Source organism: Elephas maximus, chromosome 11 (assembly GCF_024166365.1).
Source record: "Elephas maximus indicus isolate mEleMax1 chromosome 11, mEleMax1 primary haplotype, whole genome shotgun sequence".
NCBI classification, from domain to species: Eukaryota; Metazoa; Chordata; class Mammalia; order Proboscidea; family Elephantidae; genus Elephas; species Elephas maximus.
In genome coordinates, this window is record NC_064829.1 from 37,593,231 (window position 1) to 37,665,319 (window position 72,089).

The window sequence follows — 72,089 nt, forward strand, 5'->3', positions numbered from 1 at the left end:
TCTTATTGGTATGTTTCCCAGGGATTTATCTATTTTATCAATTTTTAGGTAAAGGAACAAAATCTTAGGTGTATCAATGCCACTTTTTATTATTTCTATTCATTTATTACTGCCTTCTTTTTGCTTTTATTAGAAAAAAAATCTTTCTAGTCCCTATCTTGAAGACTTAGTTTCATCTTTTTTAGCTCTACTGATAAGGAAAATTTATGAGATGATGATTTAGGCACCACCCACTTATTTTAATCTACAGTATTTAATCTACAGTATTCAGCTTTTATTAAATAGAATTATTTCCCTAAAATAGTCTAACAACCTCAATTATTTATTTCCTTAAAACAGAATTTAAACTGTAATATTTTGCTGCATCTTTTTTTTATGATACTTAGTCTCTTTTGTGAGCTCTTTTGTTATAAAAATAATTCTGAAACGATTTTGAATATATGTGTCTTGCTTTTAACTCAAATAGGGTTTAGCTAAAGATTTGTTTTGTGAGTTTCTTTAGAGATACTTGCCTCATCAAAAATATCCAAAGACTAGCTTTTGTTTCTCTATGTGGAAGACACCAGAAGAGCACCCTTTTTAAGGCTTTAATTCTTGCATTTCTCTTTGCATTTTCCCATGTAAAATAATAAAATGAACCCTCTCTTTATATTTTTTGTGCATTTATTTTTTGCTATAAAACAAATTGCAATTATTTAGATATGAAATCACCCCAGTAGTACGTTAAGCACATCTGTTTACCTGTACTTACTGTATTTAGTTGGCTTAATTATTAATTGACTATACAATTTAGCACAACTTTTCCAATGTTCATATTTTGTTAATAACTCAGTTTTGGAATATCTTTGAGTACATTAAAAAAAAATTGGCTGGTAATATATTTTCTCAAAACTTGATAATCTGAGAAAAACTTTTGGTTATCTTTAAGAAGCAAGATATGACTGGTTATAACATTCTGAATGATAACCTTGATGCTACTCCAGAATCACCTGCCTTTATTTCCTGTTTTTGCTGCATTTTGATAGTTATTTCCTAATTTTCCCTGAAAAGAAAAAAATTAAAATCTAGACATAGTACTTTTTCTGTCTTTCCCTATCTCATCTCTTACCTACATCAGTCTATATATCAAGATTAGGTTTGGGAGATGCAAATTTATTATGGCTTATTGTACATTCATCAAGGCATATTTTTCTGAGTCAATGATCTAAGTAGTATGTTGGTGGGCTATGTCACATGCTCTTATAACTTTGTCCTTTCATAATTTATAATAATCGTCACATTTGCTTTTATTATTTTATGTATTACCCAGCCAGATATTAAGCCTCGGAAAGGTAGCTAGAAAGGCTGCATAATGTACTGCTCTGTTTCCTGTGTTTTTCACAGTGTCTTGAACATAGTAGGCACTCAGTGAACATTTGGGGAATACAAGGATGATAGAATAAATTAAAAAAATGAATTAAAAATTAAAGAAGAGAATTTCCCTGCTGAAAATGGATGTTGGTTATTTTATTTTTTGATGTTTTAGTCCCTAAATCAACAGTGTTAGTACATAATAGAGTGTGAATAAACTTACCACCTACCTACCCTTTTGCCAAGCATTCCAATTCATTTCAAAATGTAGAACAAGTTACTTTTTTAACTCCAGCCAAGCTCCTTTGTTATGGCACTAAGGGAAACATTCTGCCAAACCTTTGCAAATTTTAACTGTTATTATTATAGACTGGTGCTTTTCTTACATTTACTCTTTTGAAGTGTCTTCATAGGTGTCTTAGTTATTTAGGGTGGCTATAACAGAAATACCATAAATGGGTGGCTTCAACAAAATGAAATTTATTTTCTCACAGTTCAGAAGACTAGAAATCTGAATTCAGAGTGCCAGCTGTAAAGGAAGGCTTTCTCTTTCTGTTGGTTCTGGAAGAAGGTCCTTGTCTCTTCTGAGTTTCTGCTTCTGGGCAGTCTTCATGTGGCTTGGCATCTCTTTTTCCCCATTTCTGCTTGGCAAAGATCCAAATTTTGAAACCTAGGAGGATGTGCCCCTAATCCTTGAGATCCAGGAGACCGTGGACTCACCCCTTGAAACCAAGAAGGCCCCAATTCCCATGCTTTTTCCAATAGTTTTGCTGGTCTCCGAGCTGCTCCAGGAATGGCCCTTTTCTTTTATTGGATGACAACAGGTGTAGCTCCTTTGGTCTGTTATTTGCCTGTAGAATCCCAAGAGGCAGACAATGTTCTTTCCTTGCATTCTTTTTCTGACCCCTTCAGTCAAAGCTGATGGGTTTTCTGCTGTGGTAGTTGGTTAGGTCCATCAGTCACAGGTTTAATCTCTTTAACAAAAGGTTGTGTAGCCACGTCCTTGGTGAATATTCTAGGACATGTGTCCTTAGTGTACAAAAGAGTTTTCCAAATCTTTAAGTTCTGTTTGCATTTTGCACAATTCGTTTTTAAGTCCATCTCTTTCCTCTCACATTTTACTATAAGCTGCAATGAGAAATCATGCACCCCCTTTAAGATCTTGCTTAGAAATCTCCTCAGCTAAATATCTAAGTTAATCATTTACAAGTTCTACCTTACACCAAACATTTGAACATAATTCAGACAAGTTCTTTGCCACTTCATAAAAAGCACCACCCTTCTTCCATTGTTCCATCACATGTTCATCATTTTCTTTTAAAGCCTTACCAGAAGCACATTTAGTGTCTGTAATTCTACCAACAGTCTCGTCAAGGCAATCTAAGCTTTTACTGTTAGGCACTGTCTTAGTCATCTAGTGCAGCTATAACAGAAATACCACAAGTGGATGGCTTTCACAAACAGAAATTTATTTTCTCAGAGTCTGATAGGCTAGAAGTCCAAATTCAGGGTGTCAGCTCTAGTGGAAAGCTTTCTCTTTCTGTCAGCCTTCTTGTCAATCTTCCTCCAGACTAGGAGCTTCTCTGAACAGGGACCCCAGTTCCAGAGGACACACCTGTCCCCCTCCTTGCCTCTCTTTCATATCTCAAGAGATTGCCTCAAGACACAATCCAATCTTGTAGATTGACTCCTGCCTCACTAACACAACTGTGGCGCATCCTCCCTCATCAACATCATAGAAGCAGGAGTTACAACATATAGGAAAATCACACAATATTGGGGATCATGGCCCAGCCAAAATGATACACACATTTTTTGGGGAATATAATTTAATCCATGACAGCACCTTAAAACTCTTCTAGCCCCTGCCCATTCCCAATTTCAAAACCCCTTCCACATTTTGGGTATCAGTTAAAGCAGCACTCCACTCCTGGTAACAGATTCTTTCTTAGTTATCTAGTGCTGCTATAACAGAAAAACCATGAATGGGTGGCTTTAACAAACAGAAATTTATTTTCTCACAGTTTAAGAGGCTAGAAGTTTGAAATCAGAGGGCTGGCTCTAGGGAAAGGCTTTCTCTCTGTGTTGGCTTTAGAGGAAGATCCTTGTCTCTTCTGAGCTTCTGATCCTGGGCAGTCTTTGTGTGGCTTGGCATGTCTCTGCTCCCATCTCCGCTTCTCTCATTAGCTTGTTTAATCTCTTTTATAACTCAAAAGAGACTGACTCAAAATGCATCCTAATCTGGCCTCATTAACATAAACATAAAATAATACTTATTGGGAAACCCTGGTGGCATAGCTGTTAAAGAGCTATAGCTGCTAACCAAAAGGTCAGCATTTTGAATCCACCAGGTGCTCCAATGGGGCAGTTCTACTCTGTCCTATAGGGTTATTATGAGTTGGAATTGACTCGATGACAATGGGTTTTGGTTTTTTGGAATCCTCATTGACATAACCTAATCATGCCTCATTAACATAATGAAGACAACTCATTCCCAAATGGTATAACCACAGGCAGAGTTTAGGATTTATAACACATATTTTTAGGAGACACAATTCAATCCTTAACAATAGGTTTCTGCAACGGAATTGGGTAGAAGGGTTCAGGAATTTCTTGCCTGCAACTGTCTTAGGAAAGAATCACTTGCATCTTAAAGAAAATAGATGATTTTTGAAATTTGGTTTGTTTGCATGAAGTAGCTATATAATGAGAAGCATTTCCCTTCAGTTCCATAGAAAAGGTTTCTCTTTGTTCTATGATTTCTTCTATGAGCCCTTAAATCGTGAAAAATATTTTCCAGCCAAGTGTAGAGCAGTCAAAATGATGAATTTTCTCATTCTTCCCAATGATGTCTGAAATTAAAAGACACAAAGATACGTGTGAGAAACACCTAGCTCAGTTTTCTCTACACAGTGATCAATCGCAGCTAAAAAGAATTTCAGCCTCATAGTGGCACCATTCACATAGTTTCCTCTTTACAGTGGTTGGGGGACTATTTCTTGGATCACCCTGAATCTTGCTGACATACAAGTTAGTTTCCAATATAACCTGTGTTTTCTTCTAACTGAAGGAACACATGCTGTTATTAGGTGCCTTTGACTCAATTCCAACTCATTGCAACCTTATGTACAACAGAACGAAACACTGCCTGGTCCTGCTCCATCCTCACAATCATTGTTATGTTTGAGCACATTGTTGCAACCACAGTGTCAGTCCATCTGGTGTTATTGATTTCTTAATTTTCCACAGCTGAAAAAAGCTACGGCTTTTGCTTTTAAGATATAACTAAACCAAATGAGTTTAAATTAGATTTTTTTTTCTTTGCCAGCACCAGTTCATTTACTCCTCCATTAAAGGGAATGTAAAATATTAAAATTTATTTAAAAATAAACCATAAACATTATGATCGGATTTTATTTAAAATTCTTCAGCTATCTGATATGTACATCATTTTACATCCCCAACTTTGGTTCTTTTCAGAAGTACATTAGACACTGTGACACTATCAGAGTCAAAAGACCGGAACACTATATAATCATCCTCTTCCCAAAACTCACTACTTCTAAAATCAATCACACTTCTGTGTATATTATTTTACTACTCCAAAAGGAGACTTTTGTTTATTTACTGATGAACTACAAGTGTTTTCCTTCCAGTACCATGAATATTGCTATACCCACCACTGACATCGAGTCGATTCCGACTCATAGCGACAGAGTAGAACTGCCCCGTAGAGTTTCCAAGGAGCGCCTGGTGGATTCAAACTGCTGACCTTTGGTTAGCATCCCCTTTATTTATTTGCTTAATTTGTTTCATTTTGTGTTTTTATAGAAGGGCCATTGTACTATGGTATAAATTTTTTTTTTCCTTCAACAAAATTTAAATCACTAGTTATTCTCTAATACTATAATTGTCGGTGATAATTTCTTCTATGTAAACCTGGCAATTTTCACTTAATTGCTTCTATGTTTACCATACACATAACAGATGATTAATGCCTGGCCTTCTGTGGAACAGGCTTTGGAAATTACTTAAATAACTTTCAGTTAATACCTTGGGCCATAATCACTAATGGCTTATATAACTTGCAAATGATCTAAATCATTTTTCCTACAAATATTTAGCAAAATAGTAGCAAAAAATGTGCCTCAGCTCAAAACCGTCATTTATTTACTGAGGTCATTGCATAACTTAAGCTAATTATGAATTTTAGTTTCAGATAAACGCATTACTAAGCTTCCCTTTGGCTATTAAAATGAACATTGCCTAAATCAATTTGCCATAGAAAACTTTAAATGATCCTATTTAAAAACATCAAAATACAAAGTATGCTTTGATCATCTTCAAATATAATTTGTTTTCTTTTTGATTTACCTTCTTCATAGAGAAAGAAATGGAATGGTATGATGTAACACATGTACTGTTATGGATTGAATTGTGTCCCCCAAAAATATGTGTTGTAAATCCTAATCTCTATGCCTGTGGTTATAATCCCATTTGGGAATAGGTTGTCTTTGTTATGTTAATGAAGCAGGGTTAGTGTAAGTCATATTTTGAGTCAATCTGTTTTGAGATGTAAAGGAGATTAAACAAGTGAGCAGAGCAGAGATGGGTTAAGATAGATGCCAAGGTAACATGGAGATCTCCAAGGAGTCAAGAAGCTGAAGAGACAAGGACCTTCCTCCAGTGTTGACAGAGGCTTGCTCTAGAGCTGGTGCTCTCAATTAGGACTCCAAGCCTCCTAAGCTTTGAGAAGATAATTTTCTGTTTGTTAAAGCCATCCACTTGTGGTATTTCTGTTATGGCAGCACTGGATACCTAAGATAGGTACCAATGGTCAGTGAGATAAAGTTTAACTTGAAAACTTTGACTTTAATTCAGAGGCACTTATTATGAAAATACTGTAGCATTCAGCACTTGAAATTTGAAGGAATAATTCCAATTAAGTCAGTGACTTTGCCATGAATCAGAAACACCTGATTAATGATTAACTTTTTCCTTGATGGGCCATATCTAGAAGCTCAGTTATTAGGTACTGTAGAGTTAATGGTAAAAGCTGAATTGGGATTTAAAAAAATGAAAAAAGGGAGATTGGAGACTGAAAAAGTGGTATAGGTCAGTTAAGAAATAAACCACATTTTTTTTTTCTCTCTTGTATTTTTTATTTCTAGTCTCTCTTTATAGGGTTGTGTGAGTCAGAATGGACTGGAAAGCAATAGGTTTAGTTTAGTCTCTATAGGCAAAAGCCACCTTTTGTAAAATATAAATCCTCAAACTGCCTTTAAAAAGCAAGACTTGCAAGTGAATAATGATGATTGTTGAACTGACAATACTCGTTTTTGTTAGTAGTACCTTACAAATCTTATAGGAGTCCTTTGTGGTACACAGCTAAGTGCTCAACTACTAGCCCAAAGTCTGGTAGTTCAAACTCACCCAGATGTGCCCAGAAGATAGACCTGGTGATCTGTTTCTGAAAGGTCACACTTTGAAAACCTTATGATTCTACTCTGCAAACATGGGGTTGCCAGGATTCAGAATTGATTCTACAGCAACTAACAACAACTATCTTATATTTATTGCCCTGCAAAAACTCTCCAAAGCGCTGCCTTAGCTGATTCCTATCAGAAAAAAAGTAACCTAATAAAATAATTTTCATTATATTTTAAAAGAGATTCAATGATGTTGATTTTAAGGAAATTTGCCTTTGAAAAGATGATACCCAAACCAAGATAATGATTCCCCTCAAGTAATGACTGGAATGGAAAAATTACAGGCACAGTTAAATGGAGAGAAAAGGTGTTTTGTAATTGTCATTATAAACATTGGAAGATTAGAAAACTATTTGGTAAAAAAATAAATTTTTCTCATGATTCTATCAACCAGAGACAAGCCCTGTAGTTATTTTGAAGTATTTTCTTGTATTCATATATGGATGGTCCCTGAGCATGTATATTTTTACTTTTTGTAGTATTTAATTGGGTAAAGAGTAAAAAATGACCTTTATATATTTTATTTCTATCAAGAACCTCTGTCTAAGGCCCCCTGAGTATGTAGAGACTATGCCACTAAACCCTCATCTACCCTGAAAAAGTGAAAACTTTACACTAATTAAATCCTTCAATATTCAAATCCCACAATCTAAGATCTAAGATTGTCTATTAATCTCCTTTCCCTCAGGATGTTCTTCTTTTTTATCACAGTGGGAAAATGTTGGCTTAACTTGCGTTCAGATCCTCTTTACTCCCATTGTCTTATAGACATACACTATTGATTATTAATTGTCTTTTCCTTTCTACACGGAGCCCTGGTGGAATAGTGGTTAAGCACAGGGCTGCTAACCACTCCACTGGAGAAAGATGTGGCAGTCAGCTTCAGTAAAGATTATAGCTTTGGAAACCCTATTGGGCAGTCCTACCCTGTCCTATATGGTCTCTATGAGTCAGAATTGACTTGGTGGCAATGAGTTTTCTCCGATTCTACTGGCTTTTACTCATGAGCTTGAAATATTATAAAATGTTTTATTTTCATTTTGAAAAACACTGCCTCTTCCCCATGTTTCTTTTGCCCTGTCCCTCATCTCACTTTCAAAACAAACTTCATTGTCTCCCACTCATGACTCAACTGAAAGCAATTTGACTTCTGCCTTTACTGTTCCACTGAAATATCAGAAAGTTTAGCAGTCACGCTCCTACTGGGGACTCCAATTGTTGCTTCTTGATTTTTAACTTACTGCTCAGTACTGTTGGCCAGCCTTTTCTTTTCTATTCACTCTCCTTTCCTCCACAACTCTGCAAACTCCTGACACTCCTGTTTCTCTTGCCATTACTTCTCAGGTACTCCTATATGCTTCCTTTTTACACACCACCGTCCAAGGCTAGACCTCCTCCCATGTTTTTCTCTATACTCTTTGTCCCTGGGTGATATGCTGATGATGAGCCAAAATTTGTCTACACCCCAAATCTCCTACCAGAGACTTATATCCCTGCATTAGAATGTTCAGGATCTGACTGTCTACAATAGGAATTGGAAGTCTCAGAAGCTCCTCAAACTCAGCTTCTTTACAATTGGGTCCTCAAATAATGTCCATTTCAACTAAGTATCCATGCTTTTTGACAAAGCCTGCTGGAAGTTTGAGGAGACTGTGTTGGTTAATTTTATATATCAACTTGCCTAGGCTATACTGCCCAGTTGTTTGGTCAAAAACTAGTCTAGATGTGGCTGCCAAGGTATTTTGTAGATATGATTAACATTTACAATCTGTTGGCTCTAAGTAAGTAAGATTACAGTGGATAATATGGTTGGTCTCATCCAATCAGTTGAAGGCCTTATTACCAAAACCTGAGTTTTTCCAGGAAAGAAATTGTACCTCAAAACTGCAAAACAGAAATTCTATCTACCCAACAGGTTTTGTACTTGCCAGTCCCACAGTCTCATTATTGGTTCTGTTTCTTGGAGAACCCTGACTGACACAAGGCCTAATGAATAACAGGAGATAAAAATGGAGTTCACATTATCACCTTCATTGCTGAGAAAGATTTGATTGGAGAACACGGCTTAAGCACACAGGGACAAAATGTTTCCTAATGGTGAATCATAGAGTTAGACAGATTTACCCGAGCAGCCCCTGACAATATAGGAATGGGATACTTTTGCTTTATTCATCCCATAATCCATACTGACTAGAAGCCTCAAGGTCAATTGGGTTCCAAAGGAATTTATTCTTCAGAGAAAAAAAAGAGAAAAGAAATTGCCGGATCAGTCTTTACTTATAGTCTTATTAATCAGAGAAGTCATTCTACCTCCAAAAAGCTGAGATGTATGAAGGGGCAGAAAGAAAACAAGAGTGTTATACTCATGGGGCTCTTTCATATGTATCAGGGTTGGGGAGAATCACCTTGGTGAAGGTACAGTCCATTAGGTTATCTGGTAAATTTTGTATTAACAAACATTCTAATACATTTTTTTGCAGGACTACATATCTATGTGTGTGCATATGTGTATGTATATATACATCTATCTCTATCAGAGACTAAGAAGGATATGAGCAATGTGAGTGGTTCTCTGCTTGTAGCTAAAGGATAACTCAGTTAAAATGAGTGTGTAATGGTGTTTTTTTTTAATATAAATCATTTGGAAAACTCATACAAGATGGTGTTATGATTTGTATTTATTTATTGTGTGCTAAACTATACTCAAAGCAACACACACACACGTACATGAAAAAGGAGTCTCAAACTCAGTACTGAAAATCTCAAATCACAATAGCCATGCCTTAGCCTGAGTTTCCCAAATGCAGAGGCCGAAGGAAAAATTTATGTGCTATTACTCTATTAGACAGTGTAACCCCAGGGACCAGGACTGAGAAGGTGAGAGGGAGAGTAATATGCTGCATTAGTGGAGAAGCCCACTGCTAAGTGCTAGTTATGGTTTGACATGTGTGACTGTACACTGAAATCTCAAGATGCCGCATTTTAAGACAATCCATCCAGTGATGTAAAAGGAGATAATTAATTCACTGGTTCCTGTGTCCCATTGGTTAAAGATTCACTCCATGGAATGTTAAATCCCCTGTGGGTTGTATGTGCAAGGTTGCTAAGCTGTGTTCTGCAGTGCCCCAAACCTCATTTCCTACCAAAAAGCCCCTGAGTAGGTGACAAGAAAGCGTGACATCAGCATGAGATGAAATGCTGTCCAGTTGTTTCTACATGGAGTTGCAGAGCCCGTGCACATATGATCACGTGGTGGTAGCTGGAATAAAGATGTCTGGAAAGAGATCAGAGACTATCTGAATTATGCTTAGAGGCATCTACTATCGTCCAATTGAACTTGAAGTTTGTCTATTTATTTGTTAAAAAATGAGTGAGAACCCCACTAAATGGCAGTCATTTGTTAGCTTTACAGAGAATACAATAATAAATCTTCTATCCATCAACTGAAAAACATGCATTGAAAAGTTCCTGTGTACTAGGCATTAAGTTTGGCTCTGGAGTGGACTCAAGTCTTTCCCTTTAAGAATCTAGAATTTAATTAAGAAGGCAATGCATGCTGTTTTCTAAAATAAGATTTTCTTTTTAATGTATTGGTGCTTATTTTTTTGTACAATAGCAATTTCAAAGTTTCTATTCTTTCTTCAGTCACCATAAAGACAGCAATTTTTTTCTTGAATTTGGTGCCTGGCACTAATATATTAATTGAGTTTTTGTTTCTTAACTCTAGACTCGTGTGCTGTTTCACTTATCCCCTCTCTTGACTTAAAAAGGGAAACCTAACAACTAAGAATAATTAAAATACAGAAAAATAAGTAATTATATCAAAGGTACCATGCAGCCAAATGCATGTGGTGGGTTAAATTCTACCACAGAATTCTATTGAAATCAGAGAAGACTGAGAGCTCCCTTTACCAACATATCCCAGTACAGCACTTATGAATTTCTGATTTCCTTTCTATTTTGACAAGTTCCTTAATTCTCCTTGGCTCTCAAAATACACTTGAATTGAGTAAACATGTTTTTCAGTAGATGGCTTTTTTCAAGGGCTCAAGTCTTTGCTAGGGATTTTCTTCACAATTTCATAAAATGCTTCTGGAAGCCTTACATTACAATTCAAGTTTCTGCAGCAGACACATTTTAGCTTTTTCTCAGCATTCATCAACAACTTCACAGAAATAATGCCAGTGCTTGACAGACGACTCTTTTCTGGAATTGATGGTGACCCTATGGCAGTAAATACGAGAGAAAGGGCCATCAATATGGACACTCACATTGACAGTGTTTAAATTTCTTAGGTGATACTAAACAGGTAAGCTTCCAGATCACAGAACACTGTCACTCTTTTCTTTTTCACTCCTTTTCTAGAAAACAAATAGGTTTCTCTCCTCTATCCATATCCTCCCTCCCTCTTCCTTCTTTTTATTCTTTTCTCATCATGTTTAGAAACATATTTAGTTTTCCTAAAAGGCTAGGTAACAAGACAAAAAGGTAGCAAGTGTGAGGGAGGGATAGGTAAAAAGAGAAAGAATAAGAAAGGCCTAAGCAATCCCTGGATGGTGCAAATGGTAACATACTCAACTGCTAACTGAAAGGTTGGTGGTTCAAGTCCACCCAGAGGCCCTTTAGAAGAAAAGCCTGAAGATTTGTTTCTGAAAATTCATTTGTTGAAAACTTTATGGAGATCCCACTTTGGTGAGTGGCCTTTGGGGTCTTAAATGCTAGCAAGAGGCCATCTAATATGCATCAATTGGTCTCATCCTACCTGGAGCAAAGAAGAGTGAAGAACACCAAGGACACAAGGTGATTATGAGCCTAAGAGACAGAAAGGGCTACATAAACGACAGAATACATCAGCCTGAGACCAGAAGAACTAGATGGTGCCTGGCTACAACTAATGACTGCCCTGACAGGGAATACAACAGAAAATCCCTGATGGAGCAGGAGAGCAGTGGGATGTAGACCTCAAACTCTCCTAAGAAAACCAGACTTAATGGTCTGACTGAGGCTAGAAGGATCCCAGGGATCATGGTCCCCAGACCTTCTGTTAGTCCAAAATTGGAACCATTCCCAAAGCCAACTCTTCAGACAGGGATAAGATTGGACTCTATGATAGAAAATGATACTGGTGAGGAGTGGGCTTCTTGGCTCAAGTAGACACAGGAGACTATGTTGGCAGCTTCTGTCTGGAGAGGAGATGAGAAGGCAGAGGAGGACAAAATCTGGCTGAATGGACACAGGAATACAGGGTAGAGGGAAGGAGTGTGATGTCTCATTACAGGGAGAACAACTAGGAATATATAAACCAAACCAAACCAAACTCAGTGCCGTCAAGTCGATTCCAACTCATAGCGACCCTATAGGACAGAGTAGAACTGCCCCATAGAGTTTCCAAGGAGTGCCTGGTGGATTTGAACTGCCAACCCTCTGGTTAGCAGCTGTAGCACTTAATGACTATGCCCGGTTTCCAGGAGTATATAGCAAGGTGTATATAAATTTTTGTAAGAGGGACTGACTTGATTTTCACTTAAAGCATAATAAAAATTAAAAAAACGAAAAACTCCGTGGAGCATAATTCTACTCTGACACTCATGCGGTCACCATGAGTTGGAATTGATTTCATGGCATCTGGTTTTCAAGAAAGGCTGAGGACAATCTTGGAAGGCGGGGCCAAGATGGCTGACTAGGCAGAAGCTGCTATGGATCCCTATTGCAACAAAGACTTGGAAAAACAAGTGAAGCGATCACATACATGACAATCTACGAACCCTGACCATCAAACACAGAACTAAGGAGTTGACCTGAGTGACAGGGGAGCAAAAAGCCACACGGTGAAGCAGTGACTGCTTCTGGAACCAGAGTCCCCCTTCACAGCCTTGAGCCCTCACAGTTCCCTGGTGCCAGAGCAGTTGTGCTGATTGCAGCTTACTGAGATGGGCCAAGCACGGGATGCAGCCCTATCCTCTAACCCTCTAGAGTAACCTCAGTAGAGACTTAGCCAGAGCAAGCAGGCTGCTCACTGACGTGGTTCACAGGAGAATAAGAACCTACGGAGAAGCAGCAACTGTTTTCAGAGCCTGGAGCCAGTGTTCCAGTCAGAAAACCTTGGCGCTGGGCTTTGGACTAGGAGTGGAGGAGCTGATCACGGCTTCCTGAGAGGGCACAAGCACAGGATGCAGGACTGACCCTCAGGGTCAATCTTGACCCAGCCAGTATACACAGGCTACATACCCCTTTGGAATCTCAAATAAAACAGTCCTCACCAAACAAGATAAATAACTTCGTCTATATTGCCCTGCTACTCTCTCCTATCTATCCCCTCCCTGCCCCAGCTGGCTTCATTAACATTGGAATTTCCTGGGCCAGGGAGTGAAGTGCTCTGCAGTTTTTTTTTTTTTTTTCCTAACCCATTCTCCTGGTCTAAGAGAAGAAGTAATTAACAATCTGGGAGAGAAAAATCCTTCCCTGACTTCTCTAAACAGGAATAATAATACACAACCAGCTCCAGGCAAGCAAAAGAGAGCCACAGTCTCTGGCTTTCATCCCTACAGGGAACCAGGTGGCTATTATACCACAAAGGCAATTCTGACAGAGATCTGACTGTAATTGTTTTAGCAAAGCAGTGGAAAGACAAGTTTTGGAGGTCTGATACCTCTACCTATTAAACAGAGCCCTCACTGATCCACAGCAGGGAACTGAGGGCTAAAGCTCCACCCTCACCACCTAGTCACCTGCTAAAGAGGTCTGAAGATAGTGACACCTACCAATCTTTAGAGGTACAAGCATTGGGTGCCTAAGGTAGAGTAGCAGAGCCCACTCACCAAAGTGCTCTGGGAATAGAGACACTCCTACCTCACTGGCACGTGGGGAAAGGCTGTCAAAATCCTGCCGCTACTAGAAACTAGTGAATAAAACCATCACCACTACTTCTCTAAGTTAATAGGTAACAGCCTACATCACACACTAGGTGACCCACAATCAGCACACCTAAGCTGATTCTATTCAAGAATAGTGAATGGACACATAGGCTCATATATCTAGTAACAGCTTAAACCAGCTGGTAGTAGGACATAAGTGATTCAAAGGCTACAACAATCAAGATAGTGCATCTAGTAGCCCATTTGAGTATACTAAAACAAAACAAAACAGGAAGATAAGACTCAGTGAGCAAATATAAAATAAATCATTACAGTATCTTATAGATGGCTCAGAGACAGCAGTTGATATCAAATCACATAAAGAAGCAGACTATGATTGCTTCTACAATTCCCCAAATTAAAGAATCAAAATCTTTCCCAAATGAAGATACAATCCTGGAACTGCCAGATGTAGAATATAAAAAACTAACATACAGAATGTTTCAAGACATCAGGGATGACCTCAGAAATGAAATAAGGCAATCTACAGAAAAAGCCAAGGAACACACTGATAAAGCAGTTGAAGAAATCAAAAAGATTATTCAAGAACATAGTGGAAAAATTAATAAGCTGCAAAAATACATCGAAAGACAGCATTCCGAAATCCAAAAGATTAATAATAAAATTACAGAATTAGACAACTTGATAGGAAGTCAGAGGAGCAGAATCGAGGAATTGGAATGCAGATTGGGGGAATTAGAGGATAAGGCAATTGACACCAAAGAATTTTAAAAAAATGAAGAAACCCTAAGAATAATGTGGGAACCTATCAAGAGAAATAACCTAAGAGTGATTGGAGTACCAGAACAGGGAGGGATAACATAAAATACGGAGAGAATAGTTGAAGATCTGTTGGCAGAAAACTTCCCTGGCATCATGAAAGATGAAAGGATATCTATCCCAGATGCTCATCAAACACCATTCAAGATAGATCCCAAAAGAAAATCACCAAGGCATATTATCATCAAACTTGCCAAAACCAAAGATAAACAGAAAATTTTAAAAGCAGCCAGAGATAAACCAAAAGCAACCTACAAAGGAGAATCAATAAGTTCAGACTACTTGACAGAAACCATGCAGGCAAGAAGACAATGGGATGACATATATAGAACACTGAAGGAGGAAAAACTGCCAGCCAAGAATCATATGTCCAGAAAACTCTCTCTCAAATATGAAGGTGAAATTAAGACATTTACAGATAAACACAAGCTTAGAGAATTTGCAAAAACCAAACCAAAGCTACAAGAATTACTAAAGGAAATTCTTTGGTCAGAAAATCAATGATATCAGATACCAGCACAACACAAGGTCACAGAACAGAACACCCTGATATCAACTCAAATATGGAAATCACAAAAACAAAATAAGATTAATTTAAAAAAGAAAAAAATTCTTAAAACAGGGAATCATTGAAGTTATTATGTAAAAGAGCACAATAATCAAAAAAGAGGGACTAAATACAGGGGGCATAGATCTTCCATAGGGAGAGGAAAAGAAGGCGATACAGGACAATACAAGTTAGATTTTTACTTAGAAAAATAGGGATAAATATTAAGGTAACCGCAAAGAGGTCTAACAATTCCATACTTCAAAATAAAAACTAAGATAAACATGACAACTTAGCAAAAATAAATTCAACTAGTATGAAAATAAGGAACACACAATTTACAAAGAAAAACTTCTCAACACAAAAAAGTAAGTGGAAAAATGAAATTGTCAATAACACACAAAAAAGGCATCAAAATGACAGCACTAAACTCATAAAAAAAAAATGTAAATGGACTAAATGCACCAATAAAGAGGCAGAGAGTCTCCGACTAGACAAAAAAAAGATCCGTCTATATGCTGCTTACAAGAGACACACCTTAGACTTACAGACACAAATAAAATAAAACTCAAAGGATGGAAAAAATATATCATGCAAACAACAATCAAAAAAGAGCAGAGTGGCAATATTAATTTCTGATAAAATAGACTTTAAAGTTAAATCCACCAGAAAGGATAAAGAAGGACACTACATAATAATTAAAGTGAAAATTGACCAGGAAGATATAACCATATTAAATATCTATGCACCCAATGACAAGGCTGCAAGATACATAAAACAAACTTTAACAGAATTGAAAAGTGAGATAGACACCTCCACAGTTATAGCAGGAGACTTCAACACACCACTTTCAGTGAAGGATAGGACTTCCAGTAAGAAGCTCAATAGAGACATGGAAGATCTAATTGCTACAATCAACCAACTTGACCTCATAGACTTATACAGAACACTCCACCCAAAAGCTGCAAAGTATACTTTTTTTTCTTGTGCACATGGAACATTCTCTAGAATAGATCACATATTAGGCCGCAAAACAAACCTTCGCGGAATCCAAAACATCAAAATATTACAGAGCATCTTCTCAGACTATAAGATCATAAAAGTAGAAATCAATAACAGAAAAATCAGGGAAAAGAAATCAAAAACTTGGAAACTGAACAATACTCTGCTTAAAAAAAGACTGGGTTATAGAAGACATTAAGGAGGAATAAGGAAATTCATAGAATGCAATGAGAATGAAAATACTTCCTATCAAAACCTCTGGGACACAGCAAAAGCAGTGCTCAGAGGTCAATTTATATCAATAAATGCACACATACAAATAGAAGAAAGAGCCAAAATCAGAGAACTGTCCCTGCAAGTTGAACAAATAGAAAACAAGCAACAAAAGAATCCCTCAGGCACCAGAAGAAAACAAATAATAAAAATTGGAGAAGAATTAAATGAATTAGAGAACAGAAAAACAATTGAAATAATTAACAAAGTCAAAAGCTGGTTCTTTGAAAAAATTAACACAGTTGATAAACCATTGGCCAGACTGACTAAAGAAATACAGGAAAAAAAAAACAAATAAAGTGAATAAGAAAAGAGAGGGGCCAAATCATAACAGACCCAACTGAAATTAAAATAATCATATCAGATAACTTTGAAAAATTGTATTCTAACAAATTTGAAAACCTAGAAGAAATGGATGAATTCCTAGAAACACACTACCTACCTAAACTAACACAATCGGAACTAGAACAACTAAATAGACCCATTACAAAAAAAGAGATTGAAAAGGTAATCAAAAACTCCCAACAAGGAGGTGGAGCCAACATGGCAGAATAAACAGACACTTCCATTGAGCCCTATTTACAACAAAGACCTGAAAAAAATAAGTGAAAAGGGTATATTTGTGACAAGCAGGGAGCCCTGAGCAACAAAGGCAAGCTTAGACAACAAACTGAGGGGCAGGGGAAGGAAGAGACTGTTCAGAAGTGGAAGGGAGTTACCGGACCTGAATCGCGGGGAGCCCTCAGACACCATTCCCGGAGCGGCAGTGGCGATGGCATGCTGGCACTAGTGTTCAGCTGCAGTTTCCTCAGGGAGAAGCAGCCAGCCACACAGCCCACTCACACCTCTGGAACCTGAGGAGAAGGGTGCTCTCAGCAAAAGCTAAGTACTTGTATATATTTTACCACGCCTCTCCCACCCCCAACCCAGCTTCAGTGGCTGAATCCCTAGTCTTGAGATAGACCCTAATGAGCACCTGGGGCTTCCTCCCGGCCTTGGGGAAGGAAAAAATTTCCAACTGGGGGAAAAATATAATTTGCTAGCTCCATTAACTGGGGGAGCTCAGGACAAAAGCAGCTCATGTCCAGGCATAAACCGTCCTTGGACCTTGAGCACCTTTCCCTTCTGCATGGGCCTGTGTGGGGCTATATCAGAATAGGCCCTTTCTGGCAAACTCCAACCATTTCAGCGGTGCGGTGGAGAGGTAGCTTTGACGTTTGACATTGCTTTCCTTATTAAACAAGGTCCTCACCTACCCACAACAGGGACCTAAGGACTGGTGGCTCCACTTGGGTTGCCCAGCCACCCGTGACAGGGGCTCAGGGATAACTGGTACCTCCCAGCCCTTACAACAAAAACTTTGGGTGCCCATGGTCCCTCTGCAGAGCCCACCCACCAGCACGCTCTAGGCAACAGAGACGTGTATTCCTCAGAGACACTTGGGGGTCGGTTTTCAACCCCCTGCCTTGTTCGGAGTGTAACCCCCTGCTGCAATCAGATACAGGTATATACACCAATCGCTCCTGCCCCTCTAAGACTGTAGGACAGAGCCTGTACCACACACTTGGTATCAGCTACCTGGAAACCTGAGCTGAATTCATACAAGAGAACTGAATGGACTCCTAGACTGATATACCTGACAACAGTTCTAGCCAGCTGGGGACAGGACACCAGAGCTCCAAAGGTGAAAATAATCAAGCTAGCTCACTCAAGCAACCCATAGGGGTATACCAAAACAAAACAAAGCAAGCAGCTATGACACAGTAAGCAAGCATAAACTAATACAATAACTTAGAGACGGCTTGGAGACAACAGTCAATATCAAGTCACATAAAGAAACAGGCTATGATCACCTCCACAGGCTCTCAAAACAAAGAATCCAGGGATCTTTTAGATGAAAGTGCATTCCTGGAATTACCAGATGCAGAATACATAAGTTTAATATACAGAACCCTTCAAGACATCAAGAAGGAACTGAGGCAATACACAGAACAAGCCAAGGAACACACAGATAAAGCAACTGAAGAACTCAGAAAGATTATTCAGGAACATAATGAAAAGTTTAATAAGCTTGAAAAATCCAAAGACAGACAGCAATCAGAAATTCAGAAGATTAACAATAAAATTACAGAATTAGATAACTCAACAGAAAGTCAGAGGAGCAGAATTGAGCAAGTAGAAGCTAGAATTTCTGAACTTGAAGATAAATCACTTGGCACTAATGTATTTGAAGAAAAATCAGATAAATAATTAAAAAAAATGAGGAAACCTTAAGAATCATGTGGGACTCTATCAAGAGAAACAACCTACATATGGTTGAAGTACCAGAACAGGGAGGGATAACAGAAAATACAGAGAAAATTGTTGAGGATTTGTTGGCAGAAAACTTCCCTGATATTGTGAAAGATGAGAAGATATGTATTCAAGATGCTCATCGAACTCCACATAAGGTAGATCTTAAAAGAAAGTCACCAAGTAATAGTATAATCAAGCTTGCCAAAACCAAAGATAAGGAGACAATTATAATAGCAGCGAGGAATAAAAGAAATGTCACCTACAAGGGTGAGCCAATAAGAATAAGCTCAGACTACTTGGCAGAAACCACGCAGGCAAGAAGGCAATGGGATGACATATTTAAAAAATTGAAGGAAAAAAATTGCCTGCCAAGAATCATATATCCATCAAAACTGTCTCTTAAATATGAAGGTGAAATTAAGACATTTCCATATAAACACAAGTTGAGGGAATTCGTAAAAACCAAACCAAAACTACAAGAAATACTAATGGAATTTCTTTGGTTAGAAAATTAATAATATCAGGTATCGACCCAAGACTAGAACACTGGGCAGAGCAACCAGAAGTCAGCCCAGACAGAGAAAACCAAAAAAAAAAAAAAAAAAAGCAAGATTAAAAAAAAAAAAAAAAAAGTCCAGCACAGGGTAACAGTGATGTTATTATATAAAAGAAGACAACATTAAAATAATAAAAAGGGACCAAGAAATGTAATCATACACCTTCCATATGGAGAGGAAGATACGGCAATACAAAGAAATAAAAGTTAGTTATAAATTTAGAAAAATAGGGGTAAATAATAAGGTAACCACAAAGGAGACAAACTATCCTACTCATCAAAATAAAATACAAGGGAAAAATACAGACTCAGCAGAAACAAAATCAACAACAACAAATATGAGGAAAGGACAATATATAAAGAAAATCTACTCAGCACATAAAATCAAGTGGGAAAAGGAAGATGTCAACACACAAAAAAAGCATCAAAATGATAGCACTAAATTCATACCTATCCATAATTACCCTGAATGTAAATGGACTAACTGCACCAATAAAGAGACAGAGAGTGGCGGAATGGATTAAAAACAAGATCTGTCTATATGCTGCCTACAAGAGACACACCTTAGACTTAGAGACACAAACAAACTAAAACTCAAAGGATGGAAAAAAAATATCAAGCAAACAACAATCAAAAAAGAGCAGGAGTGACAATACTAATTTCTGACTAAGTAGACTTTACAGTTAAATACATCAGAAAGGATAAGGAAGGACACTACATAATGATTAAACGGACAATATACCAAGAAGATATAACCATATTAAATATTTATGCACCCAATGACAGGGCTGCAAGATACATAAAACAAACTCTATCAGCATTGAAAAGTGAGATAGACAGCTCCACAATAATAGTAGGAGCCTTCAACATATCACTTTTGGTGAAGGACAGGACATCCGGAAAGAAGCTCACAATAAAGACACAGAAGATCTAAATGCCACAATCGACCAACTTGACCTCGTAGGCATATACAGAACACTCCACCCAACAGCAATCAACTATATTTTCTTTTCTAGTGCACACGGAACATTCTCTAGAATAGACCACATATTAGGTCATAAAGCAAGCCTTAGCAGAATCCAAAACATTGAAATATTACAAAGCATCTTCTCTGACCATAAGGCCATAAAAGTGGAAATCAATAACAAGAAAAGCAGGGAAATGAAATCAAATGCTTGGAAACTGAACAACACCCTGCTTAAAAAGACTGGATTATAGAAGACATTAAGGATGGAATAAAGAAATTCATAGAATCCAATGAGAATGAAAACACTTCCCATCAGAACCTTCGGGACACAGCAAAAGTGGTGCTCAGAGGTCAATTTATATCAATAAATGCACACATCCAAAAAGAAGAAGAGCCAAAATCAAAGAACTACCCTTACAACTTGAACAAATAGAAAAAGAGCAAAAAAGAAACCCACAGGCACCAGAAGAAAAATAAAATTTTATTTTATTTTTAAAATAATAAAAATTAGAGCTGAACTAAATGAAATGGAAAACAGAAAAACAATTGAAAAAATTAACAACACCAAAAGTTGGGTTTTTTAAAAAAACTTAACAAAATTGATCAACTATTGGCCAAACTGACAAAAAAAAAAAAAAAAAAAAAAGAAGAGGAAGCAAATAACCCAAATAAGAAATGAGACAGGCGATATTACAACAGACCCAACTGAAATTAAAAGAATCATATCAGATTACTATGAAAAGCTACACTCAAACAAATTTGAAAAACTAGAAGAAATGGATGAATTCCTAGAAACACACTACCTATCTAAACTAACACAAACAGAGGTAGAACAGCTAAATAGACCCATACCAAAAGAAGAGATTGAAAAGGTAATTTACAAATTACCAACAAAAAAAAAGCCCTGGTCTGGACGGCTTCACTGCAGAGTTCTACCAAACTTTCACAGAAGAGTTAACACCACTACTACTAAAGGTATTTCAGAGCATAGAAAAGGATGGAATACTACCAAATTCATTCTATGAAGCCGCCATATCCCTCATACCAAAACCAGGTAAAGACACCACAAGAAAAGAAAATTATAGACCTATATCCCTCATGAATGTAGATGCAAAAATCTTCAACAAAATTCTAGCCAATAGAATTCAACAACGTATCAAAAAAATAATTCACCATGACCAAATGGGATTCATACCACATATGCAAGGATGGTTCAACATTAGAAAAACAATTAATGTAATCCACCACATAAATAAAACAAAAGACAAGAATCACATGATTTTATCAATTGATGCAGAAACGGCCTTTGACAAAGTTCAACACTCATTCATGAAAAAACTCTTAGCAAAATAGGAACACAAGGAAAATTTCTCAACATAATAAAGGGCATTAATACAAAGCCAACAGCCAGCATCACCCTAAATGGAGAGAGCCTGAAAACATTGCCATTAAGATCGGGAACCAGACAAGTTTGCCCTTTATCCTCACTCTTATTCAACATTGTGCTGGAAGTCCTAGCCAGAGCAATTAGGCTAGATAAAGAAATAAAGGGCATTTTTAGATTGGCAAGGAAGGAAAAAGTCAAAGTGCCTCTATTTGCAGATGACACGATCTTATACACAGAAAACCCTAAGGAATCCTCCAGAAAAGTACAGAAACTAATAGAAGAGTTCAGCAAAGTATCGGGATACAAGATAAATATACAAAAATCGGAGTGTATTCCTCTACACCAACAAAAAGAACATCAAAAAGGAAATCACCAAATCAATGCCATTTGCAATAGCCCCCAAGAAGATAAAATACTTAGGAATAAATCTTACCAAAGATGTAAAAGACGTATACAAAGAAAACTACAAGGTACTGCTGCAAGAAACTGAAAGGGACCTACATAAGTGGAAAAACATACCTTGCTCATGGATAGGAAGACTTAACATAGTAAAAATGTCTATTCTACCAAAAGCCATCTATACGTACAATGCACTTCCAATCCAAATTCCAACGACGTTTTTTAATGTGATGGAGAAACAAATCACCAACTTCATATGGAAGGGAAAGAAGCCCCGGATAAGCAAAGCATTACTGAAAAAGAAGAACAAAGTGGGTGTCCTCACTCTACCTGATTTTAGAACATATTTTACAGCCACAGTAGTCAAAACAGCCTGGTACTGGTACAACAACAGACACACAGACCAAAGAAACAGAATTGAGAACTCAGATATACATCCTACCACATATGAGCAGCTGATATTTGACAAAGGCCCAGTGTCAGTTAATTGGGGAAAAGATAGTCTTTTTAACAAATGGTGCTGGCATAACTGGACATCCATTTGCAAAAAATGAAACAGGATCCATACCTCACACAATGCACAAAAACTAACTCTAAATGGATCAAAGATCTAAACATAAAGTCTAAAATGATAAAGATCATGGAAGAAAAAATAGGGACAACATTAGGAGCACTAATAACAGGACATAAACAGAATACAAAACATTACTAAAAATGATGAAGAGAAACCAGATAACTGGGAGCTCCCAAAAATCCAACACCTATGCTCATCTAAAGACTTTACCAAAAGAGTAAAAAGACCACCTACAGACTGGGAAAAATTTTCAGTACAACATCTCTGACCAGCGCCTGATCTCAAAAATCTACAGGATTCTGCTAAAACTCAGCCACAAAAAGACCAACAACCCAATTAAAAATTGAGCAAAGAATATGAACAGGCGCTTCATTTAAGAAGACATTAAGACAGTTAACAGATACATGGGGAAATACTCTCGATCATTAGGATTAGAGAAATGCAAATTAAAACTACAATCAGATTCCATCTCACTTCAACAAGGCTGGCATTAATCCTAAAAACACAAAGTAATAAATGTTGGAAGAGGATGTGGAGAGGTTGGAACACTTATACACTGCTTGTGGGAATGTCAAATGGTACAATCACTTTGGAAATCAATTTGGCATTTCCATAAAAAGCTGGAAATAGAACTACCATATGACCCAGCAATTGTAGAGAAATAAGAGCCTTTACACAAACAGATATATGCACACCCATGTTTATTGCAGCTCTGTTTACAATAGCAAAAAGCTGGAAGCAACCAAGGTGTCCATCAACGGATGAATGGATAAATAAATTATGGTATATTCACACAATTTTTTTTTATAATCACACAATGGACTACTATGCATCGATAAAGAACAGTGATGAATCTGTGAAACATTTTGTAACATGGAGGAACCTGGAAGGCATTATGCTGAGTGAAACTAGTCAGTTGCAATAGGACAAACATTGTATAAGACCACTATTATAAGATCTTGAGAAATAGATTAAACTGAGAACACACTATTTTGTGATTACGAGAGGGGAGAGGGAGGGAGGGAGGGAAAGAGTTATTTATTGATTAGATAGTAGATAAGACCTACTTTAGGTGAAGGGAAGGACAACACTCAATACAGGGGAGGTCAACACAACTGGACTAAACCAAAAGCAATGAAGTTTCCTGAATAAGCTGAATGTTTCGAAGTTCAGCAAAGCAGGGGCAGAGGTTTGGGGACTATGGCTTCGGGGTACATCTAAGTGAATTGGCAAAATAAAATCTATTTACGAAAACATTCTGCATCCCACTTTGAAGTGTGGTGTCTGGGGTCTTAAACGCTAGCAAGCAGCCATCTAAGATGCATCAATGAGTCTCCACCCACCTGGATCAAAGAAGAATGAAGAACACCAAGCTCACAAGGTGATTATAAGCACAAGAGACAGAAAGCGCTACATGAACTAGAGACTACATCATCCTGAGACCAGAAGAACTAGATGGTGCCTGTCCACAACTGATGACTGCCCTGACAGGAAACTCAACACAGAACCTCTGAGGCAGCAGGAGAACAGTGGGATGCAGACCCCAAATTCTCATAAAAGACTAGACTTAATGGTCTGACTGAGACTAGATGGACCCCAGGCGTCAGGGTCCCCAAAACTTCTGTTGTCACAGGACAGGAACCATTCCCGAAGTCAACTCGTCAGACATGGATTGGACCGGACAATGGGTTGGAGAGAGATGCTGATAAGGAGTGAGCAACTTGCACCATGTGTATGCTTGAGACTATGTTCGCACCTCCTGTCTAGAGGGGAGATGGGAAGGTAGAGGCGGTTAGAAACTGGCAAAATGGTCACGAAAGGAGAGACTGGAAGGAGGGAGCGGGCCAAGTCATTGGGGGAGAATAAATGGGAGTATAGAGTAAGGTGTATGTAAGTTTTTGTGTGAGACATTGACTTGATTTGTAAAGTTTCACTTAAAGCACAATAAGAATTATTTTAGAAAAATGTAAACATAAGAGTTATCATATGAGGTAGCAATTCCACTCGTAGGTATATACCCAAGATAGATGAAAACAAATGTCTGCACAAAAATTACTATGTGAATGTACATTACTCATAATAGCCAAAAAGTGAAAAAAACCAAAATGCCCATCAACTCATAAATGGGTAAATAAAATGTGATATAGCCATACAATGGGATACTTTTGGGAAAAAAAAAAAGAAATGAAGTTGTGGTACCTACTACGCCATGGACAAATCTTGAAAACATTATGCTAAGTGCGACAATCAGTCACAAAAGACCACATATTGGAAGATTCCATTTATATGATGTGTTCAGAGTAGGCAGTTCTATAGAAGTAGAAAGTAGATTAGAGGTTGCTTAGGCTGGGAATGGAGGGATGGGAAGAATGGGGAATGACAGCTAATGGGTGCAGGTTTCCTTTTGGAGGGGACAAAAATGTTCTAAAATTGTGGCGATGGTAGGACAACCCTGTGAATACACTAAAAATCATTTGAATTGTAAATTTTAAATGGGTGAATCATATGGCAAATGGATTATATCTCAATAAAGCTATTTTTAAAAAGATAAAAAAAAAAAGGCCAAAAAGCATAATCCTGAGATGATGCCTTTTGGGTAATCTGTGCACAAATTTTGCAATCTCACTAAATTTTACAATTCTTTTACACTTGATCATTTAAAGTCAAGTAAGAATATGCACTTTCTAATTCAGATTGGCATTGCTTTGGGAGAGATTTTACTTCTCGTACCTGAGTTTTCAACTCCCCCTTCTTCTTCGTTGTGTTTAAAGTATATCAATATATTTCCCGGTACGTTTCCTAAGTGGAGTAACAATGTGCTCTTAACAGGTGTTGCTGACATCCACTGAATTTTTTAAGGCTTAAGATGTGGTCATTCCCCAACCATTCACCACTTAAAATAGCTTCTCTACTAGCTTTTAAAATGTCTCACTTACTTGGATTAAAAACATATATATATATACACACATGCACATATATATATTAATACACACTATATATAATAAATATATAAAAAGAAATATAATATATATTCAATTATATATATACATATATATAATCTTGCATGTTTTCTACAATGTTAGGTGACTGGTAAGCATACTTGTAAGTCCAGCGTACACAATCTTTCCCCAAGCATATTAATATAATCTTCCTTGAAACCAGGAAGTGTGAATTAAAATTGAAACAAGGTATAAAAACAATTTTTATCCTGGTGATCCCTCACAAAACAAAACCACCAGGAAGAAAGATTTTAAAAACTAATGCTTTCGTATAACTGTAACATTCAAATTACATTGGGGATAGCAATTTTTCTTTTTCTAACTTTAAAGTAAGAAGGTTGTATTTTATCATTATTGAGAATTTTTCATATATCAACATGGTTATATATTTCCTATTATGAGAAATATATAATAGAAGATTTTTATGGTTAGTTGCTTTTTTCAACATACAGAACAATATTGGATTGAACTATTTGGCATAAAAAAGATGCAAGTGTTAAACACATATTGTAAACATGCCTATCATGGATTTTAGAGTAACTGGTTGGTGAAAAAATAAATGTAGCTAACTACTGACCACTACCAAAGGCTGTCTACTAGAAAATAGTTCACCAAACTAGGTACTATTACAAGACAGATCATTTGAAGAGTTTGCTACTGGGATTACGGAATACTCAAAATATCAAAACCCAAATAGTTGAAAATGTCATAAAAGAAAGTATAATGCTGGAATAATCACACTCAGTTAAGAATGGCATTAACATATTGCAGGATCTCAATTGTTTTTCTTCCAATTTAGACACTTTTTAATGAATAGATAAATAAAACATTAGGTAGAAGAGATAATGAAAATATCATTTTTAACAGAGTAAAATATATATGTATATATTTCTCTGATTGCATAAATAGGTTGAGTAATGTTTACACACCTTTTTTAGATTTTTAAATGAACTTAATTTTTAATCCAAGGCACTTAGGTTGTAAAATCCTGTTTTATTTATTTATTTTTTCTTTCTGAAGATCATTCAAGAACAGCTGCAGCAGTATATCGACAGGGAACTGCCAGAAATTCAGGCCGCTTTCAGAAGAGGACATGAGACCAGGGATATCATTGCTGATGTCAGGTCTATCCTGGCTGAAAGCAGAGAATACCAGAAGGATGTTTACCTGTTTTATTGACTATGCAAAGGCATTCGACTGTGTGGATCATAACAAACTATGGATAACACTGCAAAGAATGGGAATTCCAGAACACTTAATTGTGCTTATGAGGAACCTTTACATAGATCAAGAGGCAGTAAACTTTCAGACAGAACAAGGGGATACTGATTGGTTTAAAGTCAGGAAAGTGTGTGTCAGGGTTGTATTCTTTCACCATACCTATTTAATCTGTATAAACAAAAGCTGAACAAATAATCCTAGAAGCTGGACTATATGAAGAAGAACGGGGCATCAGGATTGGAGAAAGGCTCATTAACAACCTGCGTTATGCAGATGATGCAGCCTTGCTTGCTGAAAGTGAAGAGGACTTGAAGCACTTGCTAATGAAGATCAAAGACCATAGCCTTCAGTATGGATTACACCTCAACATAAAGAAAACTGAAATCCTCACGACTGGACCAATGAGCAACATCATGATAAACAGAGAGAAGATTGAAGTTGTCAAGGATTTCGGTTTACTTGGATCCACAATCAACACCCATGGAAGCAGCAGTCAAGAAATCAAAACACGCATTGCATTGGGCAAATCTGCTTCAAAGGACCTCTTCAAAATGTTGAAGAGCAAAGATGTCACCCTGAAGACTAAGGTGCGCCTGACCCAGGCCATGGTATTTTCAATCGCATCATATGCATGTGAAAGCTGGACAATGAATAAGGAAGACCGAAGAAGAGTTGGCACCTTTGAATTGTGGTGTTGGTGAAGAGTATTGAATATACCATGGACTGCCAAAAGAACGAACAAACCTGTCTTGGAAGGAGTGAGGCCAGAATGCTCCTTAGAAGCAAGGATGGAGAGACCTCATCTTACATACTTTGGACATGTTGTCAGGAGGGATCGGTCCCTGGAGAAGGACATCATGCTTGGCAGAGTACAGGGTCAGCGGAAAAAAGGAAGACCCTCAACAAGGTGAATTGAAACAGTGGCTGCAACAAGAAGCTCAAGCATAACAATGATTGTAAGGATGGCGCAGGACCGGGCAGTGTTTCGTTCTGTTGTGCATAGGGTCACTATGAGTCGGAACCGACTGGATGGCACCTAACAACAAAAAGTTTTTAATCCAAGGCATTTGGTTTGTAAAATCCTGTTTGAATAATTTTAAAACAATCATAAATTCCCAGTCTCTGAACAGTTGCCGAAAAGAGGAATACCCTCAAGGAGTTGGATTGACACAGTGGTTACAACAATGAGCTCAAGCATAACAACCATTGTAGGGATGGCGCAGGACCGGGCAGTGTTTCATTCTGTTGTGCATAAGGTCACTATGAGTCGGAACCGACTCGACGGCACGTAACAAAATAAGTAAGCACCTGACATAAGAACTTTCCATGAGCCCCTAAACCAAATACTTTGGAACTCTATTTAGACACATCAACATTTTCATTCTATTTGGAAAATACAATTTATGGAGATCTACTATGTGCTCTTTGGTGAATTATTGGACAGGCATCTTGTTTAAATCTTTTCTGCCATTTTCCAAGGTACGTATTATTTATTACTCCTTGTCACATATAAGAAAAAGAAACTAATTCTTTAAATGATTAAGTGACTTACCCAAATAGGCAATTAGTTTGTATCCAAATATGTATGATTGCAAGTCTATGTTCTTTTTATACCCTCAGTGGTGTATTATTAAAAATAGAGGAAGCAAGAGTGGAAGAAGGGAAGGAGAAGAGAGAGGAGGAGGAAGTTGGGGAGAGAAATAGAGAGAGAGAGGAGGCAAAAGTAATTTCTTCAATTAATGAAGTAATCATTAAGTGGAATTTTGAGTAAAAATTATGTGGACTGTGGTGCTGTAGTGATATTATATTAATATCAAAGTATGAATAATAAATATCCATGTAAAATTTGGATATCCATTTAATAAACTTACTACATAAAATGAAGCCCTGATGGTGCACTGGGTAAGAGCTACAGCTGCTAACCAAAACATCAATAATTTGAATCCACCAACTCCTTCTTGGAAACCCTATGGGGCAGTTTTACTCTGTGTCTCCATGCATCAGAGTTGATACAAAGGCAACGGGTTTGTTTTCAGGGTGGTAACATAAAATAGTGACTATAACAAAAGATAACTGTAGTAGAAAGATCTAAATATTCCATAAATGATCATGTATTAACAGTCTCAAAAAATTCTGGAGGTTGTTATTTTTGGAATTAAGTAATGAATCTGTAATTTTTGCTGTTTGTTTATATATGTATGCTTCCCCATTCCCCATTGCCGACAAGTCAATTCTGACTCATACTGACCCTACGAAGACAGAGTAGAACTGCCCCATAGGGTTTCCAAGGAGCACCTGGTGGATTTGATGTGCCAATCTTTTGGTCAGCAGCTTTCCATATTTTATGTTGCTTGGAAACCCTGGTGGCATAGTGGTTAAGTGCTACGCCTGCTAACCAAGAGGTTGGTGGTTCGAATACACCAGGTGCTCCTTGGAAACTCTATGGGGCAGTTCTACTCTGTCCTATAGGGTCACTATGAGTTGGAATCAACGGCAGTAGGTTTTTGGTTATATGTTGATTATGTTACATATGTGTACTCATATATAAAGTTATATATATCCATTCACATACATATATACATATATATAATGGTTAACTTTATGTGTCACCATAGCTAGGCTCCACTTCTTGTTGAGGAAACAAAAAATAGTATTTGTTTTCTACCTCGTCAGTAACAAATGTGAGAGACAAAAATAGTCACTTTTTTTCCAATTTCACTGTAAGAATATACTTTTTAAGTGCATGTCCCATCACATAAAAATTAAGTGTTTCAAGGAACACAAGGAGGACAAAGAAGCATCATGAACTTCCATTTCTTTGTCACATTTGGCTCATAGTTACTACTCTACTATATATTTTCCCGGCTTTATGCTGGACGTTGTCTCGCATGATAATTTTTTCACTATCTCGAACTATGACAGGTACAAGGCTGGCATTGGATTGCAGCTAAGAATATTGATCATTTCTCACACAGGCTGGGACTTGCTCTGAGTGTTTATTGGTACAACTTTATGAGGTAAAGATAATTATTACGCTCATTTTAACATGAGAAAATGAAGAACAGATAAACAAGGTAACTTGCCCAAGATTGCAGAGTGAAGAAATGGTACAGTCAGGCTTTAACTCAGAAGTCTGATTTTGGAATCTGCCTTTTAAACCATTAGACTAAAAAAAATCAGTAAACCAGTTACTGTTGAGTCCATTTCAACTCATAGAGACCCTATGAGTGTGAGAGTAGAAGTGTGCTCCCTAAGATTTTCAATGGCAATTTTTTCAGAGGTAGATTACAAGGTCTTTCTTTTGAGGCACCTTTGTGTGGACTCAATTCTGCAACATTTTCGCTAGGAGCCCAATGGGTTAATTTTTTTGCACCACTCAGGAACTCCAATTAGACTACAAAGGAAGGGTATTTTGTGGACCGGTCAGCAAGTTTCCTCCTCTCTTCTCATAACTCCCTCACTCCCAATTGTCAGTTACTTTTTCTTATCTAGAGAAATATAGCTACCTGCTTGTTTACATCCAATCTATACCCAACTTACCTACATTTTATACCCAGTGTTGCCTATCAAAGTATTTTGCTAAACAAAAGACCATCTAAGTCTTCAGAAAAGAACTATGTACCTCCCCTAGAGGCAGAAGCATGAGTGAATTTTTCCCCCCTCTTCTGATACTTAGAGAAACTCTGACTTGACTATACATTTAAAATCTAGATTTCACCATTATACCTGGTCTGGCCGAAAGATGTAGGTTTAGTGATTGTCAGGTAGACAGATCTACTTGTATGTAAACCTTTCACATTTCTTCTCTGACTTAGAGCAGAGAGGTGGCAGAGCATAACAAACCCTGTTGAGCATTTTGTGGGTGAAATTGATGTTAACAGCTACAGAAAAATACTGTAGATGGCACAGCTTCAAAAGATGCTTTAAGACAGAATGGAGATAATATTCCAAATGGATACAATTTTTTAGACCTGATGTTAGAGTAAATAATCCATTATTAACTGCAGTTAAATAATTTTTGAACACAGTAGAAAATTTTGGGGTTCTAAATTTAGAACAAGAGCCTACTAGTTCTGAATTACACTTTTCTCTTTAAAAATATGGATTCAGAATAGCTCTTTTTTTCTGTCATTCAAATTATATCTGAAATACTAAGAAGCATTCCTCTTAAGGGAAGATTTGTGACTTTACATAAATGATTTCCATTCAATTAGACTAGAAACTGGCATGTATAATACAAACTTTGAATACATTAAAGAAAAAATTATTTATATAACTTAAAATTATGTTTTTAAAAATTAGCAAGTAACTCCAAGATTAGCAGTTTAAAATTTAATGTGTTGAGATAGATATACATTGTATCCAAAGAGGAAAATGAAACAAAGAGGTTTTATAGGTCATGATCATTATACACATATATAGTTCTAAGCTTCTGAAAGTGTTTCCTGGTGCTATTTATTATGTTTTCTAATGACAATTCATAAATTTCTCTGCCTCAATCTTCTTACTTATCAAATTGTAATAATGATCTTGAATGTCGTTGATCTCTCTGAGACCTAGCTTTCTCCCTATAAAACAGAATGTTGATAATTTTAGAACCTGATTTTGAGAGCTGTTGGGGCCTAGGTATTAAAGGGTGTGTAAATTTCTCCTACTGTGTCAATTAAGATGTGACTATTAATCAACTAAAAGTATAAATTGATTAAAAATATTTTATGATCCCCACCTGTTTCATTAGCCACTTTTTACTCCCCCTCTCCACTTTCAGATAAAAAGAAATAATAGCTGGAGAGGAAAGTGCTCTATCCCTTATATCACAGGGGGTTCAAATTCTACATTGAATCCCGTTATTATTTTGCTTAATTTAGAAAAAATTTTCTATCGTGAACAAGCTGCTAACTCAATTAACTGTCCCTTTCAGTCAGATAAGATAATAAAGAATAAATACCAAATAAGAAAAGCAAGGAAGGAAGGAAAGAAGAGGAATGGAGTGAGGGAGAAAGGAAAGAAGGGAGGAAAGAAGGAACGGAGGAAAGAAGGAAGGGAGGGAGGGAGGGACGGAGGGAGGGAGGGAGAAAGGGAGGGAGGGAGGGAGGAAGGAAGGAAGGGAGGGAGGGAGGGAGGAAGGAAGGAAGGAGGAGAGAAAGAAAAAAAACTTTGTAAATTCTAAAAATTAATTATGCAGCTCTTTATTAAGACTTATTAAATATCAGTCCCCAGGTGGTGTACACTGTTAAGCACTCCATTGTAACCAAAAGGTTGGAGCTTCAAACTCACCCAGAGGCACCCAGGAAGAAAGGCCTGGTGATCTGCTTCTGAAAAGTCAGTCATGAAAACCCTATGGAGCACAATTATATTCCTCACAAATGGGGCCGCCGTGAGTAAGAATCAACTTGACAGCAGCTGTTTTTTTTTTTTTTTTGGTATTCAGCATCAACTAAAAAGACCAAAGAAGAGTTGATGCATTCGAATTATGGTGTGGAGAAGAATATTGAATATACCACAGACTGCCGGAAGAATGGACCCCTGGTGGTACAGTGGCTAAGAGCCTGGGTGCTAACCAAAAACTCAGCAGTTTGAATCCACCAGCTGCTCCTCAGAAACCCGATGGGGCAGTTCTACTCTGTCTTATAGAGTCACTATGAGTCAGAATCATCTTGATGGCACAGGTTCTGGCCAGAAGAATGAACAAATCTATCTTGAAAGAAGTACAGTCAGAATACTCCTTAGAAGCAAGGATGGCGAGACATCCTCTTACTGTATTTTATACACATTTGTCAACTGTGTCCTCCCCCACCAAAGTATTTTCCTCAGCACACTATGTTAATTTTTTGAGGTAACAAAATTAGCATAGCACACTTACTTACAAAAACACCCGTGGGGGTGGTGGGGGCAGGTTGGCAAACAAAAGTAGAAGCCATGTGTTATTTGCTTAAAAATACAGTACTTTGGACATGTTATTAGGAAGCACCAGTTCCTGGAGAAGGACATTATGCTTGGTAAAGCAGAGGGTCAGCAAAAAAGAGAAAGACTCTCAAGGAGATGGACTGACACAGTGGCTGCAACAATAGGCTCAAACATAGCAATGATTGTGAGAATGCCACGGAATTGGGCAGTATTTTGCTCTTTTGTACGTAGAGTCATTATGAATCAGAACTGACTCTACAGCACCTAATAATAACACCAACAAATTTGCCAAACACTGAGTATGCTTTTAACTTGTCTATTAAAAAAATAACAAAACAAAACAACACCATCAAAAATCAAGCTCATTGACTTCAAGTCAATTCTGACTCATAGTGAACCTACAGGACAGAGTACAACTACCCTAGGTGGTTTCCAAGGAGTGGCTGGTGAATTCAAACTACTGACCTTTCGGTTTGCACCCAAGCTCTTAACAACTGCGCTACCAGGGCTCTGTCTATAAGGATAATAATCAATATTTATGGTGTCTTCATTATATCTCAGGTCATAGCGACCCTATAGAACAGAGTAGAACTGCCCCTATCTCAGGTACTTCCTAAAATTACTTTTTGGGTATTTATCCCATCATTATTCCCACTTCTCAGATGTGAAAACTAAAATGAGGAGAGGTAAACTGCACAAGTTCATAAGGCTTCTAAGAGGTAGAACCAATAAATACACCCAGACAAATTGTCTTTAAAACTATACTGTTAAGCACCATTCTCTACTACCTATACAAAGAAATCTATTACATATGCAATTTGAGATCAGCAGGAAATTTTAAAATATTTTTAAAGAAGATATCATGAATCCCATAATTAATCCACACATTCATTCACACTAGGTGCCCACTCGATAGTACCTAACAACATTCATTCATATATTTACATATATTATCATTTTTAGTTATTAAAGACTTGAGTTTTTAGATTTCCAAATCTATGTCATAACTTTTAACTGAGAAAAATTAAAAACTTTGTACAGCTCCTTATATCAACTTATGCCATGATCACATTGGCTGAGGTACACAGCTATAATATATACCAATATTTTTTTTCCTAATTCAGTGTATTTTCCTCCCTTATCCAGAATCACCAGCCTATCAATTTAATACTATACGTACAAATGTTATAGAAATGTGTGCTGTGGAATTTCCACAACAAGCTCACCCATCGTATTTAGAATTTAACAAGGCTTTATTTTTCATCCTCTGTGTTTTCTTGGGGAAAAAAATTTGATTTAAAATCACAAAATGAAATCTATTCGTTTACTTAATTGTATATATAACCAATGCATGCATTTATTGTATTCCCTAAAGACATTCATTTGTAACCAAATAAGACACAGTTTTCACAAACATTCAAAGTTGTTTTATAACACCCAGCCCAATCAAATATGTACTAAGGAAAAAAAAAAGAGACAAGTTGCAAGAATCCAGAAGTCATTTTATTTCTATGAAAAACTCTTCCACATGTGACTGTCAAACATGTAGATTTTTTTCAAAAAGAAATGACACAAGAAAGGAGATTTCAGAGTGGAGAGTAAGATGTAAAATAATTGTGACCACAAGTGTATGAAAAAAAAATATACCAATTAATACTTTAGATTCATGCATGACTTAATTGCCTAGCATTTTCTAAAGGTTAAAGGATATCTTGATTAAAAATTATTTCTCTGGAATGTGTTCTAGAACCTCAAAGAAAAAGAAAATAAGGCTTCAGGATGGATATTTGTGCTAAATAAAAAATAAATCCTTCTGAAAGAGCTCTCTGCCTCCTTGAAGTATGCTAAGCCATTAGTTTATTCTGGTACATGAGACAGGATGTAACATATAAAATCTTCTTGTCATTACTTCTTGTCACTTCTGTCATTTTCTTAGGAGGTGTCCTACTAGGAACCACCATGTTGCAGTTAAATCTACCAAGGCACATATGGGAAAAAATGATACATTTCTTAGTATCATTATCTGTTCTCTCCAGTCTTTGCATATTTTTATTCTTCTTTTTCTTTTCTTTTTATATTCAAACCAAAGTTGTGTCATCTACAAAATTATATGCTTTTTCTTGAAGTACTAATATTTATCTAAGATGACATTTGGCAGTTCAATTCCAAATTTTCATTATTCCTAAGAATGAATATGGCCCCTCTAATAATTGTAATGTTAAGCTGAACAGGAAGCTGCTAGATTTAATTTTATAATTATTTAAACTTATACATGTCAATTTTTTTTCTCAACAAACAGAAGTGATAGCTAATACCTGTAGATTTAGAGGAAACTCACTTGAAAGTACTTGTTATTCTATGACTCAGAAAGTTCCTTTAATTTACTAAAGTGATTACTGGGATTCTAGAATTCAGCTCCCAAAACAATACAATTATCTCACTTTCTGTAAATTTTCTCCTGTATTTAATCAGTAGAATTTAGTCTTTTATAGATTGTATGTTTTGAATTGGGTACATAAATGTACTATTGATGTTTTTTGCCAGGCACACTAATGCAAAAACAAACAAAAATGGAAGTCAAGGCAAAATTAAACAGTAATTTTTTTTTTTGGTTTTGTTTTTGGAAATGCTTCATTTTCATCTGAGTAAAAACACATTTGATTTGTCCACAGGCACAATTTTGAATCTGATTACCAAGGGATTAAAGAAAAATGGCAACAATTAATTTAAGAAAAAATGTTCCCCAAAGCTTCAAAAAGAAGTATGAGAAATGTCAGTGGGGTGATTTGGTTATATTTTAGCTTCAGAAAGGCCATTTGATGACTTATGTCAAGTAAAAACTGAACACCTAAGACTAGAACAATAATAATGACATATAGCATGATAGAGGTATGATTAGGAAAACAAACAACAAAAACTCTGTATTTTCACTATTGAAAAGACTCATTATTAATTAAATTTAAAGTGAGGAAGAACAAGAATCAGCCAAAGTGACTTCCAGATCTTTATCTAAGGGAACTTTAGATATGGTAGTATCATTGAGTGAAAATGGGAAAAAAAATGGAGAAAAAAGGGACGAGGTTTGATGTGCTAACTAGAAACAGAATGTAATACATGAGGTAACATATGGAAATACAATAGTCATTTTAGGGGGTAGAGCTTAACATTAATGATTAAGAATATGCACAATGGAGTAATGTTGGATTTAATCCCTGGCTCTCTTTCCAGCTCTGTTGATGGGCATATTGTTTAATTACTCTGTAACTCACTTTCCTCATCCATAAAATATGACTCGTGATAGCCCACCTCAAAAGAAGTTCTTATCTAGATTAACGGAGATAATTCACAGAAAGCATATAAAGCTCAGTATCTGAATATAGAAAGTATGTAATGATTACTAGTTAATAAAGCTAATATGAGAAGTCTGAATTTAAAATACATATTTTGGAAATTTAACATGTAAGTGAAATTATAGCCAAGAAGTTGGATGAGATAATGCAGAGAAAATATGTAGAATGAGACAAGGAGATAATTTTTCCTTTATTGGTTATTTTTTTTTATCCTCCTTCTTTCTTACTGTCTTTCCCTCCTTCCTTTCTTCTTATTCTTCCTCCCTAATTTCCTGTTTAATTAAGAATTAGTGAGGTGGTGCCAAGATGGTGGAATAGACAGACACTTCCGGCAAGCCCACTTTGCAACAAAGACCCGAAAAAACAAATGAAACAAGCATATTTATGACAAGCTAGGAGCTCTGAGCATAAAAGGCAAGCTTAGAAAATGAATAGAGGGGCAGGGGGAGGAAGAGATGGTTCAGAAGCGAGAGGAGTTAACAGAACTGAATTGCAGGAAGCTCTCAGGCACCATTCCTGGAGCCGTGGCGGTGGGCTGATACTAGTGTTCAGCCGCAGTTTCCTCAGGGAGAAACAGCCAGCCATACAGCCTACTCACACCTCTGGAACCAGAGAAGAATGGCACTCTCAGCAAAAACTAAGTACTTGCTTATACTTTACCTAGCCCAAACACCCCCAAGCCAGCTTCAACAGATGAATTCTCTGGACCTGAGATAGTCACTGCTGAGCACATAGAGCCATCCTCTCGGCCTTGGAAAAGGAAAAAAAATTGCAGTTGGGGGAGAAGATAATTTGCCAGCTCCACTAACCAGGGGAGCTCAGGACAGAAACAGCTCCTGTCCAGGCATAAACAGTCCGTGGACTATGAGCACTTTTGTGTGGGCCTATTTCAGGAGAATAGGCCCTTGTTGGCAGACTCCAACTGTTTCAGCCGTGTGGTGGAGAGGTGGGTGTTTGATGTTTGACATTCCTTTGCCTATTCAACAGGGTCCTCACTTACCCACTTAAAGGGCCTAAAGACCGGTAGCTCCACTAAGGTCATCCAGCCACCCGTGACAGGGGTCCAATGATAATTGATACCTCCCAGACCTTACTGCCAAAAACATCGGGTGCCCATGGTCCATCTGCAGAACCCACCCACCTGCGTGATCTAGGGAACAGGGATGCACTTTCCTCAGAGACACTTGGGGGTCAGTTCTCAGACCCCTCCCTTGTTCAGAGTGTGACCCCCTGCTGCAATCAGATACTGGTACATGCACCAATCACCCTAGCCCCTCTAAGACTGCAGGACAGAGCCTTTACCAAACATTTGATGATCAGCTATCTGCACAAATAAGCTAAATTCACATAAGAAAAGTAAATGTACTCCCAGACTGATATACCTGATAACAGCTCTAGCCATTTGGAGACAGGATGTCAGAGCTCCAAAGGTGAAAATAATGAAGCTAGCTCACTCAAGCAACGCATTTGGGCATATCAAAACAAAACAAAGCAAGAAGCTATAACACAGTAAGCAAGCATAAACTAATATAATAACATATAGATGGCTCGGAGACAACACAAATTATCAAGTCACATAAAGAAACAGACCATGATCACCTCAACGAGCTCTCAAAACAAAGAATCCAGGGATCTTCTAGATGTGAGTGCCTTCCTGGAATTACCAGAGGCAGAATACAAAAGATTAATATACAGAACCCTTCCAGACATCAGGAAAGAAATGAGGCAATACACAGAAAAACCTAAGGAACACACAGATAAAGCAATTGAAGAAATTGGAAAGATTATTCAGGAACATATGAAAAATCTAATAAGCTAGAAAAATCCATAGACAGACAGCAATCAGAAATTCAGAAGATTAACAATAAAATTACAGAAGTAGACAATTCAATAGAAAGTCAGAGGAGCAGAATTGAGCAAGTAGAAGCCAGAATTTCTGAACTTGAAGATAAATCCCTTGGCACTAATATATTTGAATAAAAATCAGATAAAAAAATGAAGAAAACTTAAGAATCATGTGGACCTCTATCAAGAGAAATAACCTATAAGTGACTGGAGTACCAGAATAGGGAGGGATAACAGAAAATACAGAGAGAATGGATGAAGATTTGTTGGCAGAAAACTTCCCTGATATCGTGAAAGATGAAGAAGATATCTATCCAAGATGCTCATCGAACTCCACATAAGGTAGATCTTAAAAGAAAGTCACCAAGACATACTATAATCAAACTTCTCGAAACCAAAGATAAAGAGAGAATTTTAAGAGCATCGAGGGATAAACAAAAAGCCACCTACAAAGGAGAGCCAATGGTTTCTCCTCGGCAGAAGCCATGCAGGCAAGAAGGCAATGAGATGACTTATTTAAAAAATTGAAGGAAAAAAATTTCCAGATGAGAATCAGATGTCCAGCAAAACTGTCTCTTAAACATGAAGGTGAAATTACGACATTTCCAGATAAACAGAAGTTTAGGGAATTCATAAAAACCAAACCAAAACTACAAGAAATACTAAAGGGATTTCTTTGGTTAGAAAATCAGTAATATCAGATATCAACCCAAGACTAGAACACTGAGCAGAGCAATCAGAAGCCAACCCAGACAGGGAAATCAAAAAAAACAAAGCAAGATTAAAACAAAAACAAAAAACTAGGTAACAGTGATGTTACTACATAAGAGAAGAGAACAGTAAAACAATAAAGAGGGTCTAAGAATTGTAATCATAGATCTTGCATATGCAGAAGAAGACACGGCAGCACAAAGAAATAAAAGCTAGGTTTATATTTAGAAAAATTGGGGTAAATGCTAAGGTAACCGCAAAGGAGACAAACTATCCTACTCACTAAAATAAATTATAAGAAAAACATAAGAGACTCAGGAGAAACAAAATCAACAACAACGAATAAGATGAAAGGACAATATGTAAAGATAATCTATTCAGCGCATAAAATTAAGTGGGAAAAAGAAACTGACAACAGCACACAAAAAAAGACATCAAAATGATAGTACTAAATTTATACCTATTCATAATTCCGCTAAATGTAAATGGACTAAATGCACCAATAAAGAAACAGAGAGTGGCAGAATGGATTTAAAAACATAATCCGGCTATATGCTGCCTACAAAAGACACACATTAGACTTAGAGACACAAACAAACTAAAACTCAAGGGTGGAAAAAAATATATCAAGCAAACAACAATCAAAAAAGAGCAGGAGTGGCAATGTTAGTTTCTGACAAAATAGACTTTAAAGTTAAATCCATCAGAAAGGATAAGGAAGGACACTATATAATGATGAAATGGACAATATACCAAGAAGATATAACCATATTAAATATTTATGCACCCAATGACAGGGCTGTAAGATACATAACACAAACTGTATCAGCATTGAAAAATGAGATAGCTCCACAATTACAGTAGGAGACTTCAACACACCACTTTCGGTGAAGGACAGGACATCCAGTAAGAAGCTCAATAGAGACACAGAAGATCTAAATGCCACTATCGACCAACTTGACCTCGTAGGCATATACAGAACACTCCACCCAACAGCAACCAAGTATACCTTCTTTTCTAGTTCACACATAGCATTCTCTAGAATAGACCACATATTAGGTCATAAAGCAAGGCTTAGCAGAATGCAAAACATTGAAATATTACAAAGCATCTTCTCTGACCATAAGGCCAGAAAAGTGGAAATCAATAACAGAAAAAGCAAGGAAAAGAAATCAAACACTTGGACACGGAACAATATCCTGCTCTAAAAAGACTGGTTTATAGAAGACATTAAGAATGGAATAAAGAAATTCATGAAATCCAGTGAGAATGAAAACACTTCCTATCAGAGCCTTTGGGACACAGCGAAAGCAGTGCTCAGAGGTCAATTTATATCAATAAATGCACACAGAGAAAAAGAAGAAAAGGCCAAAATTAAAGAATTATCTTTACAACTTGAACAAATAGAGCAACAAAAGAAACCATCAGGCACCAGAAGAAAACAAAAAATAAAAATTAGAGCAGAACTAAATGAAATAGAAAACAGAAGAACAATTGAAAGAATTAACAAGACTAAAAGCTGGTTCTTTGAAAAAATCAACAAAATGATAAACCAGTGGCAAAACTGACAAAAGAAAAACAGGAGAGGAAGCAAATAACCCAAATAAGAAATTAGATGGGTAATATTACAGCAGATCCAACGGAAATTCAAAGAATCATATCAGATTGCTCTAACAAATTTGAAAACCTAGACGAAATGGATGAATTCCTAGAAACACATTACCTACCTAAACTAACACAAACAGAGGTAGAACAACTAAATAGACCCGCAACAAAAGAAGAGATTGAAAAGGTAATCAAAAAACTCCAAAACAGAAAAAGCCCTGGCCTGGACAGCTTCACTGCAGACTTCCACCAAACTTTCAGAGATGAGTTAACACCACTACTACTAAAGGTATTTCAGAGCATAGAAAAGGAAGGAATACTCCCAAACTCATTCTATGAAACCATCCTATCCCTGACACCAAAACCAGGTAAAGACACCACAAAAAAAGGAAATTACAGACCTATATCCCTCATGAACTTAGATGCAAAAAATCCTCAACAAAATTCTAGCCAATAGAATTCAACAACATATTAAAAAAAATTCAGCATGACCAAGTGGGATTCATACCAGGTATGCAGGGATGGTTCAACATTTAATGTAATCCATCACATAAATAAAACAAAAGACAAGAATCACTAGATTTTATCAATTGATACAGAAAAGGCTTTTGACAAAGTGCAACACCCATTCATGATAAAAACTCTCAGCAAAATAGGAATAGAAGGAAAATTCCTCAACAAAATAAAAGGCATTTATACAAAGCCAACAACCAACATCATCCTAAATGGAGAGAGCCTTAAAGCATTCCCCTTGAGATCGGAAATCAGACAAGGATGCCCTTTATCACCACTCTTATTCAACATTGTGCTAGAGGTCCTAGCCAGAGCAATTAGGCTAGATAAAGAAACAAAGGGCATCCAGATTGGCAAGGAAGAAGTAAAAGTTTCTTTATTTGCAGACGACATGATCTTATACACAGAAAACCCTAAGGAATGCTCCAGAAACATATTGAAACTATTAGAAGAGTTCAGCAGAGTATTGGGATACAATATAAACATACAAAAATCAGTTGGATTCTTCTACACCAACAAAAAGAACATTGAGAGGAAATTACCAAATCAATACTTTTTAGTGTAGCCCCCAAGAAGATAAAATACTTAGGAATAAATCTTACCAGAGATGCCAAAGACTTATACAAAGAAAACTACAATACACTTCTGCAAGAAACCAAAAGAGACCTACAAAAGTGGAAAAACATACCATTCTCAAGGACAGGAAGACTTAACATTATAAAAATGCCTATTCTACCAAAACTACCTATACATTTAATGGAATTCTGATCCAAATTCCGGTGACATTCTTTAATGAGATAGAGAAACAAATCACCAACTTCATATGGAAGGACAAGAGGCCCCGGTTAAGTAACGCATTACTGAAAATGAAGGACAAAGTGGGAGGGCTTACTTTACCTGGCGTAAAACCTATTATACCACTACAGTGGTGAAAACAGCCTGGTACTGGTACAACAACAGCTACATAGACCAGTGGAACAGAATTGAGAATCCAGACATAAATCCATCCATAGATGAGCACTTGATATTTGATGAAGTCCCCAAAACAGTTAAATGGGGAAAAGACTCTTTTTAACCAATGGTGCTGGCATAACTGGATACCCATCTGCAAAAAAATGAAACAAGACCCATACCTCACTGCATGCACAAAAATGAGCTCAAAATGGATCAAAGACCTAAATATAAAATCTAAAACAATAAAGATCATGGAAGAAAAAATAGGGACAACTTTAGGAGCCCTAATACATGGCATGAACAGTATACAAAACATTACTACAATGCAGAAGAAAAACTAGATAACTGGGAGCTCCTAAAAATCAAACACCTATGCTCAGCCAAAGACTTCACCAAAAAAGTAAAATGATTACTTAAAGACTGGGAAAAAGTTTTTAGCTATGACATTTCTTATCAGCACCTGATTTCTAAAATCTACATACTGCAAAAACTCAACTGCAAAAAGAAAACCCAATTAAAAAATGGGCAAAAGATATGAACAGACACTTCACTAAAGAAGATATTCAGGTAGCTAACAGATACATGAGGAATTGCTCACGATCATTAGCCATTAAAGAAATGCAAATCAAAACCACCATGAGATTTCATCTCACTCCAACACGGTTGGCATTAATCCAAAAAACACAAAACAATAAGTGGTGGAGAGACTGTGGAGAGATTGGTGGGAGTGTAAAATGGTACAACCACTTTGGAAATCGATTTGGCCTTTGCTTAAAAAGCTAGAAGTAGAACTGCCAGATGATCCAGCAATCCCATCCCTTGGAATATATTCTAGAGAAATAATAGCTTTTACACGAACAGATATATGCACACCCATGTTCATTGCAGCACTGTTTACAATAGTAAAAAGATGGAAGCAACCAAGGTTCCCACCAGTGGATGAATGGGAAAATAAATTATGGTATATTCACACAATGGAATACTATGATAAAGCAGAGTGATGAATCTGTGAAACATTTCATAACATGGAGGAATCTGGAAGGCATTATGCTGAGTGAAATTAATCAATTATGAAAGGACAGATATTGTATAAGACCTCTATTATAAGAATTCAAGAAATAGTTTGAACAGAGAAGGAAATATTCTTTGATGTTTATGAGGGGGGAGGGAGGAGGGTAGGAGAGGGGTATTCACTAAGTAGATAGTAGATAAGAACTATGTTAGGTGACAGGAAAGACAATACACAATAAAGGTGAGGTCAGCACAACAGGACTAAACCAAAAGCAAAGAAGTTTCCAGAATAAACTGAATGTTTCGAAGGCCAGTGTAGCAGTGGCGGGGGTTTGGGTACCATGCTTTCAGGGGACAACTAAGTCAACTGGCACAATAAAATCTATTAAGAAAACATTCTGCATCCCACCTTGGAAAGAGGTGTCTGGGGTCTTAAATGCTAGCAAGCGGCCATCTAAGATGCATCAGTTGGTCTGAACCCACCTTGATCAAAAGAGAATGAAGAACACCAAGGACACATGGTAATTACGAGCCCAAGAGACAGAAAGGGCCACTTAAACCAGAGGCTACATCAGCCTGAGACCAGAAGAGCTAGATGGTGCCTGGCTACAACCAATGACTGCCCTGACAGGGAATACAACAGAGAACCCCTGAGGGAGCAGGAGAGCAGTGGGATGCAGACCCCAAATTCTCCTAAAAAGACTAGACTTAATGGTCTGAATGAAACTAGAGATACCCCCATGTTCATGGCCCCCAGATCTTCTGTTGGCCCAGGACAGGAACCATTCCTAAAGCCAACTCTTCAGACAGGAATTGGACTGGACAATGGGATGGAGAGGGATGCTGGTGAGGAGTGAGCTTCTTGGATCAGGTGGACACTTGAGGCTATGTTGAGATCTTCTCCCTGCAGAGGAGATGAGAGTGTAAATGGGGTTAGAGGCTGGCGAAATGGACACGAAAAGAGAGACTAGACAGAGGGAGCAGCCTATCTCATTAGGGGGAGAGCAACTGGGAGTGTGTAGCAAGGTGTATATAAGTTTTTGTGTGAGAGACTGATTTGATTTGTAAACTTTCACTTAAAACACAATAAAAATTAAAAAAAAAAAAAAAAGAATTAGTCCCTGAGTCATTTAAAAATAAGACTTTTATGAACAGATACTCTGGTTGTTAAATTTTTCCCAAATTAATATAAATTAAACATAAAATAAAAATGTATCTGGACAATAAACATTTAAAACATGAGTATTTTTTTTTTAATTAGAAAAATAAGAGAAACTGGGTTATTGAGCGTCAATATAAAATATAAAGCTTCAAAAAAAGGGTTTGGTATTTACATGACGACAGGCTGATCAATAGAAAGCCAAAGAATGAAATCTGTTCAAATCAGTTAAAAAAAGACTGTGCTAGGAAAAAGAGTTAAATATTAAATCAAAATCAAGATAAACGCTGATAGAAACACACACGTGCTGTGGATAAAGAATTATTTGGACAAAAGAAATGACAGATAATACCACTGATTGTCTGATAATGAGCTTGATGGATTTTTTAGAAAGATACCCCTTCAGAGGATGAAATCACAAAGAAAAAACCCAATAAATTTGAATACATAAACATTTAGAAACACCCATGATAAAATTGAAGTAGAAATATTATAAACATATGACAAAGTCTCAATGTTTTAATAAACGTATGCAACTTGATGGCAATGGGTTTGTTTTTTTGTTGTTTTGTTTTGGCTTTCTATAACAAATCAATAAGAAAACAAAAATAATTTAAAAGTAGTAAAAGGACATAAACAGGTAATTCATAAAATAAGAAACAAATTAGAAAAAAATGTTATCAAAATCCAAACTTCATCAAGATACATTCTTTTATGCGGCCAAACGCTACGTTTTTCAAAAGATGGCCACATCTACTACTGTCGTGAATGCAGAGGCAGGGGCCCACCACGATCCTGAACTTGCAAAGGACTTGGCAGTGTCTCTGTGGGGGCCAATTGTGATACCCTGTATATGTTTTAAAATGTCTTTCCAACAATTGCACAGTTAAACAACTATCTTGAGCAATGACAGAGTCACATAATGTTTCAACAGCATTCAAGTAATTAAACTACTTAATGTAAATGCGTACGTGGTTTTATACGTATGTTGTTAGTTGCTGTTGAGTCGGCTCATGCTCACGGCAACCTTGTGGATAACAGAACAAACCACTGCCTGGTCCTGTGCAGTATTTATGCTCATGGTATGTTTGGGTCTATTGTTATGGTTATTGTATTATCCTACCTTATTGAGAGTTTCACTTGTTTTCCCTGACCCTCTGCTACCAACCATGCTATCAACTTTTGCAATTGGTCTTTCCTGATGATGTGTCCAAAGTAAGGGAGGCTTCTTAGAAGTGAGGATGGATTATATTCCTTAGATATACTTTCAAAACCAAACCAAACCCATTGTTGTCGAGTTGATTCCCACTTGTAACGACCCTGTAGGACAGAGTAGAACTGACCCACCAGGTTTCCAAGGAGCGCCTGGTGGATTCAAACTTCCAACCTTTTGGTTAGCAGATAAGCTCTTAACCACTGTGCCACCAGGGCGCCAATAATACATACGCATAGTATATATATATATATGTATATATATATATATATCCAATAGAAGGCTTAATAAAGTCTGTATGACAATAAGTCTAAATAAAGGATTAGCTATGAGCTAGACTAGACACGATGGCAATGGGTTTATATGGTAAAATGGACCTCTAAAAGGTAATAATAAGCTGTATATGCCTAATATTTATTGGTAAACTAGAACTCATTAAAGAGAGCAAAAAATAATAATAATAATCTAAGAGCTGTCTCTCTACACCTTATTAAAACTAAACTGGACTGACAGAACTAATCATGTTGGAAACCACATGATCACAAAAAGCAATTTTATGAAATTATATAATAGAAGTCATTTCATGCTATATAAGCCCTAAGAATGAAATAAAGTAAGTAATTTTAAAATCATGTACAGCATAGTGAAATCGAATTTAAGAAAAACTGACGTGTAAAATACTGCAGAATTTTTTAGACATTGTTCTTCACGTAGGTATGTGTGCATTTACTTAGTGTGCATAAGTAACATTGATAATATTTGCAAAGGATACGATAAGGTAAAGAACTCTTCATTTGCTTCTGCTTTAATTATGATACTATAATAAAACAGCAACTATTATCAAACAGTATTAATTATTACAACTGTCTTGGCATGGATACAGATCACATAAGATGTCAAACTTGGCAATCACCTTTGGCTCCAATATTCAATGAAATTATTGAGATTTTGAAAAAGTCTGATAAATCTATAACTTTAAAATTTTAGGTGCTCAGTTCATTAAAGGTATTAATGCGTTAAAATTAGAGTTTTGGTGACATACGTGGACATATTCTGCAGCCATACAGTCAATTCTTAAGTTTAGTCGAACTTTCTCAAAAATGCATCCCATAGCCTCAAAGGAAAACCAAACAAGATTGAAAAGCTTTTAATGGCAGGTTCTGCCGTCTCGTGTATGTACTTATTCCTCTACGCACAGTGCAGTATCTGGCACACATATAACATATATATACCAGTTGGGGTTAAGTTGATTCCAACTCATGGGACCCCATGTGTGTAGAACAGAACTGCATTCTATAGGGTTTTTATGGCTCTTACATTTTGGAAGCCAATCACCAGGCCTTTCTTCTGAGGCAACTCTGGGTGGATATGAACCCCCAACTTTTGATTAGTAGCTGAGCACTTAACCATCTGCACCACCGAGGAACTCACTGGCACACACAAGCACTTGTAAATAGGTGAAGAAATAAATAAGTAATCATATACAAATAAGAAATAAATATATAATCATACATATATAAATATATAATCATATATTTTAGACATTGTTCTTCATGTATGTGTGGGTGCATTTACTTAGTGTGTGTATATATAATATATAATCATATATTATTCAACAAATGTATATAAACCACATCTAAGAAACAAGTCAAAGACTGTTAATTTAGGTCAATAAACATTTAATTATGAAAAAATGCAAATGTCTATATCCACTATTGAACTAATTTCAGTCAGTCAGCTTTGGCATTTCCAATAGTTAACTGTAATGTTAATATTATTAATAGCATAAAATAGTACAAACGTGTATGTTTTTTAAACTCATGAATTACACTAGTTTTAAAGGCTGAATTTTTAACCACTTAATTTCAAAAGCAATTTATTTTTTAGACCACAAAGAGTAATATATTCAATAATTAAAACTAAGAATCTAAAATTCTACAAGCAATGCACATTTTATCAGCAGACATTTACATGTAAAAAATAAATAAAACCAATACATTACAAAGCATGCTGCAATATAAACCTAATAAATTCTTAAGCACACCAAATTTTTATTGAATCTCCTCCTATATGAGATACATTTGTTTGCTTAATCCAATAAGCATCACAGCAGCTAAGAATGTAATTCTAATTTTTATATGAGAGTATGTGTGCTACAATATAATCTAAATTCCTTACCAAGACAATGTGTAGGTCAAAGCTGTAGAATATTATTACATATTTGAAACTAAATACACATTATATTTTGGGGGTGGTTCTTTTCTGACATCGTTTAATCTCATAATCTGAAGAAGTCTTAAAAAGGAGTGTTTGTGTGAGAAAAATTACATATAGAATCTCCTAAATGTTGTGAAGTGTGTAAAAATGTGTATCGTGATATTGATTCTTTCAGAAGCAACCCTGAGTTCTCCCTGATCCCAGCCTGTCTGACGCCCACTGGATCATAGCTTCCCTGAGGCTGTCTGTGAGAGTGGTTCCACTTGCAGACGGCAAACGATGGATACTTCTGTCTTTCTAAGTCTTTAGGAAAAAGTTTCTCAGCATCTATGTTTGGGTTGCTTCCTCATTCCATGATAAGAGCAAACAAGTATCTTCTGTCTGTAACCTTATACCAAAGAATTCATGTATTTAATGTTTCGGACAAAGTAAGTGAAATTCTTACTTTTACCACAGAAGTTTACTACTAGTCCAAGCTGTCATTCAAAAAGATGATACCGTACCCTGTCATAAACTCCTCGTCCCATATATATTCCAGTCCTTATTTTCAATTTCTTAGGTTTTAGACAGGCTTATTACAATGTCTTATTTTTTTCATCAGTGAAGAAATTAGATTTTGAAGAAAATTCTGCTGGACAGTTCTTAGCTTGGTGTTTTCTCTGCAGAAGCTCTGATGAGATATAAGGTTATGTTATTAATCAAAGCATTTAGCCCATTTAAATTTTAAAGGAAAACCAAATGTAGTCAATAAAAAAAATCCTAAATTTCAGAAAACAATATTCACTTAAAATTTATTTAATAACAGGATTAGCATAAAATATCATTATTTGAAGTTTCAATAAAGACCATTAAAAAGATTAATATTCACATGCATCGTATATGTAAGTGATATGCTTAATAGTTCAGCCTCCTATTTTGGGGAGAGGGGAGTGTATTAGTTTCCTAAGGAGCCCTGGTGGCTCAATGGCTAAGTGTTCAGCTGCTAACTGGAAAGATTTTTGGCTGGAACTCACCAGCATTTCTAAGGGAGAAAAGGCCTGGCAAACTGCTCCCATAACGATTACAGCCTAGGAAACCCTATGGAGCAGTTCTACTCTGTCATATTGGGTCCTTATGAGTCACAATCAACTTGATGTCACACAATAACAACTACAACATTAGTTTCCTAGGGCTGCTGAAACAAAATACCACAAAATAGATGACTTACAAGAGAGAAATTTATTATTTCACAGTTTTGGAGGTTAGGAGTCTGAGATCAGGGTATTGGTTGTGTTGATCCCTTCTAATGGAATCTGTTTCATGCCTCTGACCTATCTCCTAGTGATGGCTGGTGATCCTTTGTGTCCCTTGGCTTGTAGATTACTCCACTATGTCTTTGTCATCACATGGCTGTCTTCCCTCTGTGTCCCTCTCTCTCTTCTCCTCTTTTATAAGAATGCCACTCACATTGGATCAGGACACCCACCCTAGTCCACTATGATCTGACGTCAATTTAACTGATAACATTTTTAAAGACGTTATTTCCAAACAAGGCCACCTTCACAGGTTACGAGGGTTAGGAATTCAACATATCTTTTTGAGGGGGACACAATCCAATTCATTAAAGGTAGAATATCCAGGGAAAAGATATAAATAAGTTGCTCATGTGACACCATCATCATTTGTCAATATAAAGCCCATCTCATTTTATTTTAAATATATACATTTTTCCCTTTCCTTCCAGGTACCCACCTCCATTAGAATTGGGAGGTGTCATAGAGATTATGCATTTTTTTATCTTTTTTTTTTTTTTTTACTGTGCTTTAAGTGAAAGTTTATAACTCAAGTTAGTTTCTCATACAAAAATTTATAGACACATTGTAGTTATGTGACCCTAGTTGCTCTCTCCATAATGTGACATGCTCCTCCTTTCCGCCCTGAATTTCCTGTGTCCATTCAACCAGCTCTGGTCCTTTTCTGCCTTCTTATCTCACCTCCGGACAGGAACTGCCCATTTGGCCTCATGTATCTACTTGAACTAAGAAGCACACTCTTTAAGAGTATTATTTTTTTTTAAGATTATACATTTTAACAACCTCATTTTAGAGTTAAATAATCGAAACCAAACTGATTTGATTAACATCACGGTATGAGTATGGTAGATTTAGAAATAAAACTCAAGTTATCTGATCTGTGCCCTTGGGCTCCTTCTTCATAGGTGGTGTTGAGGAGTGTAGCAACTCAGTATTTGGAGCAGGGGAATTTTTTTCTGGTCCTGACTTTTTCACTAACAGTCCTATGACTATAACAAAGTTGATGCAGCATTTTTTACCTAAATTTTTTTACTGTAAAATTACACATAAGTTACATTAGCTAAAATATAATACTTCTTTCAGCTTTAGAATTATATGGACCCATAAATGCATTTCTATATTAGCAGGTGTTACCCAGTGACAAGAGAAATGTAAAAACCCATTTTATTCACTTTTATTTATTCCTCTCTAAAATGCTTTTAATTTTGCATATGGATGCCAAAACCAAACTAAATCGTTGCTGCTGATTTTGACTCAAAGCCACCCTATACCCATTGCCATTGAGTCGATTCCAATTCATAGTGATACTATAGGACAGAGTAGAACTGGCCCATAAGGTTTCCAAGCAGTGCCTGGTGGATTTGAACTGCTGACATTTGGGTAAGCAACCAGACCCTTAACCACTCTGCAACCAGGGTTTTGCTTCATAGGGTTTCCAAGAAGTGGCTAATGGATTCAAACTGCCAACCTTTTGGTTAGCAGCCGAGTTCTTAGCCACTGAGCCACCAGGGCTTCTGCATATGGATAACCTGTTGCCCTTGAGTAGATTCCGGCTCATAGCAACCCTATAGGACAGAGTAGAACTGCCCCATATGGTTTCAGAGGAGCACCTCGTGGATTCAAACTGCTGACCTTTTGGTTTGCAACCATAGTTCTTAACTACAATGCCACCAGGGTTTCTGCATATGGATAATCCCTTCAATTGTTTTATGGAGGCATATCCTATAGCAACTAAATTTGTTGTGGTAGATTAGGTAAAAGTGAACCTATTTTCACTTTCCATGTCAGAAGCACAAAGTATTTTTCAAAGTAAATTATCACTGATTCAGCATGCTGGAAAAAGAAAATGTTTTTGCTATGAACCTCTGTTATCTTTAGCCTTTGTGTAAAAAATGACATATTTGCCTAAAAATCTGAAGAGGAGATCTCAGTATTAGCAGTTAATTGAATACTCAAGATTAAAATTTTAACCCTGAAATGTAATTCAATTTTCTTCTGAAATAATTTTTAAATTGATTCTTTCTGCAGCCATCCTGAGAAAATCCTTACAAACCATTAAGCTTAAAAAAAAAAAAAAAAAATTAAGTGCATCTTTGAGAATGCTTGTCATTATCTTATCTATTGGCTGTGCAGAGCCTAAGAGATGCATATTGCCTTAATAATTCACTTTTCCCACAGAACTGAAAAGAATTAAAAATATCCTCTGAACAACATAAAAAAAAAACAAAAAAAACAAATGGTTTGGCTATTTTTTCTTGCTTTCACAAGTTAGACTTGTTATCATAAATAGAAATGCAAAAAAAATACTTGCTAAGTCAACTAAAATCTTTAAGGAAGAGAGATGATCAAGCCATTAAGAGGATTTGAAGAGAAACAGAACATTAAAAAGCAGAATGTAATTGAAGGAACAAAGGACTTGGACTGAGAAAATCAGAGTTGGAGGCCTAGCTCTGGGGTCTTGGCCAAAACAATAACATATCAGGTTTGCTTGCTCTGGATTTAAATATTGAGAGAGGCCTTGGCAATTCACAAATCTTTAAGTTGTGTCTATTGTGATGAGTTATAAATTGTTTTGTTTAAATATCTCAATATTTAAAATAGGGTATTTAATGCCTGATTGTAGCTCATTAATAATAATACATGCACCCTATGCCCAAGTCTAGATCTTTCTGCTATTCTGTTAGATATTCCTTACTTCCTTATCACAATTTGCGTCTGAAAAAAATTGGTAATAAAATACCTTCCTTAATGAATTAGCCTAGTATTGTTAATAGTTATCAAAAAAAAAAAACTCAAGAAAATAAAACTGCATTCAAAGGCAAATAATAAACTTTACAAAAATAGAAACTACGCCTGCTATTAACTAGTTATATAAAAAAAAAATAACAATGCCAGTAGGAAATAATATAAAACCTTTTTTAAAAACCTTGCTGGCAATAAAATAGATTGGAAAGTAAACATGATTCTAAAATATTAAATACAAGAGGAGGTGATAAGAAAATATTTGGTTTGGTTTGATATTAAAAAAAAAAAGCCAGAAGATAATAAAAAGAGTTTATAATACATTTTCTCATCTTATTCTTTATTTTAAAAATGTCATGACAATCTTATAAAAAGAGCAAAAAATAAGCCTGTGTGATTAGAAGGAAATGAGAGAAATCCTAATATTTATCGAGCACCTTCTTTTTGTGTGGCTCTGTGTTAAATGTCACATATTTTTCTCTTTAATCACCCAGAAAACCTTATAAAATATGCGTACTTTATGGATGGGAAAAGTCGGGATATATAACTTTTCTGATCCCAGTGCTTAAAAAAAAGTATAGCTGGATTAAAATCCTGGCATTCCTTCACTCCAAATGGGCCACTTTACCATGCTATCTTTCAAAACAAAATAAAAGTTGTTTACAAAAATGACTAAAAACTTTTAGTTTACCAGACACAATAAACACCCAATGTCTTTGAACTAGTTCCTGGCTACTATTGATAACGAAACAGAAATGTTATTTAATCAAAGGGCTTAGAGATAAGAAAAAATATTTAAAAACTAAGATAGAAACGTGAATTCTCCACATGTAAACAAGGGCATGTACTCAAAGAGTAGCCTTAACACACTTTTATGACCTGAGAAAGTTAGTTTACTACATTTGGGAAGTGAGGTCAGGGATATCATTGAGGAAATGCATTTAGCAATAAATGGGAGTAGAGTTGTAAGGTCCATGGCTCTCAGCAGTTTGGAATTAGGTGAGTATCTATTTGAATTACACACATTGATGTGTCAAATGAGTCACTTAGCCTTATAAATTATTTTAGTACTGCATTTATAGAATCATTAAGAATCCAAAGGGGTCACTTAAGAGCTTCATATTTTACTGAACTTTATGAAAGAAATTACATTCTCTAATAGTATTGGGGGTCTTAAAGATTCATGAAATTATCAGTACTGGTCCCTTGAGGAGAATGTCAGTGATCTAGAGTGAATGAAATGCCACTTTACAGGACTGGTGCTCTGAACCCTCAGTCAACAGCAAGGAAATCAGATCTGATTGTTTTCTGAAGATAGTGACCTAAAGCTATGCTGTTGCTACCAACCAAACAAAAAAAACAAACAAGCAAAATATTAAAAGGAAGAATGATAGCTGGAAAAATGATTAAGGAGAAAGAGGACCCCGTATTTTGCCCTTATAGAATATTGTTGTGTCTGGACTTAATATTAGGTGCAATATTGAATATTACTCCTTAGTAGAAAATCAGAAACTCCTGATTTGTACCCAGAACTTTATATTTTCTCATTTAATCCCCAGGAAAATCCTATAAGGCAGGTTTTAACTTATTATTATTGCCATTTTAAATGTAAGGAGAATAAAGTTTGGAGAGGTGAAGTAATTTATTAAAAATCACACTAGATGAAACGTATCAAAACTTAAGCTTGAATGCATATATAGTCCCTTTCTGTTGCTATTGGGTCAGTCTCTGCAATAACAGGTTGTTTTTACATAACTAAATAAATAAATACCCAAAAACCAAAACCAAACCCAGTGCCGTCAAGCCAATTCTGACTAATAGCGACCCCATAAAAAACAAAATAGATAAGTAAAAATGGACTACTAAACATTTAGGCTAAAGAGTAACATGATTAAATTTACAAAAGTTGTGAATAATGTAAACACAAAACCAGTAACATCTACTGACTTGTATTAGAGATACTTTCTTAACAAAAACATGAGTTATTTCTTTTTATTTTAGATAGCAAGTTAGTGCTTTGTGAGTATAAAATCAATGCTTTGCATGAACTATCTTAATACAGTAACTCGACAAGATGGTTTCAAAACTTATGTGAATGTTTTAGGTAGGTGAACAGAGTTTACCAGCTTGCTAAGATTTTCTAGATAATTTCAGAGAAATGTTCCTTATAGAAAGGCGTTTTGGGCTTCATTCTGGAGAATAATTTAGAGTGAGAAAAAAACTGATGACAAGTAGACAAGTTATGAGGTTTCCACCATATGGTAGGGAGGATACAAAGGTGGCCTTGAATAAAGTACCCACAGGAGAGACACAAATAAGGGGACATATTTCAGAAATATTTATCATGTAAATGTGACAGTCTAAAGTTTAATTGAACAAATAAATATGAGATAGAGGAAGAAATCGAGGACGATTCCCAGATGTTGGCTTGCACCTGGTGGTAGGACTCAATGAGATAGATGATTTTGAAAGACACATTATTTAAGTAGCTTAACAAATTTTAGGACACTCTGTAATATTTATTTTACATATTCAGTAGGTACCTGAGTTATGTCCAGTTTGAGATATGTTAAATATTAATTGAAATACCCCATAAGAAATGAAACATATAGATATGGACTCTAAGGGAAAGAGTCTGAGTATCTCTGGAGAGATATTTGCAAGTTATCACTACCTTGAAAAGTAATTGATATGAAGAGACTAAAAGACATGACTAAAGCAGAGTGCAAAGACTAACCAAAGACACCTTATATAAAACATTGGAGGAACTCCAACACTTAAGTTGTATACAGAAAAAGGGACAGGAATGGTTAATCAAGAGGACAAGAACAAAATCCAGAATGGATGGTGCTATGTAAACCTAGCAAATAGTATTTTGGGGAGGACAGCATAGTCAGTAAATGTTACAGAGACTTCTAGGTTAAAGGATAGAAAAAAACAAAAATTGTCCATTATATTTGACAAAGAGATGATCAGTTGTGATCTCATTTAGAACAAATGGAAAGGCAGTAATGGGAGCAAAATTGTTCTAGTTGAAAAGTAAGAAATGTGCTTTTGGATGAAGCACGTGGGCATTTTTCTTTCAGGGGGACTAGCTGTAAAAAGAGAAATGAGATAGGATGGCAGCAAAAGAATGCATTTGTTTGAGGAACTGCGGCCTTAAAGGAAAGACTTTATGCTTAAATGCTGTTAGCAATGAACCAGTAGAAAAGGAAAATTTGAAGATACAGGACAATGGAGCAATTTGGCACAACACAGCTCCCCAGGGGTCAGAAATCAATGGTTTGCTGAGAAAAACGTAGTATCAGTGTAGCTGGATAAGGAGGAGTGTTCAGCTGAAGGCTTGTGAGCTAAGGGGGTGGGGGGAGGTGTAGTGATTATTGCATGGGGAGAGGCAGAGTAGGATGTTTGAGGAATGTTGAAAATATCTGAAATGTCTACCTTAGGTGATGGTAATAACAACAGTGGAGAGACAGAATAGTAATAGGGTCCCAGCTTGCAGATTAATCAAGTTCAGACATGCCAGAGAATGTGTGGCAAACAGGTGGGGAAAATCCACTGGAAGCCTATTTTTAATAGAGGGGAGCCTTCTGAGAGAAAATGTATCCTCTGGGAAAGAGGTTCATCATGATTATTTGAACTAAATAAAAACAATTCCAAAGGTGGGAGGGGGTAATAGATCTGAGAGGAGCTTTGTTCATAAGCTAATTATCCATGGAACATAGAGTTAAACGCTTTGTCAAGAAGGGAGTGTGTAAATAAAACTTCACACACCAGTTTCTTTTAGAGTGCAAGAAAGCCATTTGAGCACGAATATCAGAGACATGTATGTAACAAGTATGTAACACCCAAAATGGGAAGAGAAATATTTCCTCCATTCCACAGTACTGGAGCCCTGGTGATGCAGAGGTAAGAGCCCAGCTGCAGACCGGATTTTGCAGCTGGAATCCACCAGCCCCTTGTTAGAAACTCTATGGAGCAGTTAGTTCTACTCTGTCCTTTTGGGTTGCTGGGAGTCAGAATCAACTTGATGGCACCGGGTTTGGTTTTTTCACAGTATTACCAAAAGCTTCAGCATCTGAAGCCTCCTAACTTTAAATTGTGGAAAATATTCAACAGATACTCACTTAGTAGTGCACTGTGTGATGAGATTTAGTAGTTAGAATACATAATACAAGGAGTCCTGGTGGCCCAATGGTGAAGTGCTCGCTGGTAACGTAAAAGTTTGTGGTTGGAACCCACCAGCTGCTCCATGAGATAAGGGCCTGATGACTTGCCCCCTTAAAGATTACAGCCTAGCATACCCTGTGGGGCAGTTCTACTCTGTCATATAGGGTCGCTATGAGTGCGAATCCCTTTGAAGACTTGCAGGATCCATGAACTATTTGGGAAAATGGCACTCTCAGAGCCTACCCAGTCCCTTGCTCGAATGTGAAGGTAGGAGCCAGGACATTGGAATTATTACTGTTCTGCAACATTATCTGTATTCACAGAACGCTTGGCACACGAAAAAACACGCAAATATGTAAAGTTAACATCATGAAAGATCGGTAGATTTCAATCGGCAAAAATGGAGAAAAAAATCATTCTAGGAATAAGGACAGAAGAGAATAGTATAACATAGCAAGTAGACCATGGATCTGTTGGTAATGAAGAATTATTGGAGAGTAATGAATAGGAATGGGGAAAATGGAAACTGGAAATGGGAAGGAATATTTGCTAGGAAAAGATTGTTAAGTATTTTTAATGATACTAATAGCTATTATTATTATTAAGTTTATAGATAATGTACCAAACAACTGTAGTAAGTACTGTAAATATGATAGCCCCACAATTATTATAACGAATTTAAAAAATTTGCTTTTATTGTACAAAATTAAAGATAAATAATTCAGTATTATTATCCTAATTTAAAGATAAAAGCAGGATTTAAATAATTCCCAAAATCATACTCTGTAAAAATTGCAAAGTTGGGATTTGAGCCCACAATTTTCTGGCTCCTAAAATGACTTCTTAAGCATTCTGATATGCTTGGTGTCTTGATCCAAATAACCAGATATCCTATTATTTTTTTGCACTATCTTTATTATTATTTCTTCTCTCTCATCTGGTCTTTCTACGTCTACCCCTTCTTCTTTCCTTTCTAAACATCAAACTAAGGCCTGCAAACTTGATCTGAGAACTCAAGGCAAGGTCTTGAATTGTGATAATCAGAAGATTGGAGCTCTCAGAAAAAAGTTAATATTTAGCACAATATATGCAAGATCTATTCTGTCCTATAGGGCACTAGGAGTCAGAATAGACTGAACAGCACACAACAACATGCAACACAGTATGGAACCTATTTGTGTGTATCTACATCACATTTGAAGCCTATCTCTAGAAAACACCACAGCATAATCCTGCCATACAAATTGTGTGAGTGACATGTATGTGGGAATAGATGTTCTATTAATACTCAGTTTCACTTATTCTAACCAGCAAACCACATTCACTGCTATTTTCTCTTTAACCTCTCTCATTTAAATAACATAGAGTCTATTTTCTATATCTTTGTTTAGAGGCTATGGTTATTATTACCCTTAATTACTTCGCTGTGTGGCTTTAAATTGAAATTGCCTCTATAATTACTTTCTCCTGATATTTCTATGGTACAAAGTTCAGCAACTAAATGTGAGTGACTTCTAAATGAAGACATTTGGTTCGGGCTGTAAATGAGTTTATTTATATCTAATCACCAAGCAGGTAAAAAGATTTTATTTATTTTTGGAAAGTTTAAACATTTCAAATAACCCTGTCATCTCTTTTTATTCATTTATTTATGATTCAAGAAATTAATCCTAAAAAAGTCATTTGGGAATGTTTGATTCTGTGTGGTACATTGTTTCCATAGTGATTCTGTTGGGTTTTTAATAATCGATATAAAGTTTTAAATGAAGTGTTTAATTGTGTTTGCAGATAATTTCCTGAGCCATAAATAGCTAACTCTCAGAATCCTCTTTTATTATAATTGACAGTAGGTAATCAACCTTCACATTTCCATTGAAATGAGGCGCATGAATCCTGGTCCCACCAAGGTCTTCACAACTCAAAAAGAGCATGGGAACAATTCAGGTCAACACAGTCGTAGGTGGCAAATGGAAACTTTGCATACTGCCTTACCAAGGCTAACCTATGCAGTACTTACTTTCCTCAGAATCTGCTTGACTTCAAAAGACAACACTGATCTCTGCATACTAGTCTGATTATTCCTCCCACTCATACGAATAGGCTGCTCTTGCTGTTTCTATTGTCAAATTCAGACCATATGAATATGAAATTAAGGATTTAAATAATTTCCATGCCATTTGTAAAATGCTCTCCTGGAATTTTGAAAAAGTGAATGCTTTATTTAAAAGTTCACTTTACTCATTTTATATATTTTGTTTTTGTCGTTAGGTACAGTTGAGTAGATTTCCACTCATAGCAACCCCATCCGACAGTGTAGCACTGCCCCATGGGGTCTTCTAGGCTGTAATGTTTAAGAGAGCAGATCGCCATGCCTTTCTCCCGCAGAGCCCCTGGATGGGTTCTAAAGGCCAATCTGGGCAGCTGGGCCAACAGGAAGGCTTCATTTTATATTTACAAGAATGTTATTTGCCATTTGCTGAATAATCTGGGGTTTATAAAATACTTAATTTTTTTTTTTAATTTAATCATTATTACATGAGTCACAATTTTCACAGAAATCTGCCTATAGTTTTAGCGGAATGGCAAAGCTATATATTTGGAATGACTGAGATTTCATATTTATTGCTCTTGCTCTTATTGTAGGGTGCCCATGAGTCAGTTTCAACTCGTACTGACCCTGTGTACACAGAACTGATCCTAAAGGACAAATATATTCATCAAAGTAGAAAATAGGAATTTTCATAGGAAAGCCTGATGAAGTAGTGCATTATCAGATCATTTTACGAACACTACTTCATTCTCCAACTTTGTTACTAAGAAGGAGGGAAAGTGAAAAGAATATATCTCAATAAGGAGAACTGGGCAATAATACAGGGGTGATGGTTTAGGTAGGTCTGTTTCCTCCTAATTGTCAATATTAAAAATCTCAAAGCCTTTAAAACCTTATGTGTTTGTATAGGAAGCTAAATCTTGTGTTATTAAAATACAACAAATGTAAAACTATTTGCAGAAAAGTGATTACCTTACATATTAGGAAATCTGTATCCTGAGAAATGAGCTCAGTTTATAATAAGATATTTTATTGTCTAAGCACAATCTCCTGACTATGAGTACTCTAGAATACCTTATGGTGAATTCATGCTGAAGTAACATGAATTTGAACTGACTGAGTATTTATGCAGGGTACTCATTAAGTACAAACAGTGTTAATGCCCTGTTGTTGTTAGTTCACTTCATGTCGGTTCTGACTCATAGCGACCCTATGGACAACCCCAGCCTGTGCCATCCTGGCAATCACTGTTATATTTGAGCCCATTGTTGCAGCCACTGTGTCAATCTATCTTGTTGAAGGTTTTCTTCTTTTTCACTGACCAAGCATGATGCCTTTCTCCTGGGACTGGTCTCTCCTGACAATATGTCCAAAGTATCTGAGACAAAGTCTCACCATCCTTGCTTCTAAGGAGCGTTCTGGCTGTACTTCTTCCAAGGCAGATTTGTTCTTTCAAAGGCATCAATTCATCTTCAATCTCCCTTATTCATTGTCCAGCTTTCATTTGCGTATGATGCAACTGAAAACACCATGGCTTGGGTCAGGCATATCTTTGTCCTTAAAGTGACATCTTTGGTTTTTAACACTGTAGGGATCTTTTGCAGCAGATTTGCCCAATGCAAAGCATCTTTTCATTTCTTGACTGCTGCTTCCATGGGTGCTGATTGTAGATCCAAGTAAAATGAAACCCTTGACAACTTCAGTCTTTTCTCCATTTATCAGAAGTTGCTTATTGGTCCAAAGATAAGGATTTTTGTATCATTTATGTTGAGGTGTAATCCATATTGAAGTCTGTAGACTTTGATCTTCATCGGTAAGTGCTTCAAGTCCTCTTCACTTTCAGCAAGTAAGGTTGTGCCATCTGCATAATACAGGTTGTTAAGGAGTCTTCCTCCAATCCTGATATCCCATTCTTCATATAGTCCAGCTTCTTGGATTATTTGCTCAGCATACAGATTGAGTAAGTATGGTGAAAGGATACAACTCTGACACACACCTTTCTTGACTTAAACCACTCAGTATCCCCTTGCTCTGTTTGAACAACCACATCTTGGCCACAATTAAGTGTTCTGGAATTTGCATTCTTTGTAATGTTATCCATAATTTGTTATGATCCACACAGTCGAATGCCTTTGCATAGTCAATAAAACACAGGTAAACATCCTTCTGGTATTCTCTGCTTTCAGCCAAGATCTATCCGACATCAGCAATTATATCCCTCGTTCCACATCCTCTTCTGAATCCAGCTAACATTTCTGACAGTTCCCTGTTGATGTACTGCTGCAACCACTTTTCAATGACCTTCAGTAAAATTTTACTTCTGTGTGATATTAATGATATTGTTAGATAATTTCCACATTCTCTTGGATCACCTTTCTTTGGAATGGGTACAAATATGAATCTCTTCCAGTGAGTTGGCCAGATGACTGTCTTCCAGATTTCTTGATATAGATGAGTGAGCACTTCCAGTGCTGCATTCCTTTGTTGAAACTTCTCAGTTGGTATTCCATCAATTCCTGGAGCCTTGTTTTTTGCCAGTGCCTTCAGTGCAGCTTGGACTTCTTTCTTCAGTACCATCAATTCTTGATCATATGAAATGGTTGAATGTCAAGCAATTATTTCTGGCACAATGACTGTGTGCATTCTTTTGATCTTCTTTTGATGCTTCCTGCATCTTTTAATAATTGCCCTGTAGAATCCTTCAATATTGCAACTTGAGGCTTGAATTTTTTCTTCAATTCTTTCAGCTTGAGAAATGCCAAACATGTCCTTCCATTTTGGTTTTCTATCCCCAGGTTTTTGCACATTTCGTTATGACACTTTACTTTGTCTTCCAGAGCCACCCTTTAAAATGTTCCGTTTAACTCTTTTACTTCATCATTTCTTCCTTTTACTTTAGCCACTCTACATTCAAGATCAACTTTCAGATTCTCTTTTGTCATCCTTTTTGGTCCTTTCTTTCCTGTCTTTTTAATGACTTCTTGTTTTTTTCATGTATGATGTCTTTGATGTCATTCCACAACTTGTCTGGTCGTCAGTCTTGAGTGTTCAGTGCATCAAATCTATTCTTGAGATGTTCTGTAAATTCAGATGAGGTATACTTAAGGTCATACTTTGACTCTCGTGGATGTGTTCTAATTTTCATCAGCTTGAACTTCAACTTGCATATGAGCCACTGATAGCCTGTTCTGCAATTGGCCCCTGGTCTGATTCTGCCTGATGATATTGAGTATTTCCATTGTCTTTTTCCACAGATATAGTTGATTTGGATCCTTTGTATTCGATATGGCAAGATCCACATATATAGTAGTCATTTATGTTGTTGAAAAAAGATATTTGCAATGAAGAAGTCATTGGTCTTGGAAAATTCTATCATGTGATCTCTGCTGTAGTTTCTGTCATCAAGGTCATATTTTCCGACTACCAAACCTTCTTCATTTCCAACTTTCACATTCCAGTGGCCAGTAATTGTTAATGCACCCTGATCGCATGTTTGATCAATCTCAGACTGTAGAAGTTGGTAAAAACTTCAATTTTCTCATCTGTGTCCTTTTTGGTTGGTGAGTAAATTTGAATAATAGTCATATTAACTGGTCTTCCTTGCAGGGGTATGGATATTATCCTATCACTGACAGCCATGTACTTCAGGATAGATCCTGAAATGTTTTTTGACAATGAATATGATGCCATTCCTCTTCAATTTTTCATTCCTGACATAGCAGACCATATGATTGTCCAATTCAAAATGGCTAGTACCAGACGATTTCAGCTCACTAATGCCTAGAATATAGATGTTTATGTGTTCCATTTCATTTTTGACATCTTCCGATTTTCCTAGATTCATACTTCGTACATTCCAGATTCCAATTATTAATGGATGTTTGCACCTGTTTCTTTTCATTTTGAGTAATGCCACGTCAGAAAATGAAGATCCTGAAAGCTTGATTCCATCCATGTCACTAAGGTGGACTTTACTTTGAGGAGGTGGATCTTCCCCAGTAGTATTTTGTGTGCCTTCCAAATTGAGGGGCTCATTTTCGGCACTATACCAGACACAGTTGCCTTGCGATTCTTTTTTTTTTTTTAATTTTTATTGTGCCTTAAGTGAAAGTTTAGAATCAAGTCAGTCTCTCATACAAAAATATGTATACATCTTGCTATATACACTTAATTGCTCTCCCCCTAATGAGACAGCACATGCCTTCCCTCCAATCTCTATTTTTGTGTCCATTCGGCCAGCTTCTGACCACCTCTGCCCTATCATCTCCCCTCCAGACAGGAGAAGCCCACACAGTCTCATGTGTCTACTTGTTCCAAGAAGCTCATTCTTCACCAGTATCATTTTCTATCCCATAGTCCAGTCCAATACCTATCTGAAGAGTTGGCTTTGGGAATGGTTCCTGTCTTGGGCTAACAGAAGGTCTGGGGACCATGACCTCTGGAGTCCTTCTAGTCTTAGTCAGATGATTAAGTCTGGTCTTTTTACAAGAATTTGGAGTCTGCATCCCACTGCTCTTCTGCTCCCTCAGGGGTTCTCTGTTGTGTTCCCTGTCAGGGCAGTCAGCAGTTGTAGCTGGGCACACCATCTAGTTCTTCTGGTCTCAGGCTGATGTAAAACACAGTGCTGTCGAGTTGATTCCAACTCATAGAGACCCCATAAGACAGAGTAGAACTGCCCCATAGATGTAGTCTCTAGTTTATGTGGCCCTTTCTGTGTCTTGGGCTCATAATTACCTTGTGTCTTTGGTGTTCTTCATTCTCTTTTGCTCTGGGTGGGTTGAGACCCATTGATGCATCTTAGATGGCCACTTGCTAGCTTCGAAGACCCCAGAAACCACTCTCCAAAGTGGGATGCAGAATGCTTTCTTAATAGATTTTATTATGCCAATTTACTTAGATGTCGTCTGAAGGTAAGGTCCCCAAACCCTTGCCCCTGCTACACTGGCCTTTGAAGCATTCCATTTATTCATAAAACTTCTTTGCTTTTGGTTTAGTCCAGTTGTCCTGACCTCTCCTGTATTGTGTGTTGTCTTGCCCTTCACATAAAATAATTCTTATCTACTATCTAATTAGTGAAAATCCCTTTCCTCCCTCCTCCCCCCCTCTTGCAGGCATCAAAGAATATTTTCTTCTCTATTTAAACTATTTCTCCAGTTTTTATAATAGTGGTCTTATACAATATTTGTCCTTTTGCAACTGACTAAATTCATTCAGCATGAGGCTTTCCAGATTCCTCCATGTTATGAAATGTTTCACAGATACATCATTGTTCTTTATTGATGCGTAGTATTCCATTGTGTGAATATACCATAATTTATTTATCCATTCTTCCGTTGATGGGCACCTTGGTTGCTTCCATCTTTTTGCTATCGTAAACAGTGCTACAATGAACATGAGTGTGCATATATCTGTTCCTATAAAGGCTCATATTTATCTAGTATATATTCCAAGGAGTGAGATTGCTGGAACATATGGTAGTTCTATTTCTAGCTTTTTAAGGAAGAGCCAAATCGATTTCCAAAGTGGTTGTAGCATTTTATGTTCCCACCAGCAGTGTATAAGTGTTCCAGTTTCTCCACAACCTCTCCAACATTTATTATTTTGTGTTTTTTGGATTAATGCCAGCCTTGTTGGAGTCAAATGGAATCTCATTGTAGGTTTGATTTGCATTTCTCTAATGGCTAATGATCGTGAGCATTTCCTCACGTATCTGTTAGCTATCTGAATGTCTTCTTTAGTGAAGTGCCTGTTCCTATCCTTCGCCCATTTTTTAAATTGGGTTATTTGCCTTTTTGAAGTTGAGTTTTTGCACTATCATCTAAATTTTAGAGATCAGAAATGCCATAGTTAAAAACTTTTTCCCAGTCTGTAGGTAATCTTTTTATTCTTTTGGTGAAGTCCTTGGAGGAGCATAGGTGTTTGATTTTTAGGAGCTCCCAGTTATCTAGTTTCTCCTCTGCACTGTTAGTAATGTTTTGTATACTGTTTATGCCATGTATTAGGGTTCCTAGCCTTGTCCCTATCTTTTCTTCCATGTTCTTCATTGTTTAGATTTTATATTTAGGTCTTTGATCCATTTTGAGTTCATTTTTGTGCATGGTGTGAGGTATGGGTCTTGTTTCATTTTTGTGTAGATGGAGATCTAGTTATGCCAGCACCATTTGTTAAACAGGCTATCTTTTCACCATGTAACTGACTTTGGGCCTTTGTCAAATATCAGCTGGTCATATGTGGATGGATTTATGTCTGGATTCTCAATTCTGTTCCATTGGTCTATGTATCTTGTCGTACTACTGTTTTGACTACTGTGGCTGTATAATAGGTCCTAAAATCAAGTAGAGTGAGGCCTCCCACTTTGTTCTTCTTTTTCAGTAATGCTTTACTTATCCAGAGCCTCTTTCCCTTCCACATGTAATTGGTGATTTGTTTCTCCACCTCATTAAAAAGGTCATTGGAATTTGGATCAGAATTGCATTGTATCTATAGATGGCTTTTGGTAGAATAGACATTTTTACAATGTTAAGTCTTCCTATCCATGAGCAAGGTATGTTTTTCCACTTACGTAGGCCTCTTTTGGTTTCTTGCAGTAGTGCCTTATTGTTTTCTTTTTATAGGTCTTTTACATCTCTGGTAAGATTTATTCTTAAGTATTTTATCTTCTTGGGGGCTACTGTAAATGGTATTGATTTGTTGATTTCCTCTTCAACGTTCTCTCTGTTGATGTAGAGGAATGCAACTGATTTTTGTATGTTTATCTTGTATCCTGATACTCTGCTGAACATTTCTATTAGTTTCAGTAGTTTTCTTGAGGATCCCTTAGTGTTTTCTTACAAATCTTGACGCCTTTATTTCATTTTCTGGCATAATTGCTCTGGCTAGGACCTCCGGCATAATGTTTAATAAGAGTGGTGATAAAGGGCATCCTTGTCTGGTTCTTGATCTCAAGGGGAATGCTTTCAGATTCTCTCCCTTTAGGATGATGTTGGCTGTTGTTTTTGTATAAATACCCTTTAATATGCTGAGGAATTTTCCTTCTATTCCTATTTTACTGAGAGTTTTTAACCTGAATGGGTATTGAACTCTGTCAAATGCCTTTTCTGCATCATCCATAAAATCATACGGTTCTTGTCTTCTGTTTTATTTATATGATGGATTACATTAATTGTTTTTGTAATGTTGAACCATCCCTGCATACCTCAGGGATGGTTCCCACTTGGTCATGATGAATTATTTTTTGGATATGTTGTTGAATTCTATTGGCTAGAATTTTGTTGAGGATTTTTGCATCTAAGTTCATGAGGGATATAGGTCTGTAATTTTCTTTTTTGTGTGTTGTCTTTACCTAGGTTTGGTATCAGGGATATGCTGGTTTCATAGAAAGAATTTGGTAGTATTCCATCCTTTTCTATGCTCTGAAATACCTTTAGTAGTGGTGGTATTAGCTCTTCTCTGAAAATTTGGTACAAGTCTGCAATGAAGCCGTCTGGGTCAGAGATTTTTTTGGTTGGGAGTTTTTTGATTGCCTTTTCAATCTCTTCTTTTATTATGGGTCTATTTAGTTGTTTTATCTCTGTTTGTATTAGTTTAGGTAGGTAGTGTATTTCTAGAAATTCATCCATTTTTTTCTAGGTTCTCAAATTTGTTAGAGTACAATTTTTCATAGTAATCTGATATGATTCTTTTAATTTCAGTTGGGTCTGTTGTAATATCGCCCATCTCATTTCTTATTCGGGTTATTTGCTTCCTCTCCTTTTTTTTTTTTTTTTGGTCAGTTTGGCCAATGGTTTATTAATTTTGTTAATTTTTTCAAAGAACCAGCTTTTGGTCTTGTTAAATCTTTCAATTGTTTTTCTGTTTTCTATTTCATTTAGTTTTGCTCTAATTTGTATTATTTGCTTTTGTCTAGCGCCTGAGGGTTTCTTTTTTGCTCTATTTGTTCAAGTTGTAGGGATAATTTTTTGATTTTGGCCATTTCTTCTTTTTGTATGTGTGTATTCAGTGATATAAATTGACCTCTGATCACTGCTTTCATTGTGTCTCAAAGGTTCTGAAAGGAAGTGTTTTCATTCTCACTGGATTCTATGAATTTCTTTATTTCATCTTGAGTATCTTCTATAATCCAGTCTTTTTTGAGCAGGGTATTGTTCAGTTTCCAAGTGTTTGATTTCTTTTCCCTGCTTTTTTCTGTTATTGATTTCTACTTTTATGGCCTTATGGTCAGAGAAGATGCTTTCTAATATTTCATTGTTTTGGATTCTGCTAAGGCTTGCTTTATGACCTAATATGTGGTCTATTTTAGAGAATGTTCCATGTGTACTAGAAAAGAAAGTATACTTGGCTGCTGTTGGGTGGAGTGTTCTGCATAGGTCTACGAGGCCAAGTTGGTTGATTGTGGCATTTAGATCTTCCGTGTCTTTATTGAGCTTCTTTGTGGATGTCCTGTCCTTCACCAAAAGTGGTATGGTAAAGTCTCCTACTGTAATTGTGGAGCTGTCTTTCTCACTTTTCAATGCTGTTAGAGTTTGTTTTATGTATCTGGAAGCGCTGTCATTGGGTGCATAAATATTTAATATGGTTATATCCTCCTGGTAGATTTTCCCTTTAATCATTATATGGTGTCCTTCCTTATCCTATTTGGTAGATTTAACTTTAAAGTCTATATTGTCAGAGATTAATATTGCCACTCCTGCTCTTTTTTGATTGTTGTTTGCTTGATATATTTTTTTCCCATCCTTTCAGTTTTATTTATTCTGTGTCTTTGAGTCTAAGGTATGTTTCTTGTAGGCAGCATATAGAGAGATCGTGTTTTTTAATCCATTCTACCACTCTCTGTTTCTTTATCAGTGCATTTAGTCTATTTACATTCAGCGTAATTATGGATAGGTACGAGTTTACTGCTGTCGTTTCGATGTCTTTTTTTTGTGTGTTGTTGACAGTTTCTTTTTCCCATTTAATTTTTTGTGCTGAGTAGTTTATATGTTGTCTTTTCCTCTTATTCATTGTTCTTGATTTTTATTCTGCTGAGTCTCTATTTTTTCTTGTATTTTATTTTGATGAGTAGGATAGCTAGTCTCCTTTGTGGTTACCTTTAATATTTACCCTTATTTTTCTAAGTTTAAACCTAGCTTTTATTTCTGTACATCACCTTGTCTTACTCTCCATACGAAAGATTTATGACTACATTTCTTACTCTCTTTTGTTTTAATGTTGTTTTCTGTTATGTAATAACATTTCTGTTTCCCTATTTTGAACATTTTTTTATCTTGATTTATTTTTGTGATTTCCCTGTCTGGGTCTGATTGCTCTGTCCAGTGTTCTAGTCTTGAGTTGATACCTGATAGTATTGATTTTCTAAACAAATAACTCCCTTTAGTATTTCCTGTAGTTTTGCTTTGGTTTTTATGAATTCCCTAAACTCTGTTTACCTGGAAATGTCCTAATTTCACCTTCATATTTGAGAGACAGTTTTGATTCTTGGCTGGCAATTTTTTTCCTTCAGTGCTTTGTATAAGTCATCCCATTGCCTTCTTGCCTGCATGGATTCTGCCAAGCAGTCCGAGCTTATTCTTATTGACAGTCCTTTGTAGGTGACTTTTTTTTATCCCTAGCTACTCTTAAAATTCTCTCTTTATCTTTGGTTTCAGCAAGTTTGATTATAATATGTCTTGGTGACTTTCTTTTAAAGTCCACCTTATGTGGAGTTTGATTAGCATCTTGGATAGATATCTTCCCATCTTTCACGATATCAGGGAAGTTTTCTGCCAACAAATCTTCATCCATTCTCTCTGTATTTTCTGTTATCCCTCCCTGTTCTGGTACTCTAGTCACTCATAGGTTATTTCTCTTGATTTCTCATAGGTTATTTCTCATGATTCTTAAGGTTTCTTCATTTTTTAAAATTCTTTTATCTGATTTTTCTTCAAATATATTGGTGCCAAGTGGTTGATCTTTAAGCTTATCAATTCTGCCTTCCAGTTGCTCAGTTCTGTTCCTCTGACTTTTTATTGAGTTGTCTAATTCTGTCATTTTATTGTTAATCTTCTGAATTTCTAATTGGTGTCTCTCTCTATGGATTCTTGCAACTTATTAAATTTTTCATCATGTTCTTGAATAACATTTTTTGTGTCTTCAACTACTTTATCTGTGTGTTCCCTGGCTTTTTCTGTGTATTGCCTGATCTCCTTCCTAATTTCATTCCTGATGTCTAGAAGAGGTCTGTGTATTAATCTTTTGAATTCTGCTTCTGGTGATTCCAGGAAGGCACCTTCATCCAGAAGATCCTTTGATTTTCTGTTTTGAGAGCTTGTTGAGGTAATCATGGTCTGTTTCTTTATGTGACTTTATATTGACTATTGTCTCCTAGCCATCTATAAGTTATTGTATGAGTTTATTTTGTTTGCTTACTATATCCTAGTTTCTTGCTTTGTTTTGTTTTGATATTCCCAAATGGGTTGCTTGAGTGAGCTAACTTGATTATTTTTGCCTTTGAAGCTCTGACACCCTGTCACCAGATAGCTAGAGGTGTTATCAGTCTAGCAGCCCATTCACATTTCTTGTGTGAATTCAGCTCAGGCTTCCAGGTAGCTGGTCATTAAATGTGTGGTACAGGCTCTGTCCTACAGTCTTGTAGGGGTGAATGGTGTAGGTACTGCTATCTGGTTGCAGCAGGGGGTCATGCTCTGAACAAGTCAGGGGGCTGAGAACCATCCCCCGAGTGTCTGTGAGGAAAGCACATCCCTGTTCCCTAGAATGTACTGGTGAGTGGGTTCTGCAGACAGACCATGGGCACCCAATGCATTTAGTTGTAAGGACTGGGAGGTACGAGTTATCCTTGGATCCCTGTCACAGGTGGCTTCTTTTACCTGAGTGGAGCCACCAGTCATATGCCCTTGATGTGGGTAGCTGAGGACCCTGTTTAATAGGCAAAGCAGTGTCAAATATCAAACATCCACCTCTCCACCTCAGTGCTGCTATGGTTGCAGTCTGCCAACAAGGGCCTATTCTCATGAAATAGGCCCACACAGGTCCATCCTAGGGGGAAAGGTATTCAAAGAGCACAGATCATTTGTGCCTGGACAGGAGCTGCTTCTGTCCTGGGCTCCCCCAGTTAGTGGAGCTTTCCAATTATCTTTTCCCCTGATTGCAAGTTTTTTCCTTCTCCAAGGGTGGGAAGATGGCTCTATGTGCTCAACAGTGCCTATCTCAGGCCCAGAGAATTCACCTGCTGAAGCTGGCTTGGGGGTGGGAGGGCATGGTAAAATAGATGCAAGTACTTAGTTTTTGCTGACAGTGCCATTCATCTCTCATTCTGGAGGTGTGAGGAGGCTGTATGGCTGGCTGCTTGTCCCTGAGGAAACTGTGGCCAAATGCTACAACCAGCCCACAACAGTTGCTCTCAGGAATTGTGCCCGAGGGATCCCAGCAATTCAGGTCCACTAACTCCTCTCTGATTTTGAACCATGTCTCCCACCTCCTGCCACTCAGTCCATTTTCTAACTTTGCCCTTAATGTTCAGGGCTCCTAGCTTGTCATAAATATAATCATTTCACTTGTTTTAGGGGGGTCTTTGTTATAAGAGGGATCGCCAGAAGTGTCCAGTCTGCTATCTTGGCCCTGCCTCCCTTGCTATTCTTGAGGATTTCACTGGCCAATTTTTTTTTTTCAGAAGTAGGCTGCCAGGTCCTTTTTCCTAATCTGCCTTAGTCTGGAAGCTCTGCTGAAACCCACCCACCAATGGTGATCCTGCTGCTATTTGAAATACCAGTAGCAAATGTTCCAGTATCATAGCAAAAAGTAAGCCACCACAGTATCACAAACTGACAGACACATGGTGGGTTAATGCTTTAGAAAAAAAAAAAAAAAAATTTTTTTTTTTGAGCTTGTAAATATTACAAAGCAACATAATTCCGTATAAATCTTTTCCACAAAGGTATTTAGTGCCTACCATTCACTGAGATCTTTAAAAAATAATTTATCAATACTAAATAGCAAGTGGAGCCCTGATGGTGCAGTGGTTAAAAATTAGGCTGCTAACCAAAAGGTTGGCAGTTTGAATCCACCAGCCACTCCTTGGAAACCGTATGTGGCAGTTCTACTCTGTCCTGTGGGTTCCTATGAGTTGGAATTGACTCAGTGGCAAATGGTTACGGAAATAACAAGTACTTTTTATCAGGTATTTGAGAAAATGGTGATTTTTTAAAAAATATAACATAGCATTGGAATTTTTTCAACAAACACTTGTTAAGATTACTATGGTGCTCATAGAAGATGGACTCTTTTTGTATGCAATGATCAAAGACTATACAAGTCCTAGATTTCTAAAGATACCAAACCTGCTGTCTGATTTGAATTGAAAAGTTCTTTCTATGTATATACTGATATGTATTCCTAACAAGATGAAACAAGTTTTAGTAAGAAGTTTTTGAGACAGAATATATTTGGAAAGAATAATGAGCTAGTTTTAAATTTATTAAAATTTACTACACAACTCTTTGAAATGCTACTATAAATACATCTAAACGGTGATGAGATCAGAAGTTTAGATGATTTATGTACTTACGAATTGATCTTGGTTTCAACATTTAATTTTAAAAGATATAGTTTATGTGCACTTACTCAATATATTTTGAAGGAATAGACATTAAACATGCATGACTAAATTAAGATGAATACTAGATATTACTTTGGGTAAAATAATTCTTATAAAACAAGCATCTCTTTGCAGTTTGTAAGTAATCTGCACTGGGAGTCACAATGAAACTTATTTATAATTGGTTAATGAATTATAATTATAAATATTTATAATCCACAAGTGGAAATACACAGTAAGAGCATGAGTTTATCATGGACTGTGAAAAAACTATGGTTGTTCATTTTTTCCTCCTAGTCTACTTGTTACAAATTAGTATTTAATTGAATAAAACTTGTAGTATTATCATAATATATATTGGATAATGTTTTTTATCAATTGTGATTCTTCCCTTTTCTATGTATAGCAGGCAACCATCATATACTATGAAGATACCTTTCCTTTGGGTAATGCTTTAACATTTGCATGGTTAGCCAGAGCTGGACTATTTCCAGGACTAGATAAACTGTGGAAATAGGTGATCCTCCAGCAAGAACATAAATTGCAGCTTCTAAAATAACCCATTGTTATGTTTCTTCTTTAAAATTTGTGGCTTGTCATCCAAGCTGCATTAACAATACCCATTGAGTAGAGAGGATGTACAGTGACTTGAGATTCTAATACTCAAAGAAAATGATTGTTGGTAAGACTTTCAAATGACCCCTGATTCTGGGTATTTTTTGCCTGTGAGAGGACTGGAGCCAGCTTATTCAGCCATAACAGCAAATTAAGTGTAGGTTTAGGCTCAGCGTAAGACAGATAACCTTCCATTCAGACTGAAAAATATAGGACCTGTTGACTTATTAATTGAGACCACATCAACAGTGTGGAGGTGAACGTCATTTTGCATGTCTCCATTGTGATATACAAGTATGGAACAAACAACTGAAATAAGTAAATAGAATTGAATAAGGAACCTTAATTCTTAGGCAACATCAAGTTTTCCTTATAAGCTGAAACTTGTTAGAATACCGAAGGGAAAAAAATAAGCAATATTGCCATCCAAAGATGAAATTGTAACATTTAAAGCATATCAAATATAAAAATGAAGATAACGGGCAATACTTCACAATTAATAAAAATATATTTTTGACTACCTTTTCTGGCAAATATAAAGGTAATGCTTAGATATTAGGACTGTAAACCCATTGTCATTTAGTCATTTCTGACTCATAGTGATCCTATGGGACAAAGTAGAAACGTCCCATAGGGTTTTCAAGGGGCAGCTGGTAACTTGAACTGCCAATATTTGATTAGCAGCCATAACTCTTAATCAGTTATGGCTGCTAATCAAATACCAGGGCTCCATTAGATCTATAGCGACCACCAATTTAAAGAAAAATTTGCTAAGCATGGGTTTTTATCTCTTATGAGTACAAAACAAGAGAAGCTTTAGTTCATAATATTTAATTAATAAAGTATAATGAAAATGGAGATTGTAAAACTTACTAACATCATTACTTTAATCCTTTATTTTACATTATGCTTGGCAAATATTTTTCTTTCACAGCCAATTAAGAATCTCCTTGAATCTTACCTCCTCCTTAAAGGTTTCAGAACTAATTATTTTTCTCTCCCAAGCCCCCAGACACTTTGTACCTATATTGTTCATTATTTATCATTGATTTACCTTAGAATAATTGACATATTCACCAACACACCTCTGTCAACTATTTTGTTGGGAAAGGGTAATGTTTTATTCATTTTTGCATCACTCATAAGTATTAGCACCTAATGGATGAACAATAAATAATTGTTAAATATAATTGAACCTTAAATTCTAAATGGCTGTAGGATTTTTTTTTTTTTTTTTTGCAGGGTTATTCATCTGTGTCTTCATATTTTAATGACTATATACATTTGTGAGGTGGACTTTAACTTATTTGTGAACTCCTCAGAATCACCTCAAAATACCTAGTACGTGGTCATTATCACTGCTATGTTTAAGGTCAAGAAGAAATTGAAACAG